Source organism: Phascolarctos cinereus, unplaced genomic scaffold, assembly GCF_003287225.1.
Source record: "Phascolarctos cinereus isolate Bilbo 61053 unplaced genomic scaffold, phaCin_HiC Scaffold_4;HRSCAF=312, whole genome shotgun sequence".
NCBI lineage: Eukaryota > Metazoa > Chordata > Mammalia > Diprotodontia > Phascolarctidae > Phascolarctos > Phascolarctos cinereus.
In genome coordinates this window covers 121,264-182,211 of record NW_027555847.1, presented here as the reverse complement: position 1 = coordinate 182,211, position 60,948 = coordinate 121,264, and the positions used below count along the sequence as shown (strand labels likewise).

The window sequence follows — 60,948 nt, the reverse complement described above, 5'->3', positions numbered from 1 at the left end:
CCTATGGATTAGTGTGTCCTGATTAGCAGGTACTCTACATACCATAGTAACCCTAACCCTAACCTGACCCTAAATACATACACACATGTATATACACTACAAGTATTGACAAATAACTAACAGCTGTTCTTGCGTCTGCATGTGATCAATTAGCTTATGTGACACACCTGAAGGTATCAGAGCTTACTCTTGCTTCTGTACTGGCGTCTGTGCTTTTTGGGAGCAACATACCCTCTTCTTGCAAGAAATGAAATAAACATCTTCCTCCATTGACTCTCTCTTTGAGTCAAGTACTTTGCTCGTTTCTATCCCACAGACATCCTGAGTAAGGGTGTAAATGTCCTCCTAAAATTGCTTGATTCAGTCAGAGTTAAAGCTCTGGCTCCATGTACATGTTACTAACTTAAGGGAGTAAACAACATAAATTTACTTATCACCTAGCTTGTTGCCTCTTTAACTGACTTTCAAGGTTGACACAATGGAGGGGAGGGGAAAAGACAAATTTACAATAAATTATTAAACTTAATTATTAAATTTAATTATACCCACTCAAACAATAGGCAGGAGAAATCTTTCGGGAAAAGGGGCGAAGGTCTTTATCTTCAGTACTGCTCCCTGCTGAACAGAGGTGAAGAGTCCATTTCAAGGGCCGATAAAAGGTTGAGGAAGGGTGGTCAGTGTGGAGGTGTGGAATGTAGTGCCAGCTGAGTCCAGGGTGGAGAGAGGCAAACCACTCAGGGATACCCAGGGTAAGGGCTGGTATCCTAAGAGTTGAAAGTGGAATTTCTGCAGGTAAGAAGACACAAATCAGACCAGCAGGTTAAACAAACACAGACCAAATATAAGTAAAATGATGGAGGAACCATGACCTCCAGCAGGATGTAGGGGGAGATATCAGACTGTAGTGGATGTCTGGCATCCAAGAGGCTGCCTGTACAATCATTCAAGTGCTCAAAGGATAAATTCCATGCAGAGTTTTCAGGGAATAGTGGGAGAGCTGTGGGGCACAAGCTAGTTGACACACCCAGCAATCATGTACAATGCCTTGCCCCACAGGAGCATTTTGAATTTAAAGCATTTGATTCCCAGTCCCAGGAAAGCAGGCCTAACCCTAGGCACAAGGTGGAAATCAGGAATATAGATAATAGGAGAAGTGGTCCATGGCAGGGTCCAGAACACAGCATAGCTAGAAAGCACACAGGCAAGTCCCCATAGTGAGAGGCTTCAATGCATAGTCTCCTTTGACTTTTCTGGCTGGTCCCACCCTGCATCTTATCCCATAGCTCACATCCTGCATCCTGCTTGCTCCATCTGCCTCAAACACTCCTGTCTGTCTCACCGTTCACCCAAATGCTTTTGGGAGAGGGTCAAAGGAACTGTGCGTGTCTGAATAGGGGGTGGGGATGGGAGTAAAATGAGGCTGAAGCAGCATCCAGGGGATGAGGAGAGTGTGGAACAGGTATCCTTGTTGCATGACCATCTGCAGGTGGACAGCCAATAATCTAGGTGACACAAGCCTGACAAACAGATTTCAATATGCAGAGCCCAAATAGAAGGGGCATTCAAAGTCATGTCAGAAAAGAGGAAAACAAAGAAAGGAACCGAGAGCCCCATGATGCTATTATTTGCTTTTGACATACAGGATTATCTGATCTTGTTGTTTCCTCAAAAGTTTCCACTCTGTAAATATAAGTAACAACACTTCTGCAGGTAGAGGCTTTCCATCCTTGAGTTCAGTGGTTATACAAACAAATTTACTTATAAGAGACTGACCTTTACTACAGTTACCATAAAAGACTTGGGAGGATATGTGATTAATTCCAAAATAGTGCATATCAATAAGTTGTTCACAATAAAACACGTTTGTACCACAGGACATGCAGAATAAACGGCTATTATTTCCACAATAGTAGTAAACTTTAAATAAAGTTGATGTAATTAATTAATGCATTGATAATTGCATTAATGCAAAAATTTTCCATAAGTTACATCCCTCTAAGAAAATTGCACTGAAATTCTTTTCCCCAAACTGAAGATGTCTCTGATTTAGTTTCAGTAGTTAATAGAACAACAGCTAGGTCCATCAATCAGTTATACCAATACGCATTCTTACATTATTTTGAAACATGTAAGGACCTTATGCCATATAGACATACCTGAAAGTTGGTTAAAGAGACAACAAGCTAGGGGATAAGTAAATTCATATTGTTTATTCCCTTAAGTTAGCGACATGTATGTACATGGAGTCAGAGCTTTAACTGACTGAATCAAGCAATTTTTGGAGGACATTTAATCCGTGACTCAGGATGTCTGTATTACTCAGTTTTATGGTCTCCATATGTTTAACCAGAGCATGAGAAAGGAAATTTAAATAAGAAAGGCAAGTGTTAGATCCAGGATATCAGTGTTTCCTTTACCATCATCAAGGTAGTGTCTGGATTAAAGGTGCCTTAGTGGTCATAAACATAAGAATGTTCTTGATCAGCTTTAGCTGTTGACATAAGAAGGGGCATTCTCAGTTCACTCAGGAAGAAAAGATCAGTTCAGGTTTTTGGTCCTTATTGGGACTCAGTTGATCTTAAATGATTATCATTTCCTCCTTTTGGTCAAAGGTAAGCTGAAGGCTTCACCTGTAGACCAAAGAAAGGTGTGGGAAAAACTTCCTTAGGGGGTGGAAAGAGATGTCCTCTTGGAATGGCATCTGCAGACGATTACTGAGTCCACATCCAGAAGTTGGCAGCTATGGGAGTGGTCACATAGACCTGATAGGAGCTCTTTAGAAGATGTATGAGTTGATAATTGAGAGAAAACAGCATAATGTAAGTCTTTAGTTAAAAACACAAGGAGATGGTTCAGTTTTCCCAGCCACACAGGGCTAGGTTCAAATAATACAACAAAGTTTTCTCAAAATTCACAAAATTGCATAATTACATCATCACGTACAGATTAAACTACTTAGAGGGCTCACAATAGACTACTTTTGAGAAGGGAGATTTACATGTAACCAAGATAACCAAGAAAACTTTAAACATGAACCATACAAATCAATGCAATCATTATTACCAATGTTAACTAACATTAAATTCCTTGTATCCCAGTAAGCTATTCCCAATGTCTATTTTAACAATACCTTTTGAATCCCAGATGTCTCATGTGCAATAGGTTTTATTCTTAGGCAGTTCAAAAAGGGAGTTGTGCTTCTCTGGTTTAGATCAAGAATTTCCTAGGTAATTCTGATTTAGTATAAATTAGTACAATCGCTTAAATGTGGTTCTCCATTTTTGAAACTTCAATTTATATATCATCTGCTGCTTCTGTTCTTATCTAAATCCTGTACCTGGTATAAGAATCTTCTAAAATGTGAGGATCCAACCATAAAATGAGCTCCCCTGTCTTTTAAAATTACCAGATAGATACTTTAATAAAGGAAAAATAATTTCACTTACTTTTACCACTATCCTATACAATTTTTGTGTAAAAATTTATTCTTCTCTAATTATTCTCAATCTGGAAGAATAAGACACTTCAGAATTTGAACCTTATACATATAAGTTCAAACACTAATTTAACTCTTGCTTAGGCCATGGAATGACTATAGATTCAGATCAAAACAGCAAGATCTCTTCTGCTTTACAGCTCATTACAATAATTTAGCAATAAATTACCTTGCAAATGAAAATTTAGTAAGCCTTCAAAAAAAAATCAAATAAGACATTTCTTCTAAAAGTATTTCCCTTCTTTAAAAACATTTAAAATTTATCCTGATGTTAAGAAGAATAATCACTAAACATCTCTCTTTTCCACCTTTAAGTAAAAATAAACCTTTAAAATTGGAATTCATTAAAATTAAATTGATGTAGGATGTCCTTAAGTAACATAAATAAATTCCCAAAGTACTCTAACAAACTAAATTCCTAGTTATTACAGAATTCCTAGATATCACAAAGTTCCTTAGTCAAAAAGGTGTTTGTAATGGAGAAAAAATTCAGTTTTTATAATGCATGAAGAACATACCCAATTAAATTAGCCTTATCACAATAACAAATATTATCAAGCATTTAAAAATTTACTCAGTATTTTTTTTCTTTCCTTTGTCTTTAAATATATCACTGGAAATTAGGAAAAACTATTACATTCTGGAATCTCACATAGATAGTGAATGTGGTAGTCCATAAATCTCCAAATTAACATATCCCAAGGGTTCTTATTTACTCAGGAATTCCACAACACAGGAAACTTTTACACAGACTTGATAAGAATTTTAGATGAAACTTCCTCTTAAAGGTAAATAAGACTTGGAAGTTTATTCTAACCCATTCATTCTCCCCTGGTTTTTTTTTGGAGGGGTAATAATTCTTGATCTAACATCTCTAGATTATAAGAGAAATTGCTTTTTCAACAACATAGCTGATACAATTTGTTTACCAGATTACACCATATAAAAAATTCAGAAATATAACCATACCATAAGCAATTATCAGGTATTTAAAACTTGAAACAGAACCAATTATTTACCTGCTTATAACCAAATATACCTCATTAAATGTTAACAATTTTCAAATTATCAAATTGTATCACATCCTTTTAAAAGACCAATCCATATGCATCATTTCTACCTCACAATGGTCTCTCAAATTTTAGAATCTAAGAGAGTTTTAGAAATACAATACAATTTAGAAACATAGTAATAACATAAACAATAAACTTCAGGTGACATCCATTGCAGTTCCAGATTATCATCTATAGAAATAATTGATCTTATTACTCATGGTATTTAAAAACCACTTCAAAGTTATCAGGTTTGGAACAATTACATTAAATTAGGGAGATAATAATAATGTTGTCTAACATATGCCATTGTGTTAAGCACTTTACAATCATATCATTTTGATTCCATAACAACAACCATTACTATTTTTCCCTTTACAAATCAGGAAACAGGGCAAACAGAGATAAAAAAAAAAACATACCATAAATTACAAAACTGAAACAGAAAAGTATGGGGCTCACCAAGAGCAGAAGTTAGCTTCTCACCTCATAATGCTGTTGCCAGGCCTTCCAGGGGCTTGTGTGGCTGGTACCAGGGCCTTCCCAGTGGTGATCATTCTTGGTGGCAGGGCTTAGGGAATCTCATTATAGTTCTGAGCTGTCTACCTCTTCCCTCCCCACAGCTGCAGAATAAACTGACACTGGTGCCATTTGCAGCAGCTGGGGGCAGGGTGGGCAGAATGTATTGAACCTGGATGATACTCCTAGGCCTTGCCTAGATGGGTGGGCTGCAAGGTGCCTAGGGGCACAGGGCTCATAACGGAGTATCACTGCTAGTCTGTGATAGCTGCCCCTCTCCTCCTTTTGCCAGATGGGGAAGGCTGATCTAAGTTTTCCCCAAGATTCTTCAACACTTTCTTTTATTTTACAATCCCCATACTGAGATATTTATCTCTGAGGAGGGAGGGGAGAATGCTGAGGAATCAGGATTGGGAGGAGGTGTTTTAGCAGAGGGCAAGCTCCTGGAATTACCCCCAGTCTCAAGAGTTTTCAAAATGATCAATTTCCCAATTTCTTAATCTCAAAACCTCCAGAATCTGCTAAGATGTCTTTAGCTCTATCTGACTTTTCACTGTAAGTCTAGTCTGGCCAGGCCTGGACCCACAAGGAAAGGAGTTTTACGGGTTTGTTGTTTTCCTAGCTGCAGTCCTTAGAAGTCTCTGGCTGCCTGCACTTTAAATCTTACAAGATACAGATACAGAAACACACACCGAGAGACAAACTGACAGGACAAACACAATGCAAATATAGTGACATAGTGCACACTTAATGACAGAGAGAGAGGGATTTAGAGGCTTGTTAGAAAACCCCCAACACGAATTGGCTGTTATTATTATTCTGAAGAAGGGGAGTTGGGGAATTTCCAAGGATCCAAGACCTGAAAATGTCACTGGATCTTGCAAGCCTTCCTCAGGGTGCCCCTGAGGTTGCATATTTAAAGGGGCAAATCCCAGTGAAGTTAAATTCGGGGATCTGAGTCCCTTCAGGATCATAGCCTTTAAGGGAAAAGGGGAGGAGGAAGGGGATTAATCTGAGCCTAGGGAAGAGTGCAGAGGCAGCTTTGTGAGTCTAAGGGAAGAGGCTTCTGCTTTTCCTTCTCCTTCAGCCATCTCAGCAACCCAAAGATGAAAACATTCCCACTCCTGGCTAGATGTTTTGTTGGCCTTTAAACTTGATTTGGTTTGAAGATAAAGTAACTTTGACAGGTCAAAAGAACCCCATATTGTGGCCAACATAATTTAGGGTTATCTTTAGTTAACTGACATCAGTGCTGGCAATATTTATGGTCACCAGATTGGCAGTGGCTTGACATATGAGAGGCAGTGGTCTTGTTAGCCGGATTTCTAGTTTTAGTTTCTGACTGACCCATAGCCAATTTCCCTAGAGCGATCCTTACTAGAGGGGACCTAAATGATACAGTAGGTGGAGTTTCTGAACTTCGACTTGATCCCCGACCGCAGAGCTAGCTTAAAAGGAATTTTCTTTCGGACTTCAACCAAATTAGTGGGAGGTCCATGGAAGCTGGGAATAGGAGAAACTTACCCAACCCAGTCAAGGTTAGGACTTCAGGAAAAATGGATCCTGAGGCGCCTGAGCAACTCGAATTGCTGGGGTAGTGTTTTCTCCTACTTCTTCAGTTCCAATCCAATGTCACAGCACCATTACTGTCGACCTGAAAGTTGGTTAAAGAGACAAGCTAGGTGATAAGTAAATTCATATTATTTTATTTCCTTAAGTTAGCAGCATATAACATGTTACATGGAGGCAGAGCTCTAACTCTGATTGACTCCAGCAATTTTAGGAGGATATTTAAACTCTGACTCAGGATGTCTGTGTTACTCAAAAAAAAAAAAAAAAGAAATACAGACTCCATATGTTTTTTTAACATATAGCATGGAAAAGGAAGTTTCTTAGTTGAATAGGTTGTAAATACAATAAAATAGGAGAATGTCAAAGTGTCAATTGAAATTATAGATCCAGGATATCTGTGTTTCCCCTACATATGTCCATAGGATGCCAAGATAAGAAAAGTCCCACTATTCAAGAGAGTGTCTGGTCCCAGGTTATCCTGAGCTTAGTGATCACAGGACAGGAAGAATGCTGGTCAGTTCCATCTGGTCCTGTAGCTGCTGACACAGGAAGAGGCATTTTTAGTTCACTCAGAAAAGATTAATTCAGGTTTTTGGCCCTTATCAGGGCTCAATTGATCTTAAATGATTATCACCATATAAGTTCAAACACTAATTTAACTCTTGCTTGGGCCATGGAATGACTACAGATTCAGATCAGAACAGCAAGATATCTTTTGCTTTACAGCTCATTACAATAATTTAACAATAAATTATCTAGCAAATGAAAATTTAGTAGGCCTTCAAAAAGGAAATCAAAGCAAGAGATTTTTTTTCAAAACATTTCTTCTAAAAGCATTTCCCTTCTTTAAAAACAATTTAAAATTTATCCTAATGTTAAGAACTAAACTTTTATGAAGAACATTAGTTGGAAACTTTAAAGTGATAGATATCTCTCTTTTCCACCTTAAAGCAAAAATAAACCTTTAAAATTGGAATTCATTAAAACTAAGTTGGTATAATATATCCTTAAGTAACATAAATAAATTCCCGAAGTATTATAACAAACTAAATTCCTAGTTATTACAGAATTCCTAGATTTCACAAGGTTCCTTAGTCAAAAAGGTATTTGTAATGGAGAAGAAATTCAGTTTTTTACAATCCATGAAAAAACATACCCAATTAAATTAGCCTTATTTGAATAACAAATATTACCAACCTTTTAAAAATTTACTCAGTATTTTTTCTTTCCTTTGTCTTTAAATTTATCATTGGAAATTAGGAAAAGCTATTACATTCTGGAATTTCACAGACAGTGAATGTGGTAGTCCATAAATCTCCAAATTAACACAGGAATTCCACAACACAGGAAACTTTTACACAGACTTGATAAGAATTTTAGATGAAACTTCCTCTTAAAGGTAAATAAGACTTGGAAGTTTATTCTAACCATTCATTCTCCCTGATTTTGGGGGGGAGGCTACAATTCTTGATTTAACGTCTCTAGATTACAAGGGCATTTAAACCCTAACTCAGGATGTCTGTGTTTCTCAGCTTATGATCTCCGTATGTTTAACCAGAGTATGAGAAAGGAATTGAACAAGATAGGCAAATGTCAGATCCAGGATGTTTGTGTTTCCTTTACCACCAAGATGAGAAAAATTCCCATGATACAAGGTAGTGTCTGGGTTAAAGAAGCCTTAGTGGTCAATAAACATAAGAATGCTCTTGATCAGCTTTAACTGTTGACACAGGAAGGGGCATTCTCAGTTCACTCAGGAAGAAAAGACTAATTCAGATTTTTGGCACTTGTTGGGGCTCAATTGATCTTAAATGATTATCACTAGTAACAGGCAGGTATCTAGGCCAAATACCCATTTCCTAAGTTGCTTAAGAAAAGCAAGAACACAATTAGATAAAACATCATAGTTTTCCAATCATGCAGTATTAATTCCACCTCATAGCCAAGACTCAGGAGTTGTCAGGTGGGAAACATTCCTTTTCAAAGGAACACAATGGGGAAACTGAGCTAGGAGGATCCCATCCTAGGCTGAGACTAAGACTGTCCTCTCAGCTTTTCCAGATGCAGACCTCCACCTGTAATAGTCACATTCTCTCTGAGTAGCTTGTGGCATTTCTCTCAGATGGTGGGTTACTGAATATTGATTATAGATGGATTTTTATGACCCATCAGACAACTCAAAACACAATTCGTTATGGTCCCATGAGCTTTTACTTCAGATGGCAAGTTTCGCTAATCAAAAGTTTGCCATACAAAAGCCAATCACTAGAGATCATATCTATATCGTAGCAAATTATCAGCAAGCTAAATTCCTTGTTTAGTAACTCCATAATCCAAACAAGCTTTTTGGCAAATTTACAGAATTAAGGAGGATCGATAGGGATCCCAGAGAAGGGGCTGCCTCATCCACCTTCTCTACCTTTAAAATTTCTACGGGCTGTGCTTTTTGACTAGTCCTGAGGACTGCCCCTTTCCACACATACACACAGTAATCAATTACCAGCTTTCAGTTTCAGCATAAACCAGCACAATTCTCATAAGTGGTAACAAAATTGTTTTAGCTGTAACATAAAACGATAAACTTCAGATGAGAACAATTGCATTTCCAGATCATATAAACGTCGTTGATAGAAGGCTGGCTCATCAAATACAGACGCAGACTGGCTTCTTTACCCTGACCCATCCCCTCTCTCTCTCTCCTCGTGGCTGTGTGCTGGAAGATACTTCCAGACTGTAGCTGCTGCCCCTCCCCCTCCATCCTATAGCCAGGTCGGGGAAGGTGAATTTGCAGGTGGAGGGTGGAAGGGTCAAACACTCTCTTCCTAATCTGATCTGGGATGAAAGGGGTTAACAGAAAAAAACCCGGGCTGTTTGGAATCCCCACACTGAGAAACCCTCTTGACTCAGGGGGAGGGAGCGGGGGAAGGGAGTGACAAGCTTGTAAGGAGATGTTTAAAAACTCCTTAATGATCAATCTCAAAACTTCCAGAATCTGCCAAGATGTTTTAGCTGCCCTAACTTTTTCACTTCTACATCCACTCCTTAAAAACTTAGAGTGGAGCATTGAACCTTTTAGATCTACATTGGAGAGACCAGTGCCCTTTCTTATGCTACCTGAAGCATGAACCAGTGACTGGGTTTTTCTGAAAGCACCCATTTAAGGCCAATTCAAGGCTACAACAAACCTAGGAATGAAACTTGGAAAATTCACAGTAGATTTGGATATAATTGTTTTCAGTATCAAATTACTGCAACAAATTAGCTTGCAAAAGGAAATTTAGCAGGCCTTCTAAAAAATAACACAAAAAGATTTTTGCAAAACATTTCTTAGTAAAAAGTATTTCCCTTTCTTAAAAAGAAGTTTACAACTTATCCTGATGGTAAAAGGAATAATCACTAAACTTTCATGAAGTAAATTAGATGGAAGCCTTAAAGATTGGAATTAAGTTGGTGTGAAATCCCCAAAGTGCCATAAAATCAAAATTCTCAATAATCACAAACTCCTAAGTACCAAAAGGTTTTTACCTTGGGAAATTTTAGGTTTTTTCTTTACTGTTAGAAGTAGGCTTGACACGGAAAATTGAGTATCAAGAAAATTTATTACAGAGAAAGTCCAGAGGATTTAGACGTTTCTGGCCAGACGCGAGCTCCATCCCTCTTCAGGAGGGGTGGGCCCTGAGTGCAAGGGAAAGTGTGCTTTTATGCAGTTGAATTCAGCCAGGTTACACCTTTCCTTATATGTTTCCCCTTGATATGATCAAGTATGTTCCCCCTCCCTTGGTCATAAGTCCCATGACTCATTAATGAGGCTCTAATTTTATTCGGGGTGTGTCAGATAATAGTAATGAAGCTCATTAAGCAGGCGCAATAACATTTTACAGGTGTCCTCAGGTTGACCCTAACTGGTGTGAGCTTGCTCTACCCTTATCTTGATTTGGGGGTCTTTATGGAACAATCCACCTACTTTTTATTGGCTCAGCCCGAGCCCGCCTACAGTGTACTACTTCCTGGAGCTGTTCTTTAAATCTCTGCATTATTCTACCTGTGGAAAGGTAAGCCCGTCTACCTCTAACATTTACCAAGGCAAGAACATACTCAATTAAATTAGCCTTATCACAATAACAAAGTTTACCAGGCTTTTGAAAATTTACTCAATAGGAATTCCATTATAGGAGACTTGCACAGGGTTGATAAGAAATTATGACTAGATAGTTCCGAAAACCCTTATCTTAATTAACAACTTCATAATCTAACAGTACAATTCTTGATCTAACCACATCTAGATTATAAGAGAAATTGCTTTTCTAACAACACAGGTGGTACAACTGTTAACCAAATTACACAATACAAGAAAATGTAGAAATATAACCATGCCACAAGCAATTATCACATATTTAAAGCTTGACATAGAACCAGTCAATTACCAATCAGGTGACCTTAAATTTAGTTGGATGAGCAAATAAGATCTGGATTCATAATCACTAACGGTAACATTTTAATTTCTAAGGCCCAATTCTCTTAGCACTTTAAAAGAAAAGATTATTAGCCATAAATGCCCTTTTTTTAAAAAAGACATATGGTGACTATTTCCAGCTCCAAATAACCTTTTACTTCCTTTGGCTGGAGTTCCTAGAAGTCTCGGGGTGTAGAGGGGAGGTAATAATTGCAATTTTCCCAATTCCCTATCGCTGAGAGAATTGAAAAAGTTGATAGAATTGGACATACGCTTCTGGACAGGGAGTCTGTCCTCTGTGCTGTGGAAAGTGTACCCAGGTCCATGGACTCGAACCGCTGGACTGAGAGCCTGAGAGGTCAGGCTGAGTCAGACTCATTAGGTCAGACCTGAGAAGTCAGGCCTTCCTAGGTGCTTGGAGAGCCACCCCAACTACAGGGTAAGAAAAGGGATAGGGAGGGAGAGGGGGCTTCCATACCTTCCAGTCTCTTTTACCTTTGAGACTTATCAGATAAGCATTCCAGCTCTCCATTCCCATCCTTCAGGGAATTTTGAGCTGCGTGTACTCGAAAATAAGACCTCGGAAACAGGGTGCAGGGACCCCCAAAGAAAACCAGGTGCAAAGGCCTACCTACCCACCTCCCCAACGTCCTATGGGGGAGGGGAAGGAACAACACAGGATCAACTAAGGTGCAGGGGGAATAAAGCAGAGCAAGGTGCCTTTTCTTTAAGTTTTGGAGACCAGATTTCTCACTAAGCTTGTCTTGTTCAGAAATCCTCTTTACAAATCATTTTTCTAGATTACGTTGAGGTCAGGCTGTGTTACAATGGAATACTAGGCGCTTTTCTTTAAGATCTCCTTCCCTGAATTTCCCAACCTAGCAGTCTCTTAGCAGCCTCTCACTTGTCTTAGCGTCCCAAGACACTTGAGAGGAAAAAATGTGACCGACCCAGCCAAGGGCGGCCCCTTATATGAGGCTCAACAGTCCGACTGACCGCCCAGAGGGCAGTGGAGCTTCACTCACCGCTGGCAGTGTCTGGGCACTCCAGGGGTCTCTCAGCCAGGGAGACAGTAGGAGCAGAAAAGGTCTGGGGAAGAGAACAAAGAAAAGGCACTTACCTGTTATCCCAGTGGCCAGGAGAAGATCGGCGGAGTCCAGTTAATATTTGGACTCCTGGATTTCGGCACCATTTTATGTTGAGGTTTAGAATTGGGAGAGCTGGTTCAGGTGTGAAAGAACTCACTTAGACCTTCTCGGTAGCCCTGGGGAGCTTTATTTCATGAAAGCTTCACCGGCCTGAGGTTAGCAAGATGCTGAACAAAGGTGAGATGTAGGAAAAGACCCAGGCTTGTAGAGACAGAAAGCTGCACAGCCTGAAGGATAATGATGTATTTTTAGAGCTTCATATGGGAGCTGGAGATTAGGGACAGGATAAGAATAAACAGGATGAGGAAGATAAATGACAGAACGCAGGATAAAGGAAACAATGGCAGTTCTTTTGGGGCAGGATGAGCTACAGAGTAAGCCTCCAACCCCCTCCTGGGCCTGGGAAGGGAACCCTTAATTTGAATCCCAGGGCACTCTTTGCCCCCACATCACGGCTGCCTCACTTTCAGTTAGTCTGGGGCTGCAGCTTTATCTTAGCACTATTTCTGCTTAGAAGGGGGAAGAGGCGGGTCTGGGAGGGAGGGAGGGAGGGAGAGAGGGAGGTGGGGGAGGCACCAGAGAGGATGAGTTCTCGGAGATGACCAGCCCGGTGGATGTTGGCCCAGGTGGAGTTGGAGACCTGGGAGGAGTTTAGGGGGAAAAAGGGAATCATGGTACGTGATGAAGGGGTGGGCTTGGGGAGGAGGGGCAGTCAGGGTCCTTGACTCTTGGCCCTGGGTGTGATTGGAGGAAAGTGCTCAGCCATCCTGGGGGGCCTCTGAGGCTGGACAGGGTGGTGCTCTTGGGCAGGAGGACCTACCCAGAGTGGATTGGCTAGAAGCTGGAGTCTTTGAGCTGAGTCTGCTCTGCCTTCCCTGCAACCTGGAATGTCTCTGCCTTCTGGAAGCCAGCTCTGTGTGTACAGATCCCAGGTAGGTCTGAGCCAGGGCCCTCAGTCACAGCCTGGCTCCAGGCTGTCCTTGCCATTGGGCCTCATTCTCCAGGTCTGCCAGAAGCATGCCTCCCAGACTGGCTACTGGCCCAGCTCCCCAAATATCTTTTATAGACTCCCAATCACTTCCTAACCTTCCTGGCTGACCCTCTCAAGATTTCCCATTGGGTCACATTCTCACAAACTTCAGACTTTGCCCATCAGAACCCAGGTGTCCTTTCTTCCAGCCCCCACCTCCTGGGAAAAGATTCAGTTATCCTGCTGAGGGAAGTGAGCAGAACCAGAACGCTGTGCAATGACTAACGTTGATAGACTTAGCTCTTCTCAGCAATGCAAGGATCTAAGACATCTCCAGAGGTCTCATGATGGAAAATGCTATCCATACCTAGAGAAAGAACTGTGGAGTCTGAATGCAGATGGAAGCAGACTGTTTTCTCTCCTTTTCTTTCATTGTTGTGTTTTGTTTCCTCTTTCTGGTAGTTCCTCCTATTGGCTCTAATTCTTCCTTACAACATCACTGTTGTGAAAATATGTTTAATAGGAATGTATATGTAGAGCCTATATCAGATTGTGCCCTGTCCTGGGGAGGGAGAGGGAGAAAAATTTAAAACTCAAAAGCTTATGGAAGTGATTGTTGATAAATCAAAATAAATTAATAAAAAATTTTTAAAAAAGATTCAGTTATCGTGCCTTCAGAGCCAGCCCCCTGTAAAGACCCACAAGCCCTGCCTTCCTGCCCCAGACCCCCCCCCCCCCCCCCGGAACCAAAGCTCTTTCCTCATCCCCCTTGTCTGAATCCTTGTCTCCTGGCCTGGTTCTTTATCTGATCCTGCAGTAAGAGACTGAGGCAGCTGTGCCAGTGGCATTTTATTACAGGGTCCATTGTCCCCTCTAATGACGTGGATGGAAGAGCTTCACGACTTGAGATGCCCCCTCCTTCTAGGGCCCAATTTTTGTAGGGCTAGATATCTAGGCTTTTTTTTGTTTGTTTGTTTAGGCAATTGGGTTTAAGTGACTTGCCCAGAGTCACACTGCTAGTAAATGAAGTATCAAGTGTCTGGTCTGAGACTGGAATTGAATTCAGGTCCTCCTGACCTCAGGGGTCGGTGCTCTATCCACTGTGCCGCCTAGCTGCCCCAAAGAACTTTTTTTTTGCCTTTTTTTTGGTGAGGCAGTCGGGCTTAAGTGACTTGCCCAGGGTCACACAGCTAGTACATATCATGTGTCTGAGGCTAGATTTGAACTCAGATCCTCCTGGCTCCAAGGCTGGAGTTTATCCGCTGTGTCACCCAGCTGCCTCGATATCTAGACACTTTCGAAGAGCTGTACCAGATACAGAATGATTCCACTGCTTAATGTGTGATGCATAGGCTAAAATAAGCAAAATAGTCTATCAGCAGGGTCACAGGCTGGGCCAAGCGGAAATATCTCCCGTGACGAGGTGGTCCCAAGATGGGTGGGCTTCTCCTCGGGTCAGGCAGGAGTTTTCCATAGGCCCCAAGAACATCTGGGGGCGGGGCATTTTCACTCTGCCATCTTGGGTCGCCCCTCGGGGGACTTTGCGTGCCAGCCACGTCCCCTGCTTGTTTGGTCGTGGAATTTGAGCAAAGCTGGATGGAGATGTCTTTGTCAGCATTCTTGTGCTTGTATGTGTGAAGTAACGAAGATCACTTCAGAGTCTGAGGCTTATTATAGGGCCCTTCTCTTAGCAGCTGTACTCCTGTGTGACTTGCACAAAGTACGCATTACTAGATGGCTTATTCTCAACTCAGTATGCAAAAGAGGTGTGGCCAAATGCAGACTCTCATTGGTTAACAGACCTTGCTCTTCAGGGGCCAAAATGACTTATCAGCCGGGAAGGAGCAGTTGTGTAACAGACTGGGTGAAGCTTGGGGCGTCTTCTCTGACTCAGTGGTCAGCAGATGGTCACATGCTCGTGCTGGACAAGACAACGGTCCACAGGCACAGAATTAAGTTGGGGGATTTTCCCCGTAGTTGAGTCACCTCCCCCACACCGGCCTTGGTCACCATGACAGGGAAAAACCAGGATGGAGGGTCTTTAGTTAACTTCCTATGATTAAGTAAGTGACTTTACAGTGCGTGGTGCACAGCTCTGGCGCCCAATACAGAGAACGTCTCATCACCACCCCTATAGAATCATATCAGATTGATCGATACTGATGTGAATCGAGTAGGGGTCCTCAATGAATCAGCTGTTCCAGAGGGTCCCAGGAGTCCTCCCCAGCTCCTAGTTAGACCTCAGGACACAGTTATCCCTGCCTTCCCCGGGCTCAGCTGTCCACCTGGAACACTTTTTCTCAAATGTCCCAGACCTCCCTGTCGTGTGCTATGTTAGACTGTCCTTTCTTCCAGACCCTCCCCCTGTTTCCCTTCCCCAGGCCTCCTGATTCCCTGCCCCCTCCTTCTTTCAGAGCTCTCAGGTCCCGTGCAGGGGGCTGAATCCCAGACTGGGTTTTGTCCCCCAGTCTCAGGCTTCCCTGGTCATTCCCTGGTGGCTCCATCCCAGATCCCTCCCCATCTTCAACTTTCCCATGTCTGTCTGTCTGTCTGTCTGTCTCCCCCCTCCCTCTCCCTCTCACCCTTACCTGGGGCTACTCTGCCCAAAAGGAATAGAAATTTTTAATCTGAGATTTTTTTTCTCCTTTTCTCTTTTTTTTTTTAAAGTTGAGCAGTGGGGGTTAAGTGACTTGCCCAGGGTCACACAGCTAATAAGTGTTATGTGTCTGAGGCCAGATTTGAACTCAGGTCCCCCTGAACCCAGAGCCAGTGCTCTATTCCCTGAGCCAGCTAGCTGCCACCTAGCTGCCTCCTTCTCCTTTTCTCTTAAAGACAAGCCTTAACCCCAAATTGCTCAGGTCCCAGGCCAAGCCCAATTTGGTCTTTATCTGGGTCCTGATTGCCTCAGAATGAATGTAAATGGTAAACATTTGTTTTGACCAGAAACTTTGAAGGTCTTCCCCTTCATAATCTATTTTTTTTTAGTGAGGCAATTGGGATTAAGTGACTTGCCCAGAGTCACGCAGCTAGAAAGCATCATGTATTTGAGGTCAGATTTGAACGCAGGTCCTCCTGACTCCAGGGCCAGTACTCTATCCACTGCACCACCTAGCTGTCCCCTCTATTTCTTTTTTTAAAGAGGCCGTTCTTTGCTTCATTTCTTATCAAGCCTTAATCATTGAACAGGCTTTCCCTCAGTCAAACTGAGACCTGTTAAAGACCTTAGCTTGAAAAGGTCAAGGATCCCTACTGTGTCCTGGACCATCTTCAGTTGGGCACCAGAGGTGAAAGTGAGGCTGGTGACTTTGCACAGCCCTCCCTCCCTTAAATCCAGTTCATTTGCATGACATGACATCACCTTCCTGATGTCATTGTCCTCTTCAGGAAAGAAAGCCAATCAGCAGCAGCTGTCTTGGACCAAATGGTCAGCCTGTTGTTTAGCTAATGTGTGTGTTAGCTGGGGAGAGGGGATGCAGGGAGGGCAGAGGAGCAGCTGAAGGGAGAGCTCTGACTCAGGGGTCATTGAGACTCTGACTGGCCTCATCCCATCTGGGATCCCAAGCCCACTCTGCCTCGTGGGGCTCTATAGGAGGGTGAGGGGAAAAAGGGAGGCAGAAGAGGGGTAAGAGAGGGAGGGAAATAGTCTTCCTGTTCAGACCATCTTCATTTCCAAGCCTGACCCTCCCTTCTGCTTCCCTCCTTCTACAGGTTGGAGTCTTTCCCCTGAAGGCAGGGCCTAGGTCTTTCTAATTCCTATGGGACCTTGCCCTCTGTAAATCCCTGTAGGGGAGCCTCCTGCCTCCAAGGAGAGCGGAAAGAGCTCTCTCTTTCTGGGCTCCTTCTCCTTCCCCAGCTCAGTCTGCAGAGAATCAAGGCCTGGCCCAAGCACATCCAGACCCCAAAGCTGGAGGGAAATGAGAAGTTTTGTTAGAAGGTAAATAGCAAACCCCCAGAGTATGAGCCCCAAGGCAGTCGGATTGCAGGTAGGGCAGATGGGCTTTCTGTGCCAGGTAAAGAAGGAAGGGACTTTCCCGGTGGCTCCAGGCTGTCTCGAGGTCATCAGAAAGGCATAGAATCACAGCATCCCATGAGAACTTAGGACATGGGGTAGAGAGAGCTTTGGCTGCTGCTCTGTTTGGGGGGCCACAAAGGGTGGGGGAAGCAGACGCCTGGGGTAGATAAGGTCCCAGGGATAAGATGGAGGAACTTTACAAAATGAAGTCACTTTGGTTCCTTTGCTACCTACACAGGGAGTCTGGATTCAGAGGGAATGGCCCCCGGGAGCAGCCGAGCCCCAGCCCAGGTGAGTGCAGTCCACCCCCAGACCTGACTGTCATCAGCAATCAGGCCATTTCCATAGATACTGTGGCTGGTCTAGGAAGCTGGCCATGCCTGCCTCATGGATCATTTCTGTACAAAAATAGGTGTGAAATTGAATACAGTAGTAACAATGTTGCCCTGCTCCCATCTTTTGTGTTTTAAGCTGATCCGCTGGCACCCTGGTTTCTTGAGCACTCCCCCTCCTCCCCCATGAGGTAATCCACGGTGAAGTGACTTGCCCAGGATCACACAGCTAGTAAGCCTCAAGTATCTGAGGCCAGATTTGAACTGAGGTCATCCTGACTCCATGGCTGTGCTCTATCTTTTGCCCCACCTAACCCCCCATTTGTTTTTAAGTTCCCCTTCATTACAGCTGACCAACAAGTGTGGCCCCTTCATTCCTTAGTTTCTAGTCCCTTAGGTAAATTCATCTTTGTTTACTTTTTTATGTTTCCGTTCCCTTATGTTTAAACTTAAAAAGCTCTATGCAGTTATGATCTTTTCATCAAGAAGGCTTGAATGTCCTTTCCTTAAGGGTAATGTTCCCCCTTTATCATTATACTCAGTTTTGTTGAGTAAATTACTCTTGGCTAGAAGACCGTGTCCTTTGCCTTCTGACATATCCTATTCCAAGCTCTATGCTCTTTGATGATGGTTGCTGCGAAATTGTGTGTGATCCCAACTGTGGCTCCTTGGTATTGAATTGTTTCTTTCTGACTGATTGCTGTATTTTTCTCATTTACCTGGAAGCTCTGTATTTTGGATATGATGTTCCTGGGAGTTTTCACTCAGATATTTCTTTCAGGAAGTGATCTGTGGTTTATTTTGACTTTGTGCTTTGGTTGTAAGACATCTGGCAGTTTTAAGATTTCTTGAAATCTTATGTCCAGGCTCCTTTTTAAATGGCATTCAGATGGTCAAATGATATTTAAATTTTTGCTTTGTTCCATTTTTGATGTGAGTTATATTTTCTTTTTTCTTTTTTTCTCAGCCTCTTGAATTTGTTTTCCTATATATTATTGCCTTGTGGCTTCTATCTGATCTATTCAAAATTAAGGGAGTTTGTTGCTTGGCCAAAGTTTTGTACCCCTTGTGCCAAGCTATTAACTCCTTGATTCTTTCTTGCACATCACTCATCTATTTTTCCCTCAAACACTCTTGTTCCATTTATAAACATTTTTAATGTTGCTATAACCCTTCTGGGAATTCTGGTTGAATTTGTGCCCAAGCTGTGTTTCTCCCGAGGTGGTGCTTCTAGATATGAGCCATTCTGTCTTTATGCCTCCTGTTCCTCTGCCACCAGAGTTCATTGTGGTGAGGTTCGTTCTTTCAGCCTGCTTCCTGACTTCAGACTTGAAGTTAGAGCAAGACTCTGCAGCACCCTGGAGGGAATTTCTGGGCTCTCTTGTTGCTGCTTTCTTGGGGTACTGTGTGTTGTCTTATTCCAGGATCTCAGGGGCAGGATAGACATCTATGAGCTCTCAGTGTTCCCAAAGTGTTCTGATCCAGGGCGAAATCAGGTTGTGGACCACCTGCTCTGAGCTCTCTAAGTTTCTGACCCGGGTTTGAGTCCATGCAAGAATAGACTGCTGCCAGACTCTGTCCCTGTTGGCCAAATATAATAAATTCTGCTGGCTGGCTCAGAGGGCCAGAATTGGAAGTCCCTCTTTATTTTTGGATTCCTGCCCTTGTTGCTCCACTGCAGGCTGGGCTGAGCACTGGGAGCCAGACCTGCTTTGCATCCCCCACCCGAGCCATAGCCCTCCTTCTGCAGGCTTCTGTGCATCCTTGCTTCATTCCCCAGGGCCTCCCTCCCCAGGAATCCCACTGCTTGTTACAGATTCCCTTGATCCTATTATGTGAGCTGGGCCTGGGTGGGAGTGACAGAGCTGCCAGCTGCCGCCATGCTGTGCAGTTTCCTGATATGGGGCTGCATTTTCTTGCCCTGTGGCACAGGCTCTAATGGCAGGAATGCTCCTTGGGCAGTGTCTTCCTCACCAGGCTGGTTCTAGGGCCCACAGACCTCCCTTTTTCCCCTCGTGTCAACCTAGACCCAGGACTCACAGGTTTTTCTGGTTTTCCCCATCAAGATTTGGTCTGGTGTATTGTCCAGATCTGCTAGGTGTTTGTGGAGGGCAGTTCACTGCATTGCTTCCCCGTCCCTTGGCCATCTTGTCTCTGCGACCCCCAGAGGCATCATCCTCAGTTTACATAAATTGAGAAAACTGAGGCAGATGTGAAGGGATTTGCCCAGGCTCACACAGCTATGAATGTCTGCGGCTTGATGTGAGCCAAGGTCTTCCCCAAGAGCAGTCTTCTTGACTCCTGGCCCTGTGCTGTTTCCAGAGAAGGAAGATGAAAAGCTCCTGGAAGAAATCTTGCCCAAAGATAATAGATCAACAAACATTCACTAAGTGCTGGCACATTGCTAAGTGCTTGGGATACACAAAGAGGCAAGAGACAACACAGAGACGTCAGGACCTCACAGTCCAATGGGGAAGACAAACACAATAAGCTATGTGCAAAATACGAAGTCATTAAAAGAGAGAAAGCACTAGAATTGAGAGGGGTTGGGAAAGGATTCCTGCAGCTGGGACTGGAGTCAGGACCTAAAGAGAGCCAGGGAGGGCAGTCGGGCAGCTGGGTAGTAGAGGAGATAGAGTGCCAAGCCTAGGGTCAGAAAACCTGAATTCAAACCTGGCCTCAGACATTTACTAGCTGTATGACCCTGGGTAAGTCACTTAGCCCTATTTGCCTCAGTTTCCTCATCTGTAAAATGAGCTGGAGAAGGAAATGTCCAACTATTCTAGTTTCTTTGCCAAGAAATCCCCAGGCACAAAGAGTTGGGCATGTCTGAACAGCAGAAACAACAGGGAAGGCAGGAGGCAGAGATGACAAGGGAGAGCGTGATGGGAATGGGGGTGGCCAATGAAAATGTGTGGAGCTGAGATATGGAGTGTCTTGTGGTTTGTGTGTGTGTGTGTGTGTGTGTGTGTGCATGTGTGTAGCAATTGGGGTTAAGTGACTTGCCCAGGGTCACACAGCTAGGCAAGTGTCTGGTCTGAGGCCAGATTTGAATTCGGGTTTTCCTGACTCCAGGGCCAGGGCTGTATGCACTGCGCCACCTAGCTGCCCCTGAGGGTCTTGTTTATGAAACAGCCAGGAGACCAGGGTCACTCCATAGAAGAAAACATCTAGGGGGTGGCTAGGTGGCCCTGAAGTCAGGAGGACCTGAGTTCAAATTTGGCCTCAGACCAAACACTTGAAACTAGCTGTGTGACTCTGGGCAAGTCACTTAACTCCATTGCCTAGCCAAAAAATTTAAAAAAAGAAAAATACATATAGGTAGGGACTAAGTCTAAAAGGCTTTAAATGACTTTTGTTCTTATATTTTGTACTGGTGTTTATTGAGTAGAGGGGCAGAATGGTGACATGGTCAGACCCTCCCTTTAGGAAAAATCACTTTAGTGGCTGAATAGAGGACAGATTGGAGTGGGGAGAAGCTTGAGGCAGGTAGACCCACGAGCAGACTGTGTCAATAGCTTAGGTATGGAGTGATGAGGGCTTGGATCAGATGGGGGAGAGGATTAGGTGGGGGAGAAGTGATCATGTTTGAGAGATGTTGCAAAGGTGAAATCAGCAGACCTGGACAATAGATGGACTATGGGAGAGAGAGAGAGAGAGAGAGAGAGAGAGAGAGAGAGAGAGAGAGAGAGAGAGAGAGTGAGGAGCAGAGGGTGGAGCCTAGCCTCTGAGCCTGAAGGACTTGGACCAGGTGCCTACTGATGTCTTGGTTGCCTGCTGCCAAGTCCTGGATTGGACAGGGGAGGACCTGGGCCTCGAGGCAGCCTTTGGGGGTAAGGAGCGGTTGGAGGCTCTAGGTGGAACGCTTGGACGGGGGCAGGTTTAGAATACATCATTGCTCTGGCTCAGATCCCAGAATGAGAGCAGGGGCTCAGTGCCAGCTCCTAGCCCAGCCTGAAGCACGCACAAGAATCACCAGGGCAGAAATCACAGACTAACATGGGACCTGTAGAGCTCCCCAGGTGGCTGACAGTGACCAAGTTCAGTAGATTTGTCATTGCCAAGAAGGCTCAAAACCCGATCAGGAGCCTGCAGAACATAGATGCCAGTACGGGCAAGGGGAGCCTCAATCAACTTTGCCACAGATCAGGCCACTTTAGTGGCACTGAAAGCTTGCAGGTGCCCAGCCTGAGCTGTCCTTGAGACCCTGGAGTAAGGCAGCATTGAATATCCCCAGGAGAACATAAGCTCAGCCCAGACTCCTCCAGGAGGTCACAGAGACTGGCTTTAAGTTAAATGCTGAGGTCAATGATGATGTAGAAATGTGATGGAGTACTGTTGGGCTGAAGTGATGAAGTGTTTTTATGTGTTTGGTTTGGTTTGGTTTGGTTTGGTTTTTAGGCAGTTAGAGTTAAGTGACTTGCTCAGGGTCACACAGCTAGTGTCAAGTGTTTGGTCGGAGGCCGGATTTGAACGCAGATCCTCCTGACTTCAGGGCCGGTGCTCCATCCACTGCACCACCTCGCTGCCCTGTGAAGGAGTGTTTTTAGCGTATGAACTGATGCAGAGCAAAGGGAACAGTACCAGGATAATAGTTAATATGGAGACAATGTTGCAAAGATTACCTTGAAAGACTTGGGAATTCCGATCTGTGAAGAGATCTACCACTATTCCAGAGGACTCATAAAACATGCCACCTGCCTCCCCTTCTGATATAGGCAAAGGACTCCATCCAGAATGAACCTTTTGGAGGTGGCCAATGTGGAAGTGGGCTTTACATGATTATACAGGTGGAAAAGAGGGGTTTGGTATTTCATTTCATTTTCAATGAGGGTGGGGGTCAGAGGAAAAGAAGGGAGATTTTTTTTTATCATGAAAAAAACTCTACTTATTATCCGTGGGACAGTGTCTTTTTCCTCCCCATCTTCCTCAAGGTTCCTTACTCCTTCATGGGGCAGCTAGGTGGCGCAGTGGATAGAGCACCATCCCTGAAGTCAGGAGGACCTGCGTTCAAATCCGGCCTCAGACCAAACACTTGACACTTACTAGCTGTGTGACCCTGGGCAAGTCACTTAACTCCAATTGCCTAAAAAACAAACAAACAAACCTTGAGGATCATTTGGTTTTGTCTCTAGAACTGGGAGCCAAGAACTAGACACATCAAGAAAAGGCAGCTTCAGAACCACACAAAACTCTAGCCCCTGAAGCACAGCTTCCCAGGGGAACTTCCTAGAGACTCCAGGGAAAAAAGGAGAATTTCCATTCCTCCAGCAGCTTTGAACGAACCACTGGCCACGTGAGGCCTAAGCATGGGCTCTGAATGTTCTTGTGGTCCGGCATCATAGACTCTTGGGGATGCTTGTACACTTTGGTCCTTGCTATACTTTTATAGTAAACAACTTTCAGAAATAAAATAGAACTGAATACTGAAATGGAGGTGATAGCACCTACCTCCCAGGGCTGCAGTGATGCTAAAAAGGAGATTGACAAGGCACTATATAAGTGCTAGCTATTTTCAGAACAACAAAACGGTGCCTGTAAGGCTCTCTGACACAAAGGATTGTGCACATATTAGTTTCTTAAAATTCTTTGGGAGATATGGAGATGGAGAGATTATTCCAATGAGCAATGAGGTTGCTTGAGGGCTGTATGGTGTCTAAGGGGTTGGCACTGAACATCCAGGGGCAGAAGTTTGGTCCTGGGGCCCAAGGCTTTTCTGCCCAAGTCTTGATTTTTTCATGGGATTGCTCTGGACTGGATTTTACCCTTTTGGATTTTTTGCCCCATTTTATTTCTTCATTGTATTTACTCTTTTCTTCTCTTTACTTAGATAGCCATCCTCAGTTCTTAGACTTCGCCGGAGCCAATCTGGCCCCATTGCCCTCTTGGATGGGTTGGGTCCTGTTCTCTCTCTAGTCTGGATGGAGTGGTTGTCTTTTCACTGATGTTGCTGACCTTGGCCTGTCTCCTTTTTGTAGAATCCCCAACTGAAGTTGGTCGTCTCCTACCGTGGCCATGAACGCCCAGTCAAATGCTGGCGGTCAGACCGGCCTTCTTATTCAGTAGACCAACAACAGCCCAACAGAGATCATCTGGCCAGTCAAGCCCCTTCCCTGACTACTTTGAAATGAGCCAGTAGTCCCTGCTGGCAAGCCTAGGCTTCGATTGAGACCCTACAGTAGGTAATCAGTGGGGATACAAAGGAAGGCAAAAGACAGTTTGTGCTGTCAAGAAGCCCCCAGTCTAGTAAGGAAGAAGACAGTCATGTCCAAACACACTATATGCAGGAAAAACAGGGCGTGATCAGAGGGATGGCATTAGAATGAAAGGACTGGGAAAGGCTTCTGTGACTTGCCCAGGTTCAAGCAGCTAGTCAAGAAGGTGGAATTTCGTCAGAGACTGGAAGGAAGCCAGGAGGTGGAGATGAGGGAGGACATGGCAGACATGGAGACAGCCAGGGTCAGGACAGTTTCTTGTCTGAGGAATTCATGAAAAGGGCAGTGGTGCTGGATTCCACAGTGTGTAGAGTTGAGCTATAGGAAGACTGGAAAGGTTGGATGGGGACCAGGTTATGAAGGGCTCTGAATGCTACAAAGGATTTTATTTTTGTTTCTGGAGGGAAATAGGAAATGCAATGAGAGAATAACATGGTCAGACCCCTCCCCTTTCTATCAGTTTGACAGCTGACTGGGGGATGGTCTGGAGTGTGGAGGAAGTCGAGACAGGCAGACTCCCCCCTGCCCCAGCAGCTGTTGCCATTGTCCAGGTGTGAGGTGGTGAGGGCGTGCACCAGGATGGAGGTGTATTCCAGAGATGGTGAAAGGGTAAACTTGAGAGGACTCAACTACAGGTCTGATATGAGGAGTGAGGGTGATATATAAGGAGTGGCAGATGACACCCAGGGTGCCCTAATGAGGGACTGGGAAGATGGTGCCCATTAAGAAGTTACAGGCATCTGAAGAGGGAAGGATCTAGGTGTATAAGAAAGTCTTAAAACTGGTGATTTGTCCTTTGGGAGCCAGTAAACTCCTTCCCTGGAGACATCTGGTATAGCTTGTTCTCTAAAGCTCGGTGGTATGGGAATGAATTTTTTTCCTGAGAAAAACTCTTGTTACATTGGGAGCAGGGATGACATTGGGATGGGGGTGGGGCATAGCAGTGGGGTGTAGAGGGCAATTTAAACCAGGGTACAGGTTATAGGTTTACAGAATGTTTTAAGAAACTGTTCAGTGGCTTCACTCATGTCTTACTCTAAGTGAAAAATGAGTGACTCAAGGGACCCTAGAGAAAAGAAAAAAATTTAGAAATTCTTGGGAATCTCAAGAAGTATAAAAGAGGAATAAATTCCTCAATTGCTCTAAAGTAAAGTAATAGAATAAAGAAAGTAAAAGGTGAAATATGGATTAGAAACAGACCCTGAATCATGTTTTAAAGAAGAAATCACAATGATAAAAAAAAAATGGATCAGCAATTTTATGCCAGGATGCGGGATTGTTCCCAAACTTCAAAGTCTCTGATAAAGTAAATCGTATGCTTATGACTGAAATGGAAGAAAATGAAATGGAGGACCATCAGATTCCGAATTCATTGGCCAAACATATGTTGTGAATGTAGCAGGCTGGAAATATAGATGAGCTCATCCCAAGTATCAGGGTATTCTCAGATCTGTCCAGCCTTTCCTATTTGTGACCCATCAATTGGCCCCTTAACTCATTCCCTTAACTCTTGTCCTTCCTAGTTTCTATAGTTCTATTCGTGTGTTTAGATCATTTATTTCTCACAAAGAAACTGGGTAAATTTTTCTGATGAATTAGCTCAAACAACCCAAGCTAATTAAACATTGTTTGTTTGGTTGTTTTAAAACAATAAAGGAACCCTCCTTTTCCATCATTGTTGATGTTCAGTCATTTCATTAATGTTCAACACTTAGTAAACCCATTAGGGCTTTTCTTGGCAAAGGTACTGGAGTTCATTTTGCAGATAAGGAAACTAAGGCAAAGAAGGTTAAGTGACTTGCCCAGGGTCACACAGCTATTAAGTTTCTGAGGCCATATATGGACTACTAAAGAGTCTTCCTGATTTCGAGCCCAGTGCTCTATCTACTATGCCACCTAGCTTGCCCTTCTCCATCATTGTTACTCTTGTTACTAAGTAATTAATTTTATAATTAAGAAATATATGCTATGGACAAATCCTAAAGCAAAGGCAGAAGCTATTTTGGGTATGACACACACACTTAGAGTAACCTCAAGCCCTCAGTGTAAGAACAGATAAGGCCCCTTCACTTGTCTGGGAATCCTCTTATACCACTCAGTGCAGTCCAGATTCTGATGAATATCTTTTCAGAATCTTTTCATGTTTTCATCTAGATAAGGCTGTATTTCAGCTATTCAGGAAGCAAACTAGATCTTTCTTTAACTTTATTCTCTTTTCAGTGATCGTATTAAATGTTTTTATTTCCCCAGAATGCAGTGTACCTGCCAGCTTCTCACAGACTTTTCTTTAGAATATGTCCCTTACATCAGTTCTGATAAGGAAGAAATTTCACATCACCCTCTCTCTTTCTCCTCCACAGATGCACCTACCTCACAGATAGAACACATGCTTTCTTTCTGATCTCACAGGGAAACACATTCCACAATAAGACATTTCTCAGCTTTATTCCAACTGATGACATAAAATGTTTTTCTCAAAATTCCATCAGGTTCTTACTGACTCTGGTTTCAAGAGGTGACTCTGACACTCATAAAGAGTATGACCTTTGGGCAAATCCTTTCTCTGGGCTTCCAGTTTCCTCCTGTAAATTGATGAGAACTGGACTATTGAACTCGGAAGTGTCTTTCAGTTCTGTGGCCTCTGACTTTTTTTTTTCATCCCAGGTAGTTTAATTAAACTCCCCTTATGGACCCTGATAATGGTAGTGTTCAGAGAGAACATATGTATTGTCTCCCCTTATTTGAATGTAACCATTTATCCTTGTTTAATTCTGTATCATGTTCATTGTATCATGCTTACCATTTTTGGTTGCTCTTCACCTCTGTGTTGGAACTTTTGATTTTCCCTGAAGCTCTTTCATTTTCATCAGGAGTGCTTGGAAATTCTCTTTTTCATTAAAGGTTCATTTTTGTTTGGAAAGTTTTCTTGGCTGTAAGCCCATATCCTTGGCCTTCTGAAATATCATGTTCTAAATTTTCCACTTCTTTGTAGTGGTGGCTTCTAAATTGTATGTGATCTGTCTGTGGATTCTCTTACGTTAATTTTTTTTGTCAGCTTGCGGTTATTTTTTTTTTTCTTTGACTTGGAAACTCTGGACTTTGGCCAAGATGTTCTTAGGAGTTTTCGTTTTGGGGTTTCTTTCAGGAGGTGACTGGTGTATTCTTTCTGTTTCTGCTTTGCCCTTTGATTCTAAGAGATCTGGGTAGTTTTCTTTGGTTGTTTCTTGAAATATGATGTCTAGGCTCTTTTTTTTTTTAGTCATGACATTTTAAAAAATTATTTTATTAATTTATTTTGATTTATCAACAATCACTTCTGTATGCTTTTGAGTTGAAAATTTTTCTCCCCCTTCCTCCCCACCATCCTCCCCAAAACGGCGCACAATCTGATATAGGCTATACATTTACATTCTTATCAAACATTTTCACATTAGTGATGCTTTAAGTAAAAATTAAAACCAATAGGAGGAACCATCAGAAAGAGGAAACAAAACTCAACAGAAGAGGAAAAAAAAGATAGCAATTCAACTTGCATAGTTTTTTCTTTGGATGTGGATAGCACTTTCTATCATGAGGCCTCTGGAGATGTCTTAGATTCTTGTACTGCTAAGAAGGGTTAAGTTTATCAATATGAGTCATCACACAACGTGGCTGTTACTGTGTACAATGTTCTCTTGGTTCTGCTTACTTTGCTCAGCATCATTCCATACAAGTCTTTCCAGATTTTTCTGAAGTCAGCCTGTTCATCATTTCTAATAAAACAATATACCACAACTTGCTCAGCCATTCGCCTATTGATGGTCATCCTCTCATTTTCCAATTCTTTGTGTGGCCTCTGACTTTTGATAATTTAGGAGGCATTGACATTCAAGGACGTGGCTGTGGACTTCACCCAGGAGGAGTGGGGCCTCTTGGACCATCCTCAGAAGGAGTTGTACAAGGAGGTCATGCTGGAGAACACCTGGAACCTGCTCTCCCTGGGTAAGGAACTCCCCTGGCCACTCTGGGTCTGTAATCAAAGGGAGTATCTTCATCCCCTAGTGTGCAGGGTTTGGAGCATTTATCAATTATTAGAAAGAGAAAAGTGCTGGTCTCCTGTGTCCAAGAGACAGACTCCTCATGCTCCTTGGTTTTCCTCTAGGAAGTCTGCATTGTCTGCTAGGGACCTGAGGGTTTCTTCTGTTGCTCCTGAAGCTGTCTCTTCCCAATCCCTGGTAGCTTCAGGTCAGAGATCCAGTCAGTGTGGAAGAATCTCAGGTGTGGATCTCACATCAGAGGTTAAAAGTCTAACCTCTACCTGGGTGTGAATTCTGCTGCCAAATCTCTGAGCTGCTCAGGAGGCTTTTCCTTGCAGCCCCTTCCTCTTTGGGATGGGTCAAGGATTTGGAATCTTCTTCTTTTGAACAAGCCTACACTGGTAGCTCACAGCACTTCAATGGGTCTGGTGTAGTAGGCTTGTCCTTCATCTTCCTTCCTGTAAACCCTAAAATTCCAGCACAGACAGTGGGACAGGAAGGGAAGGGAATGAGCATCTATATTCACCTGCTGTTTGCCATGGGCTCTGCCAAGGGCTTTCTTTACAGTATTATGTCCCTTCATCCTCATAATAATCTTCCAGGTTACATGATATTATTATCCCCATTTTATAGTTGGGAAACTGAGGTAACCAGAGAGTAAGTGGCTGGTCCAGGGGCACACAGCTGGAGGCTGTCTGAGGCTGAATTTAAACTCAGGCGATCCTGACTGCAGGCCCAGGGCTCTCTCCACTGCACCATCGGCTGCCTCTGATTTCTAAAGAATAGAAACTGCCCTGAATCCATCCTTCTATGAGGAAAGTGCACCAAGACCAAATTCTCTGATTCCAAACTGGTTCCATGATTTTCTTCCCCACCTCTCCCCAAAGTTCCCACAAAATAAATGCTATGGAAGTTATCCTTCAGGAGTCCTGTGAACCACCCTGGCGTCCTTGCTGGCATGCCCCTGTGGATGCCAGGACTAACAGGCTGGCTAAGAAATAGAATTTGGACCAACTAGAGTTTATTGAGTTTGCCAGAAGGAGCCTCTCATCCAAAGAGACAAGCACCCCCTGAATGAATAGTACCCAAGGTTTACATAAGGCTCAGGGAGCGAGGAGCCAGGCTGGGGGCAGGACAAAGGGTGATTCATCAAGCTCCCCGTACCTCTGGCACCATTACCCCTTTTACCCAGTTTGGGGGTTAGGAGTTCCTGCCAGAATGGAACATGACAGGATTGGGGAGCAGGGGGTGGAAGGTCTGGCTGTTTCTCAGAATAGGCTGTACAGTAGGATAGTGTAGCACATCCTGTTTTGGGTCACTTGCGTTACAAACACTAATGTGTGACCACACTGGAGTGATTTTCAAAGTGGAGCAGCTCTGTGTCCACACTCCTCTCCAAGTTTCTCTCCACAATCATCCCCAACTGATTCCCCATGCCCAGGGCTTCCAGTTCCCAGAGAAGACGTGATCTCCTATTTTGAGCAAAGGGAAGCACCATGGATGCTGGAGCAAGAAGGCCTGAGGAGCCGCTGTCTGGGTGAGTGAGGTGAAAGCAGGGGTATGAGAGTGTTGTGGTGAAGCACATGCTAGATCTGGGGGCAGGAAGACCTGACTTGGAATTCTTTTTCACATGTTTTTTAGCAGTGGCTTCCTGGGCCACTCACTGAACTGTGGAGCCTCAGTTTCCCCATCTGTAAAATGAGGGAGTTGGACCCCATGGACTTTTAGCTCCCTTCCAGTGATCAATTCATGCTCCTCTAAGAGGTCATTGTTTGGAATTTGGGGGCATGGAACTCTCCTGAAAGTGCAAGAGGGGGTTGGGCTACACCCTCTGACCTCTTCCTTAGACCTTCAAGTCAACAAACATTTAAGCACCTGCCACATGCCAGGCCGTGTGCTGAGCACTGGCGTCATAAAGAGACACAGAGGATGTCCCTGGCTCTCCTGGAGCTCACAGTCTGGTGGGCAGACATCACTCCAACAGCTCTCTAGAGACCACTGTAGGCAGGATAAATTGGAGCTGGTCAAGAGAGGGAAGGCCCTAAAGTGAAAGAAGCCTGGGAAAGGCTTATTGTGGAAGGTGGGCTCTAGCTGGGGCTCAGGGAAGCCCAGGTGAGCATTCTAGGCAACAGGTACAGCAAGGAAAACCCATGGAGTTGTTAGGTGAAGTGTCCTGTTCCCGGAAAAGAAAGGAGGCCCATAGCACTGGATTAAATGGGGGGAGATGGGGTAAAAGAAGACTGGAAGAGAAGGAGAGGGGGAGGTGATGACGTGTGCTAGCATCCCGAGGGAGGATTTCCTCTTTGATCCTAATGCCACAGAATCACTGGAGGTTGTTGAATGGGTGGTGACATGGTCAGGTGAGAGGTTTAGGAAGATGAACCTGACAACTAGGGGTAGGATTGACTGGACTGGGGGAGACTCTTAAATACCTCAGGTGTGAGGTGACTGAGGCCTGAACCAACACAGTGACAGTGTTGGGAAAGAAGGTGAGAGATGTCATACAGGTGGAATCACAGGACTTTGCTGCAGATCGAATATGGGGGTCAGGAGGGTGAATGTATGAGAGTCGATGAGGCGTGCATGACACTTCATCTCTGAGCCTACACTATTGAAGATGCCTTAGATGGCATTACGAATGTAGGAAGATGGGAGAGTTGGGCAAAAGAGAATGAGTTTCATTTTGCATCTGATAAAAGGCGAACCAGGAGAGAAGAGTGTCACTAAAGCTTAGAGAGGGGAGTATCAAGAAAAAGGGTCTGTTGACAGTGTCAAAGCCTGCAGAGAAGTCAAGAAGAATGAAAGTCAAGAAATGGCAGTTGTATTTAGCAATTTAAAGATTATTGGTAATTTTAGAGAGAGAAGTTTCAAATGAACAATGAAGGTGGGAGCCAGAATGCCGAGAGTTCTAAAGAAAGCCACAGAAAGGAGCTGGAGACACCAGTCATACATGACCATCTCTAGCTGTTTAGCTGTGAAATAGAGAAAAGCTGTTGGATATCACAGGGGGATGCGTGGATCGTTGAGGGTGTTTTGAGAGAAATGGTTTTATTTGGGACAACAGGAAAGGAGTCATTAGTGTGGGGAAAAAGTGAAAATTAGTGAACAAATGAAGGTACTACGGGAACAATATGCCAAGGTAGATGCGGGGTGGAATTGGGACTATTTGCACACATAAAGGGGATTTCCTTTAGCAAGCAAAAGGATGATCTTTTCATCTGATCCTGGGGCCAAAAAGGAAAAGAAGGCATCTGCTTTATGTGAGATAAGAATAAGATAACTCTTGATCAATGTCCAGTTTTTTTCAATGAAATAAGAGGCTAAGTTCTTAAGTGAAAAGGTGTGGATGTATGGAGGGATGGTGTGGGGGGGGCGGAGAACCAGTCATAAGGAAGGGTTGGGGATGAATGAAAAGATTTGGAAAAGCTGCTGTGGTGAGTGGCATGGGGAGTCAGTTAGGGAGATGTCAAAGGGTTGCCTGGCCACAATGAGGGTCCAGCTGAGATTATGTAGTCGAAATTTGTATGGACTCAGGCAGCCTAGTTTCATGATTTTCACTGTCTCATCCAACAGTACACGAGTAGGAGTGAAGGCTGTTGGTAGTAATCTGAGGCTAAACTTTGCATACTTCCTCAGCCCAAGTCCCTTTCCTGATCTCTGTGGTTCAATCTCTGTCCCATTCTTAGAAAGTCGTTGACCAGATTCATGTAAGTGACTATAACCTCAGTTTAGGGAGTGGGGAGGTAGAGGCTTGAAGGTGTTCCATGGTATAAGGTCCTTTGAGAGCCTCTAAGAAGCCTCTGTGATCTTCAGTCTTGGGTCTGGTCAGGTTTCATCAGTGTTAGAACCTAATAAAGGTGACTACTGAGGAGTGATTAGATGCAAGAAAGAGAGAGAAATGTGAGTTAAGGCAGAACACGCATTTGACAAGTAGGATAGAGGCCAGAATGCAGGGATGGAAGTAGAGGCTGGGGCCTGCCGTCAGCCCTGGGCCCAGTCAAACAGTCAATAAACACTGATTAAGCAGTTCTATTTTAAGCCTGTGCTAAGCTCTGAGGATACAAAGAAAGGCAAAAGTTCTCAAGGGAGCTCACAAGCTAGCAGACAGAATGGAGATAATTTAAGAAGAAGCAACAGAAAATGAACCCTAACTCTTAGCTGATCTGCTTTCAAAGAGACTGTTTTGGAGTGGAAATACATTTAGTTCTACAGGGAAATGAGAGAATTCGAGTGAGGATAATAACAGTCTAAGAAGGAGAACAGAATGGGGGGGAAATGGTCTAAATCAAAATCACAGTGATAAAAATAATAGCAAGCACCTATAATTGTACAGTCATATGAAAATTCTGAGGTACCACCTCATACCTATCAGAGTGTCTAATATGACAAAAAAGAAAATGTTGGATGTTGGAGGGGATGTGGGGAAACTGGGACACCAGTACACTGTTGGTGGAATTGTGAACTGATCCAACCATTTTGGAGAGCAATTTGGAGCTATGCCCAAAGGGCTATAAAACTGTGCACACCATTTGATCCAGCAATACCGCTACTAGGTCTATATCCCAAAGACATCCCCTCCTCAGAAAAAAAGGGTGAAGGACCTACTTATATAAAGATATTTATAGCAGTTCTTTGTGTGGGAGCAAAGAATTAGAAATTGAGGGGAAGCTCATCAGTTGGGGAATGACTGAATAAGCTGGGGTATATGATTGTAATGGAATATTATTTTGCTGTAAGAAATGACAAGCAGGATTTCAGAAAAACTTGGAAAGACTTGCACAAACTGATGCATAATGAAGTAAACAGGACCAGAACGCTGTCCACAGTAACAACATTGTTCAATGAAGAATTGTGAATGACTCAGCTATTCTCAGCAATGCAGTCATCCAAGACAATCCCAAAGGGCCAATGATGAAACATATTATCTGTCTCTGAAGAAAAAACTGATATTGATTGAATACAGACTGAAGCAGGCTATTTTTCACTTTCTTTCATTTTTTCTTTTATTCAAGTTTTCTTGTACAAAATGACTAATGTGGAAAATGTTTTACATAATTGCACAGGCATAACCTATATCTGATTACTTCCTGTCTCATTGACAAGGGAGGATGAGGGAAGGCAGAGTCAAATTTGGAAGTCAAAGCTTTAAATAAAATGTTAAAAAATTGAAAAAATAATAGCATTTACATAGCACTTATGTGACATTTACTTTAAAAATATTGTCTCATTTGATCCCCATAAGAAGCCTAGGATTTAGGTGCTTTTAAGTATGCCTATTTTACTAGATGGAGAAACTGAGGCAAACAGAAGTGCTGTGACATGCCTGGGGTCACAGAACTAGAAAGTTTCTGAAGTGGGATTAGAACTCAGGTCTTCCTGACTTGAGGCCCAGTGTTCAATCCACTGTACCACCAGCTGTATTCTGATTTTTAAACAGAATATCATGAAAATGCTCAAACATGTATAATGTAGAAAATGAGAATTAGATATGTTCTCTTCTGAGGGATGGAAATTCATTCTTTGTTTTTAGCTCCCTAACCAGTCAATAAAATGAATTGCTAGTTACTATATAAAAGATTTAGTTTTCTACTGACTCATGACAAGTAATGTATTAAATGATAAATGTATTTGAAGGTCAATTGCATGGACTACTTTTTTTTAAAACAATGTTTATAGTTAAAACTTCTTTTGTAAAGATAAGATTTCTTCAGATTTCTTCTTTCTGCCAGTAGAAATCTGAGTACACTTTCATTGAAATTCTACTGAATGATTAACCCTAATTGCCAAACAGTTCCTTTGAGAAGCTGACAGGTAGGCCAATAATAACGTAAGTTGATGACAGGTTCAAATCAGAAAACAACTTAAGCATTGCAATGAGGGGCACTTTAAGGTCTCTCTCTCTTTCTCTCTCTCTCTTTTTTTTTTTTTAGTGAGGCAATTGGGGTTAAGTGATTTGCCCGGGGTCACACAGCTAGTAAGTGTTATGTGTCTGAGGCCGGATTTGAACTCAGGTCCTCCTGATCCAGGGCTGGTGCTCTATCCACTGCCACCTAGCTGCCCCCTAAGATCTCTTTTTGTAGAAAGGTCATGGGGGTAGGGATTCATGATGGTTAATTTGCAGCCTCTGCTGTACAGAACAATCATGGTTCCAAAGAAACTGTTGTCTCTGCTGCAAGAATGCAGATCCAAGTAACATCTTGATCTGGTAATTACAACTTTGAGGAGATGTGATTACAAGGTAACCCAGGAATGAGAGGACTCCTCTGGAGCACTTACAGCCAGCCAGTGAGGGTCTGTGCATGCCTCTGACCATTTGCACATGAATGTCCAACCTTCTTGGAAGTTTGGAAACAATTTGATGTCAAGTTGAGAAACTGAAAAAACAGAGTGTGATGTTATCATTGCATGAACCCCAAAAGCATTACAGGCCTGACCATAATGATTTGGAATCACTGCAGAAATAATCCTATTATGGTTGAAATATGCTCATGCTTATTGACCCAGAGGATAAATATCTTAGTAACAAAACTGGGCCATTATTTACTGCTGAAGGTGCCACTGACAAATTTTTAGTTCCTTTGGACCACTGTCTAGAACCTCTAAGAGGGCTCCCTAAATGAGAAAGGGCTTCAAGAGGACTAATAGTGAAGCATGCTGTTCACTTCCATACAAAAGGATCACAGGGGGCACCTAGGTGGTGCAGTGGATAGAGCACTGGCCCTGGAGTCAGGAGGACCTGAGTTCAAATCCAGCCTCGGACACTTGACACTTACTAGCTACGTGACCCTGGGCAAGTCTCCTATTTGGTCATGGAGTCTTCTGTTCTCCGTAAATCTGGTAGGTAAACTATTCCTTGCTCTCCCAGTTTGCTTACAGTGTCAGCCTTTATATCTAAATCATGAACCCATTTTGACTTTATTTTGGTGTATGGTGTGAGATTTGGGTCTATGCCTAGTTTCTGCCATACTCTTTTCCAGTTTTCCCAGCAGTTTTTGTCAAATAGTGAGTTCTTATCCCAGAAGCTGGGGTCTTTGGGTTTACCAAATAATAGATCACTATAGTCACTGACCACTGTGTCTTGTGTACATAATCTATTCCACTGATCCACCACTCTGTTTCTTAACCTGCACCAAGCAGTTTTGATGATTGCTGCTTGATAATACAATTTAAGATTGGAATGGCTAGGCCACCTTCCCCTGCATTTCTTTTCATTAATTCCCTTGATATTCTGGACTTTTGTTTTTCCAAATGAATCTTGTTATTATTTTTTCTAGCTCTATAAAATAATTTTTGGTAGTTTGATTGGTATGGCACTGAATAAATAAATTAGCTTAGGTAGAATTGTCGTTTTTATTATATTAGCTCAGCCTACCCATGAGCAACTGATGTTTTTCCAATTATTTAGATCTGACTTCATTTGTGTGAAGTGTTTTGTAATTGTGTTCATAGAGTTCCTGGGTTTGTTTAAGCAGGTAGACTCCTAAATATTTTATAAAGTCCGTAGTAACTTTAAATGGAATTTCTCTTTCTCTCTCTTGCTGTTGGGCTTTATTGGTAATATATGGAAATGCCAATGATTTATGTGGCCATGAATTTTAAAAATTGTGTTGATTAGGAGGATTTTTTTTGTACAAACAGATTTTTTGGTGTAATATTTTATTTCCCCTATTAGATAATAAAATAATTTTAAACTTTTTAAAAAAATTTTTGAATTCCAAATTCTGTCCCCCCCTTCCAGCTCAGGGAAATGGTGAGCAACCTGATATAGGTTATACGTGTGCAATCATTATTACAAGGATGTTACTTTAATGAGCAGAGACATTTAAAAACAATTTTTAAAGAGAAATAAGTAATGGCTATCCTCAAAAATTAATAGGCCAGAAAAAAATATTTTATGCCTTAGGTAAATACAAAAAACAGTAGTGGTATTCTTGTGCCATCAAATACTGCAACAGAAAATAAGAAGATTAGAAGCTGTTATTAGGGATATTATCACATTATACTTACAAATGTGATAGATCATGAAATAATTTGAATATTTAGTACATGTACACCAAATGGCATAATAGATATGAAGAAAGGATTAAAAGGGCAAACAATGAAAGTGAAAGTGAAAAGGAAAGATCGAAGTGGAAACAATCTGTCTAGTATGGTAGACAGAGCATACCCAGTCACGAGTTTGAGTTCTTCTCTCAGCCACTGGGATTTGGGTCAAGTCACTCAGCCATTCAGAGCTCATGACCTGAGTTGTGAATGGGATAAGAATGCCTGACCTGTGTCACAGGTTTGTTGTGAGGATCCATTGTAACTGTGTGTGAAGCTTTTTGTAAATTAAATCATCCTTTGGATGTGAGCTAATGGCATTTTGAAATAATTGTCCATATAAGTCTGAAGGCTTTTCCTTTTGCCTGGGGAAAGAGAACGTAAAGGAATTTTATGTTCTGCCAAAGGAGGGAAGGGGATATAACTATATATGTGTCTGTGTATCTGTGTTTTATTGCTTGTTTCTTTCAGAAGAAGGAGTAAAACTGAAAGTGAAAGAGACTACTGCAGAGCTAAGCTTTTCTGTAAAAGAAACTCACAAGCAAAGATTCCTGAGTAATAGTTCCTGTGATTTCACTGAGAGAGAAATCTGTGCTAAACATCAGAGAACCCACACTGCAGAAAAACCTTATGAATGTAATCACTGTGGAAAAGCTTTTACGCGGAAGATTTATCTTACTGAACATCAGAGAATCCACACTGGAGAAAAACCCTATGAATGTAATCACTGTGGAAAGGCTTTTACACGGAGGACATATCTTATTGAACATCAGAAAATCCACACTAGAGAAAAACTGTATGAATGTAATCAATGTGGAAAGGCTTTTACACGGAGGATTTATCTTACTGAACATCAGAGAATCCACACTGGAGAAAAACCTTATGAATGTAATCACTGTGGAAAGGCTTTTACACGGAGGAATTCTCTTGCTGAACATAAGAAAATCCACACTGCAAAGAAACCTTATGAATGTAATCACTGTGGAAAGGCTTTTACACTGAGAGCTTATCTTAATAACCATCAGAAAATCCACACTGGAGAAAAACCTTGTGAATGTAATCACTGTGGAAAGTCTTTCCTACAGAGAACGAGTCTTGCTTCACATAAAAGAATCCACAGCAGGGAGAAATCTTATGAGTGTAATCACTGTGGAAAGGTTTTTACACTGAGGACTTATCTTAATAACCATCAGAAAGTCCACACTGGAGAAAAACTACATGAATGTAATCAATGTGGAAAGACATTCAGAGACAACTCCCATCTTGCTGTACATCAGAGAATCCACACTGGAGAAAAACCTTATAAATGTAATCAATGTGGAAAGGCTTTCAGGCACAAGGTCAGTCTTGTTGAACATCAGAGAATGCACACTGGAGAAAACCCTTATAAATGTAATCTATGTGGGCAGACTTTTACACGGAGAACTTATCTTATTCAACATCAGAGAATCCACACTGGAGAAAAACCTTATGAATGTAATCAATGTGGAAAGGCTTTCAGGTACAAGGGCAGTCTTGTTGACCATCAGAGAATCCACACTGGAGAAAAACCTTATGAATGTAATCAATGTGGAAAGGCTTTCAGGCACAAGGGCAGTCTTGTTCAACATCAGAGAATCCACACTGGAGAGAAACCTTATGAATGTAATCAATGTGGAAAGCTTTCAGGCACAAAGTCAGTCTTGTTGAACATCAGAGAATCCACACTGGAGAGAAATCTTATGAATGTAATCAATGTGGAAAGGCTTTCAGGCACAAAGTCAGTCTTGTTGAACATCAGAGAATCCACACTGGAGAGAAACCTTATGAAATGTAATCAATGTGGAAAGGCTTTCAGGCACAAGGTCAGTCTTGTTGAACATCAGAGAATCCACACTGGAGAGAAATCTTATGAATGTAATCAATGTGGAAAGGCTTTTACACAGAAGGCTGGTTTTGCTTTACATAAATGAATCCACACTGGAGAGAAACCTTATGAATGTAATCAGTGTGGAAAATCTTTCCTACAGAGGACAGGTCCTGCTTTACATAAATGAATCCACACTGGGGAGAAACTTCATGAATGTAATCAACGTGGAAAAGCTTTTAGGCTTAGGGCCATTCTTGTTCAACATCAGAGAATCCACACTGGAGAGAAACCTTATGAATGTAGTCAATGTGGAAAGCTTTCAGGCACAATGTCAGTGTTTTTGAACATCAAAGAATCCACACTGCAGAGAAACCTTATGTATGTAATCAATGTGGAAAAGCTTTTACATGGAGGATTTGTCTTGCTGAACATCAGAAAATCCACACTGGAGAGAAACCTTATGAATGTAATCACTGTGGAAAGGTTTTCCTACAGAGGGCTGGTGTTGCTTTACATAAAAGAATCCACACTGGGGAGAAACCTTATGAATGTAATCAATGTGGAAAGGCTTTCAGGCACAAAGTCAGTCTTGTTGAACATCAGAGAATCCACACTGGAGAGAAATCTTATGAATGTAATCAATGTGGAAAGGCTTTTACACAGAAGGCTGGTTTTGCTTTACATAAATGAATCCACACTGGAGAGAAACCTTATGAATGTAATCAGTGTGGAAAATCTTTCCTACAGAGGACAGGTCCTGCTTTACATAAATGAATCCACACTGGGGAGAAACTTCATGAATGTAATCAACGTGGAAAAGCTTTTAGGCTTAGGGCCATTCTTGTTCAACATCAGAGAATCCACACTGGAGAGTAACCTTATGAATGTAGTCAATGTGGAAAGCTTTCAGGCACAATGTCAGTCTTTTTGAACATCAAAGAATCCACACTGCAGAGAAACCTTATGTATGTAATCAATGTGGAAAAGCTTTTACATGGAGGATTTGTCTTGCTGAACATCAGAAAATCCACACTGGAGAGAAACCTTATGAATGTAATCACTGTGGAAAGGTTTTCCTACAGAGGGCTGGTGTTGCTTTACATAAAAGAATCCACACTGGGGAGAAACCTTATGAATGTAATCAATGTGGAAAGGCATTCAGAGACAGCTCCAATATTAGTTAAACATCAGACAATCCACATTGGAGAGAATGAAATCTATGTGGTAAAGCCTTCAGGAAAAGAGAATTCATATAAGATATAAATCTTATCACTGACATGACTGAGGAAAGGCATATAAATCTTGTACAGAGCTTCTTAGACAGCAGAAAATTCTGGGTACAAGCCATTTATGGACTTAATGTAAGAAGGCCTTTAGCCAGAGATTATCTGCTATCTTCTCATCAGAGGAGTCATACTAGGAGGAAACCTTATGAATGTGCTCCATGGGAATATGCCTTTCTCTGGAACATAGAGGTCACTGGTGAAGATTAACTTTTGTGACTGATTGACAGAATGGTGAAATAAGGGGAAATAATTCATGCCATCCAACTAGATTGTAAAACCAAAAAAGGAGGAAATAGGCTCATAAGCTGACATTTGTATGTTCTCCAAAATAGAATATCTTCAGAATAAAGAAATAAATTTGCATCAATATTATGCCAATAAAGTGCTGCACTCAATATTCAAGCACATTTGGAAACCTCAAAAGTGGCCACTGGATTGGAAAGAGAAATCAGTTTAAGCCCCAGTCCTATATGCCAAAGAAATGTTTAAATTACTAAACAATTGCACTCATTTCACACTCCAGCAAAGTTATGCTTTGGCTTTAGTGCCTTATTTTCCTCTTAATAAAATTCTGCTTTTGATTCATCTTGGACTCTTTTGCATTTTGAGGGATGGGCTTTGCCCAGTTGACATTTCTGGTGTCAGAAGTGGGATTTATCATGGTGAGGGACTTCTTCCTGACCACTGGAGGCATGATCCAGGTATTTTGGTACCAGCTTGGACCCTTTGATGTCCAGCCTGCCAGCTTCCCCTTGGGGGTCTGGTAAATGCCTTCCTACATGAATCCCAAGCTCCGTTGGGAGCTCTTTTTCAGTTGAGTTCGTTTATTGGGAGGAAAAGAGTTTTGGATAACCAGGGGTGCCAGAGCAGATAAAGGCCTGGCAAGGGTAACATTGATCAGCGACTAAGGCCTGAAGGGCTCAGGGATTTGTGGCCACAGGGTGGAGACTCCTTTGTGGGCTCCACAAGGCAGATGCTGTCTGAGCGGGGACCTGGTAAAAAGACTCCACTGATGGGGAGTGGCAAAAAACCTGATGAGTCCCAGGTTTTACAGTTTAGTCAAGGTTAGGTACTGATTAAAGCCCATTTTAAATTTAGGTAGTCCACATTACTTGGTGAAAAGACAGATTCCAGAATAAAGTAAGATCTTGGCCAATTTCCCAAGGGGAACCAAACTTCCCAAGCTATCCCCACAAGGGTACATCAGCTGGCCATATATCTATATTATGGGATCCAAACCTGGAGCTATTTAACTAATTGGCAGAAATTGACCCAAGATGACCCCCTAGCACTGTTGTCCAACATGGATTTCTTTTGATCAGGATAAAATAAATTACCTTAACAAATGTCTTAATGAAGCCGAGAAAATGGGATGCTTTTAACAAATGGCTACTCAGAACCACCAAAGGAGAAGGCTCTTGTAACTTGGATTCCTTTGAGGAAACCTTAAACAGAATTAGAAAGAATGGGGAAAGGGTAGAAGAGAAGATTTGGGCCTTCTGCAACGATAGAACTGTATAGCTCAATTAAAACAGGAAATCAGAGATTTGTGTGCATGTCATTAAATCACCCAGCCCTAAGAAAATCTATCCACCCCTCCCCGAAGACAACCCCTTCCCTCAGAATGAGATCAGGAAAGGAGAGAGGGAGGGAGGGAGGGAAGCTTTTGCCCCTGTGCCCCAACTTCCCTTTAAGATAAATAAAAGAGGCCAAGAGGAATAAGGATAAAAACACAAATATCATAAACTTAAATACTGAAACTTAAAAACAAAATGAGAAAAGAAAAAGAATGTCATGTGCACAGCAGAATGTTAAGAGATGATTCAAAATATGTAGCAATAAATTTCCATTTCAAGAAAGCCTGTGTAAGAAATATGACATGTTGTGTTGAGAGCTGCCCATCTTTTCTTTGAATCCTTGTTACTTTTGTTCTTTGCTGTGCATTTTTTACTTTGTTCTTTTTCCCCCTTTGGAAGCCATTCCTAAAGCATTCCCCAAACCTCGAGACTGGAGTAAGATTAAGGCGAGCCACCAGAACTCTGGCAATTCAATCTTTGACTTTTATAATCACTTTCTCCTTGTATTCAGAATTCAGGAAACAACAGTAAGAAGCCATGTATTAGCCCCTACTTTGCATAAGTCACATAAGAATATAGTTTCTAATAGAAGAGTTCTATAAGAGGCCTCAAACTCTACTGTAATATTCATTACTTGTTTATCAGCTTTGGAGCTCACATGCAGAACCACAAGAATGCTGACAAAGACAACTCCATGCTGTTTTGCTCAAATTCCATGACCAAACCAAGCATGGGAAGTGGCATGGTATGGAAAGTTCCCCCCCCCCCACAGATGTTCTTGGGGCATATATATAGCTCCTGCCTAAGCTAAGAAGCCCATCCATTTTGTGACCACCTAGTCAGTGGAGATATTTCCAGTTTGCCCAACCTGTGACCCTGCTGATAGATTGTTTTGCTTATATTAGCCTATACATCACATGTCAACCCATAAACTTATTCTGTATTTGGTATAGCTGCTCAAGAATGTCTAGATACCTAACTGGTAGGTGGAGGTATCTCAGATTGTGAAGATCTGAGGTCCGCTTCATTAGAGGAGACCATGGATTCTTTAATAAAGTGCCATTGGCTCAGAACTCTGCCTCCGTAGGTAGATTGTACTGTAAGGTAGATAATTTTGATCCCCACAGACATCTAGGAAGGTCTTCATGCACACAGAACTGAGCTATTTAGTGAGAACAATTGCAACGAAGGTCCCAAAATGGAGTTGATATGGATGGGGTTTAATCTTTGGGAAGCCTCAAATTTTTGGTTTGTTTCCTCCCACCAACCCTACTCTGGGAAGCCTTCAAAGATAGCACAGTTCTAAATTTCCATAGTTGTTAAGTATTCCCAGTTCCTCTGTTTCAAAGTAACAATGTGTATTTGGTATAGGAAAGGTATTATTTCACTCTGCAGGCAACGTAGAAATTATACCAAGGACCTGCAGTAATTCAAACAATCTATAAAAATGTCAGTAGTGAACCATGACAATTCATGGTTTGGACCCTCTCTTGGAAGGCAACCTAAGCATATGAAGAAAGACTCTTCCTTCTTCCTGCCTTCTCTACATACTTCAGTAAGTCCTTTTTATCCCAAGGACACATACCTCTAGCCCTATGGTACTCTCCAATATGCTTAGCCTTGCTCTATGAAGAAAAATAACTAGAGGGTTTCTAGAGATATGACCTCTCTTCCAATTAGGACACATTCATTTTTGGTGGCATCGTAAAGTGATCCATCCATTTTGGAGAGCAATCTGGAATCATGCCCTTTAGGCATACAAATACTTGGTCTATTTCCAAACATGGTTAGGGAAAAAGGAAAAGAGACTATATGCTCTAAAATGTTTATAGCAGCTCTCTTTGTAGTGGCAAATAAATGGAAATTGCAGAGATACCCACTGGGGAATTGATGAATGAATTATGGTATATGATTGTGATGGAATACTACTGTGCTATAACAAATATGGAGCTCAAGATTTTAGAAAAATTTGGAAAGACTTGCACAAAATACTGGAGTGAAAATGAACAAAATCAAAAGTACATTATGTACAGTAACAGCAGTATTTCAAGAATGATGTAGAAATATTTTGTCTATTATAAATACCCAAATTAGCTATAAAGAACATATGAAAAAATATGCTGTCTGCATCCAGAGGAAGAACTGATAAATAGATGTATAGAATAATTACATATATGCCCATTTGTGTCTAATGGCAATCATTTCTAGGGGAGAAGGGAGGGAAGGAAAAAAATTACATAATTTCATTGTATATTTGAAAAGAATAGCAAGTTGTGCATAATAGATTTGCAGCTTCATGTACAATCATTTTTTATTGTACTATTATGGAAAATGTTTTATTCCATAAAATATTTTTTTAAAGCAGGTTTGAAGCATATAATTTTTATACATACATTCACACACTCATTCATATATATATATATATATATATATATATATATATATATATACACACACACTTAAGATCTTGGCAACTGGTCCCATCACTTCCTGGCAAACAGAAGAAATGGAAACAATGTCAGATTTGATATCCTTGGTTTAAAACATCACCACAGATAATGACAGTAGCCATGAAATTAAAAGATGCCTGCTCCTTTGAAGGAAAGCTGTGACAAATCTGGACAGCAGACTAAAAAAGCAGAGACATCACTTTGCCAACAAAAGTTGATATAGTCAAAGCTATGGGTCTTCCAGTAGTACAGCTGTCAGAATTGAAGTATAAGGAAAGCTGAGTGCCACAGAATCAACACTTTTAAATTGTGGTACTGGAGTTTTTTGAAAGTCTCTTACATAGCAAAAAGGTGAAATCAGTCAGTACATAAAGAAATTAATACAGCTGTTTACTGGAGGGTCAGACACAGAAGCTGAAATACTTTGGCCACACAATGAGGTGGGATTCATTAGAAAAGACCCCAATGTTGGGAAAGATCAAAGGCAAAAAAAAAGAAGAAGAAGAAGAAGAAGGTGAAGGCAGAAGATGAGATGGATAGTGTCATGGAAACAGCAAATGTAATCTTCGACAGACTTTGAGAGATAGTGGAGGATCAAAGGTCCTGGCATGCTGTGGTCCATGGGATTACAAAGAGTTGAATGAGTCAACAACAAATGTTCTATAAGCTTAAAGCCTCCTTTAAGGTGAGACTAAGGGCACCTAGGTGTTGCCATAGTGCAAAAACACAGGCCTTGGAATCAGGAAGGCTCAACTTTTTTTTTATATATATATATAAATTTATTTATTTTTAGTTTTCAACATTCACTCCCACAAGTTTTTGAATTCCAAATTTTCACCCCATCTCCCCCCTTCCCCTACCCCAAGATGGCATGCATTCTGAATATCCCTTCTTCTAGTCTGTCCTCTCTTCTATCTCTCTCCCCTTCTCTTATCCCCTTCCCCTTCTATTTTCCTATAGGGCAGGATATACTTCTGTACCCCATTTCCTGTATTTCTTATTTCCCAGTAGCATGTGAAAACATTTTTTTAAACATATGTTTTTAAAACTTTAGGTTTCAAATTTTCTCTCTTCCTCACTCCCCACCCACCCTCATTGAAAAAGCAAGCAACTCAATATAGGTTGTACATGTGCAGTTATGCAAAACACGTCCATAGTAGACATGTTGTGAAAAACTAACTCTATTTCCCTTAATCCTATCCTGCCCTCCCATTTATTCTATTCTTTCTTTTGACCCTGTCCCTCCTCAGAAGTATTTACCTGATTACCCCTTTCCCAATCTGCCCTCCTCTCTATCATCCCCTGCTCTCTTGTCCCTTCTCCCCCTATTTTCCTGTAGGGTAAGACAGATTTCCATACCCAATGAATGTGTATGTTATTCCCTCCTTAAGCCAAATCCTATGAGAATAAGATTCACTCATTCCCTCTCCCTTCCCCTTTCCCCTCCACTGTAAGACTTTTCTTTTCTGTTTTTTTTTGTGAGATAATTTACCCCATTCTACCTCTCCCTTTCTTCTTCTCTGAGTATAATCCTCTCTCATCCCTTAATTTTATTCTCCAGATATGACCCCTTAATCTTCAACTCACCCTGTGCCCTCTATCTATCTATCTACATATACATACATATAATTTTTTTCCTCCAACTACCCTAATACTGACAAAGGTCTCATGAGTTATAAATATCATCTTTCCATGCAGGAATGTAAACAGTTCAATCTTAATAAGTCTCTTATGATTTCTCTTTCCTGTTTACCTCTTCATGTTCCACTTGAGTCCTGTATTTGAAAGTCAAATTTTCTATTCAGCTCTGGTCTTTTCATCAAGAATGCTTGAAAGTCCTCTATTTCACTGAATGACCATTTTTTCCCCTGAAGGATTATACTCAGTTTTGCTGGGTAGGTGATTCTTGGTTGTAATCCTATCTCCTTTGCCCTCTGGAATATTATATTCCATGCCCTGGTCCTTTAATGTAGAAGCTGCTAAATCTTGTGTTATCCTGATTGTGTTTCCACAGTACTTGAATTGTTTCCTTCTGGCAGCTTGTAATATTTTCTCCTTGACCTGGGAACTCTGGAATTTGGCTATATATTCCTAGGAGTTTTCCTTTGGGGATCTCTTTCAGGAGGAGATCTGTGGATTCTTTCAATTTCTATTTTGCCCTCTGGTTCTAATATATCAGGGTAGTTTTCCTTGATAAGTTCTTGAAAGATGATGTCTAGGCTCTTTTTTTGGACATGGGTTTCAGATAGTCCAATAATTTTTAAATTCTCTCTCCTGGATCTATTTTCCAGGTCAGTTGTTTTTCCAATGAGATATTTCACATTGTTTTCTAATTTTTCATTCTTTTGGATTTGTTCTACTGTGTCATGATTTCTCATAAAGTCACTATCTTCCAATTGCTCTATTCTAATTTTTAAGGAAGTATTTTCTTCAGTAATCTTTTGGACTTCCTTTTCCATTTGGCCAATTTTTCTTTTTAGGGCATTCTTCTCCTCATTGGCTTTTTGGACCTCTTTTGCCATTTGGGTTAGGCTATTTTTTAAGGTGTTATTTTCTTCAGTATTTTTTGGGTCTCCTTTAGCAAGCTGTTGACTTGTTTTTCATGATTTTCTTGCATCACTCTCATTTCTCTTCCCAGTTTTTCCTCTACTTCCCTTACTTGCTTCTCAAAATCCCTTTTGAGCTCTTCCAAGGCCTGGGACTGATTCATATTTTTCTTGGAGGCTTTGGATGTAGGAGCTTTGATTTTGTTATCTTCTTCTGGTTGTATATTTTGATCTTCTTTTTCACCAAAGTAAGATAATATAGTCTGACTCTTTTTGTGCTGCTTGCTTATGATCCCAGCCAACTACTTGAGTTTTAAACTCTTTTTTAAGGTAAGAGTCTGCTTCCAATGTGGAGAATGTACTGCCCCAAGCTTCAGGGGTTTGTACAGCTGTTTTCAGAGATACTTGTAGGGACCTGTAAATTTTCAGTTCTTCCAAGGTGGTATGATAAGGGGCGAGGTGTTTACTCCTTTCCTGGCCTGTGACCACAAATATTCCTTTCTCCTGTAACTGTGAGGAGGGTTTCCTCTCCACTGCCACTCCAAGCTCCACCACGCCAGCGTTCCTTCTCACCCCAGCACTGCCGCCTAGAACTGTGACCCAGATCCAAACACGGGCAAAGCAAGAGAGTCCTGCCTCAGCACTGGCAAAGAGATCCCTGCAGTCCCCCTCTGATCAGCCACTGGATGCCCCCTCAGTCTGTGGGCCGGAAGCTGGGGAAGCAGCTGCCCCCACCAGCACCACGCTCTTTGGGAATAGATCTGAAACCCCACCTTCTTGTCTCAGCACCGACAGAAACAGACTTTTCCCACTGACCTTCTAAGTTGTCTTTGGAATTCCTGGGTTGAGGAGTCTGGAAACCTCCACAGCTGCCCGTGATTCAGTCCTATGAGGCCTGCTCCAGGTTTGCTGCAGCCTGCGTGCCCACGCTGCGCTGCGCTGCACTCCCAGCCTGGCTTGATACACCTTTCTGATCAATCATCCAGGTTGTCTTGGGCTGGAAATTTGTTTCACTCTGTCTTTTTGTGGGTTCTGCTGCTTCAGAATTTGTTTAGATCCGTTTTTTATGAGTATTTGGAGGGGTTTGGAGGAGAGCTCAAGCAAGCCACTGCTTTCACTCCGCCATCTTGGCTCCACCCCCCGAAGGTTCAACTTCTTGAGTTCAAATCCAGGTGTGTGAACCTAGCCAAGTCACTGCACCCTGTTTGCCTTAGTTTTCTCATCTGCAGAATGAGCCAGAGAAGGAAATAACAAACTACTCCAGCATCTTTGCCAAGAAACCCCTCAAAAATGGGGTCCCAAGGAGTCAGACAAGACTGAAATGACTGAAGAAATCAGGCAAGACTGTCATGACAGCCTAAAGACAATTAGTTTGACAACCAATTTGATGACAATGGTTTCCATGCATAGATACTGTAAGCCATAGCCTTCCTTCAAGGGAGCTAACATTGGTGGTCTCAAGCTACAAGGCCTAATTGTTACAAGTAAAATCAAGTCAACTGAGGTACAAAGCTCTGAGCACTAGCAGTTTATTAGTTAATGTGAATTTACTAAAAAAGAGGTCCAATGGCTTTCCCTTTGAGCTCAAAGACCTGGAGGAGGAGAGGTGGTTTTGTCCATCATTAGGTTTTTTGAACTTGCCCTTTATGTTTTTGAGAGGTGCCAGTGCTTGTTTCCACACTGCACTCTAAAGATGTTTAAAAAAACAAACAACAGACCAAACAATTTTCACAAAAGTAGTACTTTGTCATTATCTTATGTACTCATGTGTTTGTACTTTTTATATATTAATTTATGTGTGATTTTTCCGTAAAAGAAAATACGTATTCAGGAAAAATGGATAGAGCAATGAGCAGAGGTTGATATGTGGGGAAAACAATCTAAATGGCTAAAGGACTAACAGCACTGTCTTGGGGCAGAGACAATTGGATTGGTCGGAAGTCTGAAATGTGAGCTGGCAACAACCCTTCTTTTCATCTTGAAGATGCTGACACTTTCCACCTGGATCTTGCAGAAATAACTACGGATAACAGTTTTCCTCTAACTGTACAAAAACAGCTACAGAAAATATTTCCAAGAACGGCATCATCTTAGCTGGTAGATAGAACAGATGTCCTAGAATTGAATCAGGAAAGTTATAGGCATAGAAGATAACAAATTTCCTTGATGGATGTAAAGTTTAACTTCAGAGTTGAAACCTTCAAATCTAGTGCTGATGCCTTCCATAATTAGCCTGCTATAGCTATAACCTTGTAAGGAGGGGGAAGAAGGGGAAATAAAGATTAAGAGGGGTAGGAGATAGCATCTTAGTCATGTTAGATCCTTCTTTTCCACCTGGTCACCTCCTTGAAAGGTAGTATGGTGGAATGGAAAGAACACTAGATTTGAAGTCGGAGGGCATGGTTTGAAATTCTGGTTCTGTACCTCTGTGGCCTTGGGAAAATAATTTAACTGGGTCTCCCAATATTCTCGCCCAATTCATTTTCCTCTTGTTATAATGTCTTTACTTTCTTTTTTTTCCCCAATTTAAAATTTCTATTTTTATTTTTTTAATTTATTTTTAGTTTTCAACATCCACTTCCACAAGATTTTGAGTTCCAAATTTTCTCCCCACCTCTCCCCTCCCCCACCCCATGACCACATGCATTCTGGTCACCCCTTTCCCCAATCTGCCTTCCCTTTTATCACCCCTCCTCCCTTCTCTTATCCCCTTTCCTTTCTATTTTTCTGCAGGGTAAGTTAGATTTCTATACCCCATTGTCTATGTAGCTTATTTCCCAGTTGCATGCAAAAACAATCTCCAACATTCATTTTTGAAACTTTGAGTTACAAATTCTTTCCCTTCCTTCCCCTCACCCATCTTCATTGAGAAGGCAAGCAATTCGATATAGATTATATATGTGTAGTCATGCAAAACACTTCCATAATAGTCATGTTGTGAAAGACTAACTGTATACAGTGGATAGAGCACTGGCCCTGGAGTCGGGAGGACCTGAGTTCAAATCTGACCTCAGACACATAACGCTTACTAGCTGTGTGACTCTGGACAAGTCATTTAACCCCAATTGCCTCGAAAAAAAAATCCTCCCCCCCCCATTTATTCTCTTCTCTTCTTTGACCTTATCCATCCTCAAAAGTGTTTGCTTCTGATTGCCCCCCTCCTCCAATCTGCCCTCCCTTTTATCATCCCATTCCTCTCTACTTTCCTGTAGGGTAAGATAGATTTCCATACCCAATTGAGTGTGTATGTTGTTCCATCTTTGAGCCAATTCTGATGAGAGTAAGGTTCATTCACTCCCTCTCACCGTCCCCCTCTTCCCCTTCACTGTAAAAGCTTTTTCTTGCCTCTTTTATGTGAGATAGTTTACCCCATTCTACCTCTCCCTTTCTCCTTCTCCCAGTACATTCCTCTCTCACCCCTAAATTTTCTTTTTTAGATATCATCCCTTCATATTCAACTCACCCTTTGCCCTCTGTCTATATATATATTCCTTCCAACTATCCTTATAATGAGAAAGGTCTCTTGAGTTACAAATATCATCTTTCCATGTAGGAATGTGAACAGTTCAACTTTAGTAAGTCCCTTATGATTTCTCTTTCCTGCTTACCTTTTCATGCTTCTCCTGAGTCTTGTATTTGAAGGTCAATTTTTCTATTCAGCTCTGGCTTCTCAAGAATGCATTAAATTCCTTTACATCATTGAATTTCAATTTTTTGCCCTCTTTGATTACACGCAGTTTTGCTGGGTCGGTGATTCTTGGTTTTAATCCTAGCTCCTATGACCTCTGAAATATCACATTCTAAGCCTTCTGGTCCCTTAATGTAGAAGCTGCTAAATCTTGTGTTATGCAGATTGTGTTTCCACAATACTTGAATTGTTTCTTCCTTTCTGGCTGCTTTTTCTCCTTGACCTGGGAACTCTGGAATTTGGCTATAATATTCTTAGGAGTTTTCTTTTTGAGATCTCTTTCAGGAAGTGATCAGTGGATTCTTTCCATTTCTATTTTACCCTCTGGTTCTAGAATATCAGGGCAGTTTTCCTTGATAATTTCTTGAAAGATGATGTCTAGGCTCCTGGATCTATTTTCCAGGTCAGTTGTTTTTCCAGTGAGATGTTCCACATTGTCTTCTATTTTTTTCATTCTTTTGCTTTCATTTTATAATTTCTTAATTTCCCAAAAGAATCATTAGCTGCCATTTGCTCCATTCTAATTTTTAAGGAATTATTTTCTTCAGTGAGCTTTCGGACTTCCTTTTCCATTGGGTTGATTCTGCTTTTTAAGGCATGCTTCTCCTCATTGGCTTTTTGGACTTCTTTGCCCTTTGGTCTAGTCTATTTTTAAGGTGTTATTTTCTCCAGCATTTTTTTGGGTCTCCTGTAGCAAGCCATGGACTCATTTTTCATGATTTTCTTTGCATCACTCTCATTTCTCTTCCCAATTTTTCCTCTATTTCTCTTACTTGCTTCTCAAAATCCTTTTTGAGCTCTTCCAAGGCCTCCAATCTTGGAGGCTTTGGATGTGGGAGCTTTGACTTTGTTGTCTTCCTCTGGTTGTATGTTTTGTTCTTGTCACTAAAGTAAGATTCTGCAGTCTGATTTTTTTTCCTGCTGTTTGCTCAAATTCCTAGCCAATTACTCGACTTTTTAATTCTTTGTTGAGGTAGGGCTCTGCTTCCAATGTGTAGGGTGTACTGTCCCAAGTATCAGGGGTTTTGTGCAGCTGTTTTCAGAGATACTTCTAGGGATCTCTAAATTTTCTGTTCTTCCAAAGTGGTATGATCTAAGGAGATCTCCTGTGCAGAGTCACATAGCTAGTAAGTGTTATGTGTCTGAGGCCAGATTTGAACTCAGATCCTCCTGACTGCTCAAGTCAGGGAATGACCACAAGCATCTTTTCTACCCTGGAACCATGAAGAGAGTTCCCTCTCCACTGCTGCCACAAGCTCTGCTAGGCTGGTGCTCCTTCTCCCCTCAGGACTGTGACCCAGATCCAAGTATGGGCAAAGCAACAGAATCCTGCCTCAGTGCCAGCAAAGAGATCTCTCTAGTCTCCTTTTGATCAGTTGTTCAATTGTTGTACCATCTGTGGGCTGAGAGCTCCGGAAGCAGCTGCTAAAGCTGCTGCTCTTGCTGCTGCCACTGCCTGGGGCTACATGGAGAGAGGGGCTAGACTGTGCTCCTATCTCACCCAGGTCTGACAAACCTCTCCCATTGACCTCTAAGTTGTCTTTGGTGTTTGTGGGTTGAGAAGTCTGGAAACTGCCACAGTTGCCCATAATTCAGCTCCCCGAGGCCTGCTTTGGCTTTGCTGGAGCCAAGTCTGTGTGGTGTGGCCCACGCTGACCTGCACTCCTCTCCTAGCCTGGTGCAACAGACCTTTCTCTTCAACCATCCAGCTCGTCTTGGGCTGGAAATTTGCTTTACTCTGTCTTTTTGTGGGTTCTGATGCTCTAGAATTTGTTTAGAGCCATTTTTTACAGGTATTTGGAGGGGTTTGTTGGACAGCTTAAATGAGTCCTTGTTTTTACTCCACCATCTTGGCTCCACCCCCTAGTGCCTTTACTTTCAAAGAAGAAGGTAATAACCAGTCAGATTTTCAGGCTACAAAAAATGATACTAGCTAAATATGGACTTGACTTATGCCATCCCACTTTCCCCTCCTCCAAAGACACTAAAGTATAAATTTTCCTCTGCCTTCATCCCTACAACAGTCATTGTGCAGACAAGTCAAATCAGTAAAGGAAAGGAATGAGAAATTCCTGATAATCACTCTTGGTAGATAGCAGTGATAATCCTGCTATACCTTGCCTGACCTGATCAGACCGCATCTGAAATACTGTGTTCAAATCTAGGCACCATATTTTATGAGTCAGTCAACAAGCATTTATTAAGCACTTACTATGTTCCAAGCACTGAGCTGAGTACTGGAGACACAAAGAATGGCAAAAGACAGTCATTCCTCTGAAGGAGCTCACAGTCTAATGGAAGAGACGACAAGCAAATAAGTATGGACAAAGTATTTCTATCTATTTATGATAAACTGGAGATAATCAACAAGTGTCACTGACAAGTTGGGATATGTCCAAAGAAGGGTTAGAATATGATGGATTGGACACCATGCCAACAAGAGTCAACTGGAAGAACTGAGGCAGCTTATCCAGAAGAGAAAACTTGGCGGGTGCCATGAAACACTCTTCAAATACCTGAAAGGCTGTCATGCCTGAGACCATTCACACTTGTTCTGCTTGACCCCAGAGGGAAGACCCAGGATCATTGGGTGTAAGCTGCAAGAGGCAGAGTCAGCCTGATGGGATGAGCAGTGTCCTAATGATGGGCTGCCTTCCTAGCAGGTCTTCAAGCAGAACGGTTTTCAAAGAGTGGCCTCTGCAGGTATGGGTTTGGACTGGATGGCCTCTGAGGGCCCTTCCAACCCAAGATTCTCAGATCAATTCAGTGACAAGGGAACAAGAAGCTGGCTAGGGTCCTCCTGAGCCTCCAGATGAATTCCAGCAGCAACCTTTCTTCCTATCAGTGTTTGCCTTTTCTGACTTGCCTTGATGAGAGGATATGGAGACTTCCCATAGTGCCTCTTGAATTGCTCACTGATGTCCAAATCAGGAGGCAGAAACGATCTTATCTTAATGAGAAGTTTCTTGACTGTCACATGTAGTGGCCTGATTGTAGAGTGAATACATGCATGTAGGTGGACTGTGGGAAAATATTGAAATTCCCCTAAATTGTCCCAGTTTTTACACCCTTGATCATACAAATCTGAATACTTCCTTTCACCAAAGATGGTTTCCCATAACACAATATTGACACAAGGTCTATTTCTTATTATGAAGACATTCTATTTCTGGGAACATCTGGATGGATTATCCTACACAGTCCTGAAGTTTATGAGCCTATTTCCTCTTTTTTTGGTTTTGTTTTGTAACCTGGGGGGTGGTAATAGATTATTTTCCTTATCTCACCTTTCTGTTATGGTCAGACACAAAAGTCAACCTTTACCAAGTGATCTCCATGTTCTAGAGAAAGGCATGTCCCCACTGAGCACATTCATGAGGTTTCTTTTCATTATAAATCCTCTAATGAGAGAATAAGAGATGACCTCTGCCTGAAGCCTCCCTACATTGAGTCCATAGATGGCTTGTGCCCAGAGTGAATTTTTTGCTAAGAAGCTCTATATTCCATTTCAATGCCGTTCCTCATTCAGGTCAGTTATAAGATTCCTATATTTCCCATGAATTCTCTGATAATAAACAAGGACTGACTTTAGCCAGAAGGCTTTCCCACATTGATTACATTCTTCAGGTTTCTCTCCAATGTGGATCCTCTGATCTAGAGCAAGATTGGAGCTAGACCTGAAAGACTTTCCACATTGGTTACATTCATAAGTTTTCTCTCCTTATGTGGATTCTCTGATGTAGAGTAAGAACTCTCCTTTCTCTAAAAATCCTTCTACATTGATTTTATTCATAAGGTTTCTCTCCAGTGTGGATTCTGTCATGTGTTGTACAGATTTCTTTCCAACTAAAGTCAAAGGGACAATCACTCATGAATCTTTGCTTATGAATTTCTTCCACAGAAAGGGTTAGCTCTGCTGAAGTTTCCTTCATTTCATATCTGATCTCTCTGAAAAAAAATAATAATAAAACAAATAGACTACACACACACACACACACACACACACATATATTTATATCTCATTCCCTCCGTCAGCAAAACATAAAGTCAGTTACTTTCTGCATCCTCAGGAAAAGAGAAAAATCTTTTTTTTTTTTTGGCTAGGCAATGGGGTTAAGTGACTTGCCCAGGATCACATAACTCGTAAGTGCTAAACATCTGAGGCTGGATTTGAACTTGGGTCCTCCTGACTCCAGGGCCAGTGCTCTATCCACTGTACCACCTAGCTGTCCCTTTAAAATGTCTTCTGGAAGTTTGCCTTTTTTTGTTTGTTTATTTGCTTTTTGTTTTTTACTAGGCAATGGGGTTAAGTGACTTGCCCAGGGTCACAGATAGTAACTGTCAAGTGTCAGAGGCCAGATCTGAACTCAGGTCCTCCTGATTTCAGGGCTAGAGCTCTAACCACTGCACCACCTAGCTGCCCCTGAGAAAAGTATTAAATGGGCAGAATCAATTAAAATGCCATTAGGTCACATCCCAACGATGATTTAATTTACAAAGAGCTTTATGCATAATGACATTGGATCCTCACAACAAATCTGTGACACAGATAGGGCCATCATTCTCATCACATTCACAGCTCACGTCATAATGTCAGCATGGCTGAATAACTTGACCCAAATCCCAGCAGCTGAGACGAGAATTCAAACCCTATGAATGGGCATGCTCTGTCTACAGTATTTAACAAATCATCCCCACTTCCATGCTCTATCTACAGTATTTGACAAATCATCCCCACTTTCAATCTTTCTTTTTCCCTTTTATTGTCTGCATTTTCTTTTTTTTTTATTAATTTATTTTTAGTTTTCAACATTGATTTTCATAAGCTTTTGAGTTCATTATCTGCACTTTCAATCCTTTCTTCAGGGGTACAATGCCATTTGGTGCACATATCCTAAATATTCAAATTATTTCATGGTTTATCCTACCTGTAAGCCCAATATAATTTCCCTGATGATCATTTTCTATCTTTTTTTTTAACTGTTGCATTATCTGAGGTCACATGCAGAATACCAACACTTTTCTGTATTTACCTGAGGCATAAGACCTCAGGTAATTTTTTTTGAGAAAGCCATTATTTGTTTATTTTTTAAAAATTATCTTTAAATTCCTCTGATCACTACAATAAAATTAGCATCCTTTTAAAAGACACAGTTAAAGGGGCAGCTAGGTGGCGCAGTGGATAGAGCACCGGCCTTGAAGTCAGGAGGTCCTGATTTCAAATCTGGCCTCAGACACGGAGCACTAGCTGTGTGACTCTAGGAAAGTCACTTAACCCCAATGGCCTTGCCAAAAAAAAACCAAAACACAATTAAAAATGCATTGCCCATATCTGAAAATATGTGTCTGATATAGGAATTTATCATCAAGGAGTTTATCATCCTTTTGTACAGAAGAGGACAGCATGCTTCACTATTAGTCCTCTTGTAACCCCTTCCCCTTTAGAGGTTCAGAAACCCCTTGAAGGATTGTGACAATGGTCCAAGGAATTTGAGCTAAAAATTTGTCAGTGGTGCCTTAAGCAGTAAATAATCATCTAATTTGGTTACAAAGACATTTATCCTCAGAGACAGCGAGTATGTGCATGTTTCAGCCTTGACAGATTTCTTTCTGCAGTGATTCCAAACTATTGCGACCAGGAATGCAGTGCTCTGAGGGATTGTGCAGTGAGTGCATCAAACTCTTCCTGCTTCTAAGTATAACATAACTTTTCAGTTTCTCAACTCGAGATCAAATTGTTTCCAAACTTCCAGGAAAGCTGGACATTCACGTACAAATGGTCACAGGTATGCAAAGACCCTCTGTGGCTGTCTTTCACTGCACTCGAATAGTTCTTCCATCCCTGGGTTACCTTGTAATCATATCTCTTCAAATGTGAAATCACCAGATCAAGATCTTACTCGGGCTTGCATTCTTGCATCAGTGATGGCAGGCTATTTGAAAACCATGATCTCTAGGCATGCATAGTAGAAGTCATCACGAAGCCATCATGGACCACCACAACCTTTCTACAAAAACAGACCTTAAAACTCCACTCATTCAAATGCTATGGTTGTTTTCTTACTTGAAGTTATCTCCTCCTTTCTGGCAGCTTCCTAAAGGAATCTGTTGGTAACATAGGTTAGTCATTCAGTAGAGTTTCAGTGAGCATGTAGCCAGTGGTAGAAAAAAACAAAGTTATGTCTGAAGAAATTCTATCCTTTCAATATTTTTTTGGTATATAAATATTAATTAAAAAAACCCCAAAGCAATATTTGCAATTGACTTTCAAGTACATTCATCATTTAATGCAGTATTTGTCATGAGCCAATAGAAAAATGAATCTTTTTAATAGTAATTAGCAACTACAATTAATAGTAATAGAGCTAAAAAAAAAAAGAATTTCCATCTCACAGACAGAGCTTGTCCAATTCTTCTTCCATTTTCTACCTTAAACGTGTGAACATTTTCACCATATTCTGTTTAAAAATCAAAATAAAAGTGGTGGATAGAATGCTGGGCCTCGAATCATGAAGATTTGAGTTCCAATCCCACCTTAGAAACTTGCTAGTCAAGGGCAGCTAGGTGGCGCTGTGGATGGAGCCTGGGCCCTGAAGTCAGGAGGACCTGAGTTCAAATCCAGCCACAGACCAAGCACTTGACACTTACTAGCTGTGTGACCCTGGGAAAGTCATTTAACCCCAATTGCCTAAAAAAAAAGAAAAAAAAAGAAACTAGCTAGTCCTGTGACCTAGGCAAGTCACAAGACCTCTGTTTCCCTCATTTTTTTTTTTTACCATGTAAAATGGGCATAATAACAGCATCTAACTCCTAGGATTCTTATGAGGATAAAATGAGATAATATTTACACAGTGCATGATGCATAGCAGCAGCTGTATAAATGCTAGCTATTAATTTTATTTGATTTTTACTATTTCTTTCCCAATTCTGCTCTCCTTCTTAAACCATTATTACCCTCATTCTTTTTATTCCCTCATTTTTGTTGAACTAAATGAATTTCCATTCCAAAATACTCTTTTCCCTGTATCACAGTTTGTTTGTAAACTAGAATCTGAGCTCTGTGACAGCAGAGACTGTCTTTGGCCTAACTTTGTATCCTCATGGCCTAGCATAGTGTCTGAAAGAGAAGGTACTTAATCAGTGTTTATTGATTCCCTGATTGGATCCAGGACTGATAGCAACCACCAGCCTCTACTTCTACTTCTTGCGTTCTGGTCTCTCTCCTAGCTGTTGAATGCACGTTTGGGACTTAGCCCTGTTTCTGTCCCTTTCTTGTACTCGATCACCTCTAAGTAGTCACCTTTGTCAGATTCTAATGCTGACAGAACTGGACCAGAATCAATATTGAAAATCACAGAGACTTCCTTCTAGGCTCCTGAAGGATCTTATGCTATAGGACACCTGTGGGTCTTTATCTCCCAGTTCCTTAAACTGATGTGGTGGTTACCTATATTAACTTGGCCAATAATTCTCCAAGAATGGGATAGAGATTGAGCCATAGAGATTAGGAAAGGGACTTGGCTGATAATTTATGCAAAGCCTTGGAAGACTTCCAAATAAGGCGGCAGCCTTCTCTCCTCATGCGCTGCTAAATGGAAAGAGAAAATCATGAAACCAAGCTGCCGGATCCACTGCCAAGTAAGACTGCAGAAATGGCTGGGATCTCACGTTGCAAGACAATCCTTTGCCTAACTGACTCCCTGCGCCACTCACCACAGCAACTTTTCCAAATCTTATCATTCATCCCCAGCCCTCCATTATGGCTTGCTTCCACACTCCCTACCCCTCCACTGAAAAAGAAAACTGGATATTTATCAAGGGCTCTTATCCTCCTCATCTCACATAAATCAGATGTCTTCTCCTTTTTGACCTCATATTAGATGGAAAGGTTATTCTTCTGCTTGATAAAGAAAATCCCTTTTCATGTGCAAATAATCTCATTCCATCCCCTCATCTCCCTTGGGATATTCCTCCTCTAGGATCTCCATTTTTTCACTAATTTTCACTTTCTCCCACACAATGACTCTTTTCCTACTACTACAAATAAAATAATTTCTCTCTAATCCTTAAAACACCTTCATTTGATCCATGCATCCCTATGAGATGCTGTCTAATATCTTTCATCTATTTTATTGCTAAACAGCTAAAGATGGCCATTTCCAACTGCTGTCTCCAACTCCTTTCCCTTGCTTTCTTTGAAACTCTCTTTTTTATTTTTTTCTCTTCCCCCCTTCCCGCCCTCAAAAGATATGGCCACCATTAGACAGGGATTGGCATATCTGTATAAAATTGTTCTATTTATCAGTTCTTTTTCTGTATGTAGAGGGCATCCTTCTTCATTTGTCCTTTATAGTTAATTTGGGGATTTATCATAGTCAAAAGGAAAAAAAAGAAACTCTCTGCAGTCTGGCTTCCAATTTCATTGTGCAGCTGAAACACATCTCTCAAAAATGACCAATAATCTCAAAATTTCTGAAATTCAATGGCCATTTCTTAATCTTACCTTCTTGGACTCTCTGCTGGCTTTGGCACTGTCAATCTCCCCTTTTTGTTTTTTCTTTTTTAAAAAAACCTATTCATTTGTTTTTAATTTTTTATTTATTTATTTTTAGTTTTCAACATTCACTTCCATATATTTTGATTTTTAAATTTTCTCCTCCTTCCTCTCCTCCCCCCTTCCCAAGATGACATGCAATCTGTTATAGACTCTACTTATGCATTCATATTAAATTTATTTTCACATTAATCATGATGTAAAGAAGAATTAGAATTAATGGGAGGAACCACAAGAAAGAAGAAACAAAACAAAACAACAAAAGAAAAAGAAAGCAAAGAGTATGCTTCCATCAGCATGCAGATTCCAAAGTTCTTTCTCTGCATGCGGATAGCATTTTCCATCATGAGTCTTTTAGAGTTGTTTTACATCCTTGCATTCCTGAAAAGAGCTAAGTCTATCAAAGTCAGTCATAGCATAATGTGGCTGTTACCATGTACGATGTTCTCCTGGTTCTGCTCATTTCATGTTATTAGTTCATATGTCTTTCCAGCTTTTTCTGAAGTCTACCTGCTCATCATTTTTTACAGCACAATAGTATTCCATTACATTCATATACCACTACTTGTTCAGCCATTCCCCAAATGATGGGCATCCCCTCAATTCCCAATTCTTTGCCACCACAAAAAGAGCTGCTATAAATATTTTTGTACATGTTGGTCGTTTTAGAAATGAGGCCTTTATCAGAGACACTGGCTGTAAAAATTGTTTCCCAGCTTTCAGCTTCCCTTCTAATCTTGGTTGCATTGGCTTTGTTTGTGCAAAAACTTTTCAATTTAATGTAATCAAAATCATCCATTTTGCATTTTTTAATGTTTTCTATCTCTTGTTTTGTCATAAATCCTTCCCTTCTGCATAGATCTGACAGGTAAACTATTCCTTGCTCTCCTGGTTTGCTTATGTTATCAGCCTTTATATCTAAATCATGTAACCATTTTGACTTTATCTTGGCATAGAGTATAAGATGTTGGTCTATGCCTAGTTTCTGCCATACTATTTTCCAGTTTTTCCAGCAGTTTTTAAAAATACTTCTTTTCTCCTTTGTATTCACCCCCTCCCTTTTCTTTTCCCTTTCCCTTTCTACTTCCTATAGGGTAAGTTAGACTTCTATACATAACTGATTATGTTATTTCCTCTTTGAACCAAATCTGATGAAAGTAAAGTACAGACAATGCTCATCTCTCTCCTTTCTCTCCCTCTACTGTAATAGGTTTTTGTGCCTTTCATGTGATGTAATTTACCCTTCCCTGCCTCCTTCTTTCCTCTTCTCTCAGAAGAGTCTCTTTTCACCACTTAATTAGATTTTCTATCATGACATCAAAGTCAACTTATATCCACACCCTCTGTCTATGTATACCCCTTTAAAATGTCTTAATAATGATATAGTTCTCAAGAGTTACAAGTGTCATCTTCCTTTGTGGGGATGTAAACAGTTTGCCCTTATTAATGACATGTTTTTTTTTCTTTCCTTTTCACCTTTTTATGCCTCTCTTGAGTTTTATATTTGAAGATCAAATTTTCTGTTGAGCTCTGGTCTTTTCATTAGAAAGGTTTGAAAGTCACCTATTTTGCTGGATGTCCGTCTGAAAGATTATGCTCAGTTTTGTTGGGTAGTTGATCCTTGGTTGTAATCCAAGTTCCTTTGCCTCATGGAATATTTTACTCTAACCCCTCCAATCTTTTAATTAGAAGCTGCAAGGTCCTGCATAATCCTGATTGTGTTTCCATGATATAAATGTCAATTGTTTCTTTCTGGCTCCTTGCAGTACTTTTTCTATGACCTGGTAATTTTGGAATTTGGCTACAGTATTTCTTGGTGCTTTCAATTTGGGATCTCTTTCAGGAGGGGATTGGTGGATTCTTTCAATGACTATTTTACCCTCTGACTCTAAGACCTTAGGGCAGTTTTCCTTGATGATTTCCTGAAAGATGCTGTCAAGGCTCTTTTTTTCATCACGGTTTTCAGGCAGACCAATAATTTTTAAATTGTCTCTCCTGAATCTATTTTCCAGCTCAGTTGTTTTACCTATGAGGTATTTTACATTTTCTCCTATTTTTTCATTCTTTTGTTTCTATTTGACTGATTCTTGATGTCTCATAAGGTCATTAGCTTCTACTTGCCCAATTCTAATTTTCAATGAATTATTTTCTTCTATTAGATTTTGTACTTCCTTTTCCATTTGGCCAATTGTATTTTTTAAGGACTTGTTTTCTACAGTCAATTTTTATCCTTCCTTTTCCAAGCTATTGACTCTCTTTTGCATACTTCTCATTTATTTTCCCAAATTTTCTTCTACCCCTCTTATTTGGCTTTAAAATCCTTCTTGAGTCCTTCCAAGAAGGCTTTTTGGACTTGAGACCAGTTCATATTCCCTTTTGAGGTTTCAGATGTGTGTATATTGACAATGTTATCCTCTTCTGAATTTGTGCCTTTATCTTCCCTGTCCCCACAATAAGAATCTATGGTCTTTGTCTGTTTCTGCTTTTTGTTCATGGTTTTTGCATATTTCCTGGCTTTTAAAATTGAGCTCTCCTGCTTGAGCACAGGGGGCATTGACCCAAACTTCTTGTGCTGGGAGCCTGGGATGTCTCACTGACTTTGTGTGCTGGGGCCTCAGGTACTGGCAGCTGGAGGCTGTAGGGGTCTAGCAGCTTATCTGGTGCTGAGCTGTGGTCAGCCACACTGGTGCTTTCAGAGTGGGGGTGGGGGGGAGGAATCTGGCCCCTGGAGGATGCCTGCTTACCTGGGCTTCTTTAAAGCACTTGCATGTTTGGCTGCTGGAGGATATCTGCCGGCCAGGAACTTTGCCTCCTGGAGTTGTGCTTCCCAGAGTTGGGCTGAGGCACTGGACAATTTGGCTGCTAGAGAACACCAGAAAACATGGTGGTTTTCTGAGCTGCTATCTCCTGGTTCCCCTGCCTGTGCTGAGGCACTCGAGGGGTCCTGGTGTTGGTGCTTGCCTGCTCTACCACCCTGGGCATCAGGATCTCCCCCTGGTATGCTGAGGTGGGGCTTGCCGATGGCAACCTTAACCCTAAATGTGCTCTGGGACACTTCCCATCCTGTACTACTTCCCCTACACTAGAGCAAGAGGGACTTTTCCTGTTAATCCCTTGAGGTACTAGGCTACAAGACTGCTGCACCCCATCTTTCAGCTGACTTAGTTGTT

The 60,948-nt window shown here is 41.6% G+C and overlaps 1 long non-coding RNA gene and 1 pseudogene across 2 annotated transcripts; one reads left to right on the top strand and one right to left on the bottom strand.

Moving 5' to 3' along the window:
• Positions 1–522: 522 nt before the first annotated feature.
• Positions 523–12,732, bottom strand: LOC110202411 (uncharacterized). Its single transcript, XR_002322720.2, has 3 exons — positions 12,213–12,732; positions 6,592–6,721; positions 523–786 (listed from the first exon to the last, which is right to left on the bottom strand). It is a non-coding gene; the product is annotated as an uncharacterized LOC110202411 (long non-coding RNA).
• Positions 12,733–16,451: 3,719 nt separating this feature from the next.
• LOC110202409 (uncharacterized) lies at positions 16,452–39,548 on the top strand (annotated as a pseudogene). The gene is made up of 4 exons (XR_013485771.1): positions 16,452–17,513; positions 27,624–27,750; positions 29,227–29,322; positions 36,300–39,548. The product of XR_013485771.1 is annotated as an uncharacterized LOC110202409 (transcript).
• Positions 39,549–60,948: the final 21,400 nt, after the last annotated feature.